The following is a 72,089-nucleotide window of genomic DNA, read 5'->3' on the forward strand; positions in this document are numbered from 1 at the left end:
TGGAATGGAAGAAAGGATTCAGAGACTGAGATAAGAAGGAGAAAAGGGAGAGCCGATGATAAAACTATTCAAATAATCCTTTGTTTATGTATGAATTTATTTGAATCAATGTAAAGACTGTCTATGGAAAGGGGGTAGGAACAGGATGAGAACCAGAGGGAAACACACAAATAAATGTTACATGCATATACATATTAGTCACTTTGGACGTTGCTATGATGTTTAATGATAAGGCATCAATAAAAAATAAATTTGCTTTTAATTGATACATTAAAACCTAAAAACAATGCACAATAATGAGGTAGCATGTGAAGTTCTGATGCATGTATACAATATATAATGTTAAGAGTAGGTTAAGCACAGGTATCTTCTCAAATATTTTTATTTAAAAATCTTTTTATTGTGGAGATAGCTACATTTTATTATTTATATATCAAATTTAAATGTCTCAAAGTTTTATTTTTTGAACGAATATTCATAGAAAGCATTCTTTGTTTAGGTTCAAAAAATTTAATCATGCCATCATCATCATGTCCATATTCTTTGATTCTTTTCATTTGAGTCCAGGTAAAAACCAAAGTCCCTGACCTAGTCTCATGCCCCCCCCCTCAGAATCTCTTGCCATGGTGACTTTCCTTGCCCCATCTCTCTTCTCACTATTCTCCCTTTATAAGCCATGTCGACCTATGCATTTTTGTTTCTCCAATGATAAAACTCTAACAATCTAGGTCCTTCCATGATGAAGACCTTGTGAATGAAAATTGTCCACAAGCATCACCTTGCTATAACTGAGCACTCTGGAGTCCCACACCAGAACTAATTAAACAGGATACATATTTTAACAAGATCTTCAGAAAACTTATTGACAGTGAAGTCTAGGTAGCACAGATCTAAGACAATTCTCAAAAAAGACAATTTTTCCCCTTTGCTCTTCCTCTTGACCTTTGCTGAATAGAAATTATTTTCAGATTTCAACTTCAAGTGAGAGAGTTAGGCATATGTCTGAAATTTATGTGTCAGTTAATACCACATTTTAATTTACTCAGAAAAAATACAAATCAAAACATTTGAAGCATCAAATTTTATGTGTAAACTGATGTTTACATACACTTTTCAGAAGTGTCACCTGCAGTGGGCAATAGCAGTATAAAGTGAAATTTTAATTGTTAATGCCAGAGATATCTACAGTGACTTCATGCTTATCTCTCTAACATTTGTAATATCCTGTGGGATGGCCTAGATTTCTCATACACTTCCAAGTCAACAGTGCCCACTTGAAGAGTTCACATTGTCCTACAGGGAATCTTCAGGCACTCTTAGGGGAATTGCAGTTCTCCAAGCCTCTTTCTCCTGTCAGGAGCACAGTGGTTTACAATTGGTTGAATCTTATTCAAAGCAAAATTATATAAATAACATTTTCCTCAGGTTGGGGAATGAAGCATCCAAAATGAATCAATGTGCAAGGAATCGCTGTACTACTATGTATGATTTCTGCTTTTGAAAGCCTAATACTTTTAAAGGAGATTTGTAATCTTTTTAGAAGAGATTGGTAACAGATAAATTGCCCTATATTAATTATTCTTTATAGAAAAGATTTTAAATGTACAAGATTTAAGATTTGTTAACTTATAATAAGTAATTCAAATTCAGCTTACATAATTTCAAAATAGTCAAGTTGAATGAAAAATAAATATTTATTTTCATGACATATCTGGATAATAAAAATAGCTGTAAGATGAAGCAACTATTCACTGTAACAATGATTTATTATTTTGTTAATATATTTATAATGACTGTAAAGTTTGGTGAACTAGAATGTTAAAAGTTTCAAATTCTAGCTTGAAGATTCAAAAGAACATAATGATAAGAAATATTATCATTGATAGCAATATTAATGATTATTATAAAGAACAATTCTATGTACACACTTTTTGATTAAGTCTTAAAATCTATCAATTAAATATTGTCTTCTAAATTTTCCCCACTTCTCACAATAATTTTGTCATATATATATAGATAGATATAGTCATATATGATACATAGAATTGAATATTTATAGATATATTTAATATATAGTTATAGATACTAAAATGTATAAATAATTTAACATTTATAGAAGTATATATATATCATTAGATACTTTTATTTATAGTAATATTAATCATATATACATATGTACATGTATGTATTTGCATTTATGTTTTCAGAAAATATGCAGTACATGTCACTTTTCTACCCTGTCCAAGCATTCGTGATTTGAAAGTTATCTACACATAAACTGAATTTGAAAATCTTCAGTTATTTTGAGACTTTGGATTGCATGGAAGGAAATCCATAAAAAAATTTTACTTTTAAAGTAAAATAATTTTTAAAAAGTGAAAGTAAGTAGAATTACTGACATTTGCTCTTTATACTGTCTGTATCTGGACTCCGTCTTTGGTTCATTTTCTAAATAAAAATAATGACTGGTGAAGAAGAAAGTGCTCTAGAACAAAAAGCTACAAGATTCCTAGAGAAAGTTAGTCCTAATTTCTGAAGTCCATTCTTCACTAATTTCACAAGTCCCCTCTCTCACTAATTTCTGTAATTATGAGTTAAAGCATCATTTGGTCACTGTCAATATATTTATGGGCCAAAATTTAAAGTCAAAATTTCTTAATCATAGGCAAATTTCATAAGTAATCAAACTTTGAAATTTTAAGAAAGTAAAAAGATTATTAGAATGACAACTATTAATGAACACCAGGGTTAATTCAAACTTTAAACTCAAACCTCTGATTTTTTTTTCTGTTATTTTTTCAGGCATTTCTTATATTCCTCCTCTTTCTCTTTGACTTATATTTCCTACATTTATCTACCTATGCCTTCATTATTTTTAGTCTGTTTCTCTTACTCTTTCTTTTTACCCAACCACTTTTTTTTACCACTTCTGTTTCTTTTTCTTTTTATCCAACCACATTTTTTTTACCACTTCTGTTTCTTTTTCCTTCTGAGTCAAGTCTTCTCTTCTCTTCTCTTCTCTTCTCTTCTCTTCTCTTCTCTTCTCTTCTCTCCTCTCCTCTCCTCTCCTCTCTTGCCATCCCCTCCTCTCCCCTCCCCCCTCCCCTCCTCTCCTCTCCCCTCCTCTCCTCTCCTCTCCCTCCTCCCCTCCTCTCCTCTCCCCTCCTCTCCTCTCCTCTTCTGCCCTCCCTGCCACTCTTCTATTTTCCTTTTCATTTGAATAGTTTTTTATTTGAAAATGCCACATAAAATGTATTATAGGATAAAAAATTGAATTAGTGTATGAGCAGTAGACAAATGACAATTGCTTTCTTCATTTCCTGTATCAGGAAACCTCACTCCTATTCCACTTTCTTCCCATTTACTTTCTGTCATTTGCTATGATACCTTAATTCCATCACATTAAGGCAAGTGCCCCACTGAAGCCACTGAAATTTTTTTAATTTCAGAATTTTTAATTATTTACTCTTTCTACTCTTAGAGCTTTTATTTTGTCATTTGACACTCTTCTTTCACTGGTTATTAACTGTGGGCTTTGGTTTGAAACGGAAAATGAGTTTACTGAAAGGAAATTGGTTCTAACATAAAAATTGGAGAAATCAGCTAGATAAAATGGCACAGACAGAAGGAAGCAAGGCAGAGAGTCTACAGCTGAAATCATGTCTCAACACTAGCTGAAGAAGGGCGGCTGCTACTGCAATTAAACTTCTCATGCCACAGCCCACACTACCCATGTAATTACTGTGGATGCAGGGTACATATTATGGAGTCTTGGTATTTTTGTCTGGGCTTCTTTTGTCATTAAAATTGTTATTTTGTCATATATGTCTCCATCTTTTCATATCTAAATCTGGATTTGGTGGGTACAATTGGACAAATCTAGGTCAAATGTATTTTTTACCACCAGGAATCATGCAGTGGAAAACAGAATCACATGTTGGTCATATAAGTGATATCCATCTTTTTTATGACCTATTTCTTCAAGTTTTCACTTGCTATTTGTATATTTGCATATATTTGTGCACTCTCCCAGGGATAGGTACCCTATAACTATTCCTTGAATTATGCCAATGACTTTCAACTCATTATTTATATTACCCAAGTAGATACTTATTACATAAAGCATCTTACCTGGATGTTCAGAGGATATCACACTATAAACTGTTGATGAATTTGAGCTCTCTGCATCAATCTTGAGATACCATTTACCTAGTCCTCAAATTAATTCTCTCATATTGACTATTATTTTTATATTGAGTATATGACTCAGTCATAGCGACTTCACATTCTAAAAGATGTAAAATCTACTTATTTAACCTCCTCATCACTCCTAATGTCATATCCTACATATACTGGGCATCCTACATGCATTTTTATCACACAGAAAGCATTTTTAAACAGCAGATTATTGGCTCACATTTTTGTAACTGAAATAATTGCAGTCATGTAATTTTTTCAATTCCTACAAGAAGTTTCCACCTGTTAGAGTAACATGAAAGATAATAAAATTTTCTGAAAGAAATATGGTTTTATAATAGCTCTCCCCACCACTTTTTATTTTTATTTTATGTCACAAAAATTTGATTTTCATTGGTGCATTATAATCATACATCCTGCTGAAGTTCAGAGTGATAGAGGCATACATGCACATTGCACTCAGTGAGCCTTCCCCCAGTTCCCACTCGACTCCCTCACCCTCCTGGTGTACGACATTGTGATTGGCTTTGATGCATTTGTTTATGTACATTATGTCCATTGAAGTGTTTTCTGCATCAAGTCTCCATCCCCCTCCTGCTTACCTTTTCACAAGTCCCCTCTATCACTCCATTAGGGTTTCTACTCATTTGTCTAGAGTGTCTCCTCTATACAGTTTCTCCCATGCTGAAAAACATCCACCTTTTTACCTTTTGTGACTGACTTATCTAACTTAACATAATATTTTCCAGTTTCATTTCCCTGCAAATGATGTAATTTTGCTTTTCTTTGTGGCTGAGTAGAATTATATTCTTTGTATATCTCATAATGTTGTAATCTATTCTGAAAGGAGTATGGTTTTATAACAGCTCCCCTCCCCGCTTTGACTTTATAAATTATATTGAAAGCTCTTTTCATTTTTTTTCATTCCAAGGGGTATCCAATGAAAATATGGAAAAGAATAATGTAACTTTGCTGACAGAGTTTGTTCTCACAGGACTTTCAGATCGTCAAGAACTTCAAGTTCCTTTGTTTCTGCTATTTTTGATGATATATCTTATCACAATTGTGGGAAATCTTGGTCTGATTGCTCTCATCTGGAAGGACCCACACCTTCACATCCCCATGTACTTTTTTCTTGGGAGTTTAGCCTTTGTGGATGCTTGGATATCATCCACGGTGACCCCCAATATGTTGGTCAACATTTTTTCCAAGAGCAAGTTGATATCTCTTTCTGAATGCATGATACAATTTCTTGCCTTTGCATTTGGAGGGACTACAGAATGCTTTCTCTTAGGAACAATGGCTTATGATCGCTATGTGGCTATATGCAAACCATTACTTTATCCAGTGATTATGACCCATAGACTATGCTTCCGGCTATTAGTCTTGTCATTTGTCGGTGGCTTTCTTCATTCCTTACTTCATGATCTTCTTTTGCTCAGATTAGCCTTCTGCAAATCCAACATAATACACCACTTTTATTGTGACATTATACCATTGTTTAAGATGTCATGTACTGACCCTTCTATTAATTTTGTAATGGTATTTATTTTGTCTGGTTCAATTCAAGTGTTCACCATTGGGACAGTTCTGGTTTCTTACACACTAATTCTTTTTACAATTTTAAAAAAGAAGTCAGTCAAAGGACTAAGAAAAGCCTTATCTACCTGTGGAGCCCATCTGCTGTCGGTGTCTTTATACTACGGACCTCTTCTCTTCATGTATGTGCTTCCTGCCTCTCAACAAACAGGTGGTGAAAGTATGATGGACTCCCTGTTTTACACGGTCATAATCCCTGTGTTAAATCCAATGATCTACAGCCTGAGAAACAAGCAAGTCATAGATGCACTGATGAAAATATTAAAGAGAAACATTTAGCTGTTATATCAACATCTCTTCTTTTATAAAACCACCACAGAATTAATCCATTTACATGGACCTTTGCTTTGGGAAATGCTCCAACTTTGCAATTAGAACTGTTCCACAATTTTTTTTTAACTCTGATTAAGTAAATCATTCAAGCTTTGTAATGGTTTATGGTGATATGCCTAATGAAATCCTTAAACTATTGTTATCTTTAATTTAGAAACATTAGAGATTTTTTTTATTTGGTGGTACTGGGGTTCCTGCAAACCTTTCTATCTCTGGGTTATACTCCCAGACCTATTTTATATTTTTATTTGGAAACAAGGTCTCTTAAGCCAGCGAGGCTGGCTTCAAACTGGCGTGATCCTCTTGTCTCCACCTCCCAAGCACGGAGATTACAAGTGTGCGCCACCACTCCCGGAAAAACATTAGAGAATTTTAACCAAGTATTCATGAGATACTAAATAAAGCAATAAACCAAGGAAAATATTTTACTGGTTTATGTGTTCTTCAATGTCAATTTATTAATGAACAAAGTCTAAGTTAGTGTTATTTTAAAAATGACTTATGTAGGAGGAAGCATACAGCTGACAAAGCTGTATAGGTTGAAGACTTCACAGGCAATTTTGTGTTTGTTTGAGCAGATACAATTCCCAGGAAACTTACTAGCCCTTTAAACTTCCTTTGCTCAAGTTCATTGGGAAATGGTAAATTTTACTTCTTTTGGAAAATCTACTAACATATTACATAAATAAATAACTAGAAATGTGATCATAAGCATTAAACTGTGACACAGTGGAAGCGGGAATGAACTCAGCTGGCCACAGCTTTGTCTGTTTCTGAGTACCAAGAAGAGAGTATTTGCCTCTTTTGGGTTATGATGTCTTCAATGGATTTTTACAGTTTACTGTGGGCAATAATAGGTCATGTGAAAAGCTTCACTAATTCAGAAGGCTAAGAGATGAGACTGAATATTTAAGTGCATGTGGATGTAGAGAGAAAAAGTGGCAGAATGAGAGGAAATTGTTTCAATCTTCTGAACATTAAAAAAATAAAACAAGCAATAACAGGAGCTCAGTAACATCTTAATATTTATTAGAATGTTTTTTGAAAACAAGTGATTTTGAATGTAAATTACCAAAACTCAAGTAATGTTAAGGAGATATGATATCATAGTGTTTGGTATGTGCCTGGGAAAGACATGACAATCAGCAAGCTTGCGTGTTTCATGCCTGAAGAGTTTTTATATGCTAGCTTTGCTCACACTGCATACCCTTTAAACCTAATAAGTTAGCTGTCTTCATTTCTACACCTGCCTTCCTTTTAATGCTGAAATTTCATAGACATTCCTATGATAAAAACTACTCTCCCGTGTATTTTTCAAAACTACAATGCACCAATATAAAAACTCCTTTAATTGTTTCTTCTCCATCCTGCTTATACTGTCTTTTTCCCCAAATATTGCTAATAAATGATTCTCAATACAGAACTCTTATCGAATCATATTCTTTTTCAACAACTTCTAATACATTTTGTTGTTACCAGAGTATTCAGTATTATAAATATTACATATATACATACTATACATATCATATACCATGCATATGTATTCATTTTATACATATGTGGTATATGTATCTAGATCTGCCTATGTAAATATGAATATGTATGTATACGTATATTTGTTCCTATGAATTTGTAGATTGCATGAATATATATACATATATGTTTATATACACATATTTATAATACAATATATATTTACACATATATTTTCTTGTGTTTGTTCATTCTGAATATGTGAGGTCTATAAAAACCATTTTGATTTAAGTCTTCAGCTCTTTCTCTACAATTGTCCTAAAGAAATCTGTCTTATAACTAAAGTATGTTACTGAGAGATTTATGGATGTGCTTTACTTTTTCATAAAGTTCTCTCCAGAGATAGTCTCCTACTATTGTAACATCCCCTAATTCATTTACATTTGAAGTAGTATTATTTCATAAATTGTCCCACAAATGTTACCCTGTCCATGAAAACTATGTCCCATTCAAAATGACCTAAGAATTATTTATGCTATGCCTATGTGTGGAAGGTATCTTTACAGATCTCACTCTTGTATATGAGTAGGTCTAGGTAATGGGGTGAGACCAGAACGAAAACACACTAAAACCTGTGTGCAGCCAGGCGTGGTGGCGCACGCTTGTAATTCCCGCGCTTGGGAGGCGGAGACAGGAGGATCGCGCAAGTTTGAATCCAGTCGCGCTGGCTTAAGAGACCCTGTTTCCAAATAAGAAAAAGTATAGAATAGGTCTGGAAGTGTAGCCCAGAAGTAGAAGGACTTCCAGGAACCCCAGTACCACCAAAAGTAAATAAATAAATAAATAATAAAACCTGTGTGCTTGTTTTTTGTATGCCTTTGAACCTTATTATGATGTATAGTTACAAGGTACAAAATTTTTTTAATAAAATAAAATTATATATATATGAATGTCAAATAAGGATACAAAAACATTCTCAGAATCATTTATCTTTCAGTAAAATCAAATTAAACCTCAATGAAATTCCACAGCTCAGCTATTAAAATGAATACAATTGAAAATATTATCCATACTGGTAAAACATTTGTAGTGAAAAGTAGATAACAAAGTGAGTTAAGAGATAATTACTAAAAATCAAAGGGAAAAATCAGTTTAAGTCAAATGTTGGTTGGTTTATTACCTACCTTTGCACATCATATTTTTATTCCACTTTTATTTCTGCAGAGTGTACACAGTGAGTCCAATTTTATATATGCTTTTTTCTCTATAGATCTCTTTTATATCAGTAAAGTTCTAAGAAAGATAATTGGTTAGTCTTCCAAAAATATAACTTTTTTCCCCTTTCTTGCCTGAGGGGGTTAAGACAAAACAAGAACAACAAACTTTTACTGTGTAGGTTATTTGTGTACCACTATTCATATGTCCAATCTAAATGTTACAATAAGTACATTTTTTCAGAAGATATATTTATTCACTTCTGCTGCTAATACTCAAAAAGAATATCTGAGCTTGTGACTATCATGTTAAACTTTTTCAAAAAATCTTTCTCTAATATGGGAAAAACATCAGAGCCCATGACCTTGCCTCCTAAGCCCTGTGTCATCTTACTTGTACTTTTTCTTGGCCAAGGTGATCACAATTTACAATTTTTGGTTTTTTCAATGACCAAATCTAATAATCACTTGTCTGTGTCAAACGTTCACAGAATCACCACTTTAGACATAATATTGAGCCCTGAACCACACCTATTGAGACAAAATGTACATTTTAAAAAGATCTCCATAATATTTAAAGGCACTGGTATTTAGTAATCAGACTTGAATGCCAGCTCCAAGGAGGGTCCTTTGTCCTTTTTCTTCCTTTACTCCTCCCTCTGACCTTCGCCTAGTAAATGTGCCATTAAATTGCAGCTTAAACTGTCAGAACTAAGTATATCTCTTAAATTGGAATTTGGTTTGGAATCTTGGTCTTTGGCCTCAGTAAAATAATGTTTTTTTCTGCCTAAAGACATACAAATTAGGACTCTCTTAGAAAAATATATTTTATATATAAAATAAAGTTTGCTTCAACATTTCAGAAATGTCATCTATAGTGCAATATAGTACCAAACAGTATAATATCAATTGTTAGATCATTTTCGTCTAAAGCACTTAATGTTTATGATTCTGAAGTCTGTAATACCCTGTGGAACAATTTCAGCTTCTCTGTAGAGTGTCCAAATATGCAATGCCCAGTAGAACAATTTCACTTTGTCCTACAGGGAGTCCTCAAGTTCTCTTGGGGAATGAAGTTCCCTATTTGTTCCTCTTTTGGCCAAAGCACATAGATATGCAATTGGTTGACGTTTTTGAAGGAAAATTTATATAGACAACATCTCCTTAGACTGGAAAATGAGGAAGCAAACTGAGACAGTGTACCAATACTTACTGCCAAGATATGTGTGGTTCTCATGCCACACTGATATTTTTCCTTGTCCATAAAGCCTAAAGCTTTTAAGATTCTGCACAATTTCTTTCAAGAAATGGGTAAGAAAGAAATTATTTCTATACTACTCATTGTTATTTATGTGGAAAGTTAAAATTTATTTTTAAAACTTTATTGGTGCATTGTAATCATACATCTTGGTGAAGTTGAAGGTGGTAGAGACACACATGCACACAGCACTCACTTAGCCGTTCCCCAGTTCCCACCCTCTTTCCTCCCGCTTCCCTCCTTTTCAGGCCCAGCCCAGTTACTGACTTTGATAAGTCTGTGCATGTACATCATTTCCTTTGAGGTGTTTCCCTATCCCCCCTCCCATCTCTCGGAGTTAGGTGATCTTCTTCACTTTACACAGTGGAATTTTACTCAGCCATAAAGAAGGAAACATTATATCGTTTTCGGGAAAATGGATGGAACTGGAGAACATTATGCTAAGAGAGATTAGATTAGCCAGTCACAAAAAGTGAAAATTTGGATGTATTACCTAATCTGTGGAAGCTAGAAAGAAAATGGGCTATAGGAGGAACTTCAGACAAAGGAGCAGAAACCTTAACTGAGTGAAGAAGGTGACCTAATTTTTTTTGTGTGCTTGAGGTTGAACCTAGAGACATTCTAACACCAAACAATGCCACCAGACCCTTTTTATTTTTAATTTGGAAACAGATTATTACTAAATTGCAGAGGACCTCACTAAGTAGCTGAGCCTAGCCCAGCCTCCCAAGTACTAGGATTACAAGTGTGCACCACAATGCCTGGCTCTAATTTTCTTTTATTTTGTAATTATTTAAGAGTTTTTTGTTTACAGATTTACTGATTCTTAATCAGCAAGCCACAAGACAGAGGTGTTTACAGACTTGGAGAGAGTTGTTAGGAGAATGTCAGACTTTAGTGAGATTTTATTCGGTTTTGATTTTTGATTTATACAGATCTTCTTTGTTTTCATTCTGTTTCCTTCATGATAACATGTTATACTCTTAGGAGAATAAATATGATAAATAATTTTATAGAAATTATTTCTGTTTATAAAACTCTTTAGGGTTACAATACATAAATTATATATGCATTTATACAATATAGAGCTTAAAGAAGGGGAAGTTTGTAAAATAAATTTATAGATATCACATGCCTACAAATCTCAAACTTATTTTAAGTCATGATGTGACTATATTATTTTTCATTGAATATCCCTTCATATGTAATATGTTAAAAGTTTATTGCTGCTTCATTCTTAATTCTTATTAATGTCTTTTCTATCAACTGTCTTTATATTTTTTCACACATAGTTACTTGGCACGCATGTGACGCACATGGATAGCATTTATTTATTTATTTATTTATTTATTTATTTATTTATTTATTGGTGGTACTGGGGTTCCTGGAAACCCTTCTACCTCCGGGCTACACTACCAGGCCTATTTTATTTTTATTTGGAAACAGGGTCTCCTAAACCAGCGAGGCTGGCTTCGAAACTGCGCGATCCTCTGTCTCCGCCTCCCAAGCGCAGGGATTACAAACTGTGCCAACTCACCCAGCACATGGATAGCATTTAAAATAGCTATTCTTAGACCTGATTCACATAAGTAAGAGCCCTATGATATACTAAACATATATCTACAGTAATCTCTCAAATTATATCTTGATAACAGTGCTCTCCTCACAATCTGATATGTAATGTGGTTTGAAATCCCTGAACAATAGAATCAACATTCTGATTAGCATCTCATATTCAGGTTTTCTCTCTTTGAAACATATTTTCTTCCAGAAGTGCTATTTAGAAGAGAGCGTCCTTGGCACCATGAGTCTTAAAAGGTTTTAGTGCATAAATATACCCGTATATATAAAGTTTAAGGTCCTTTACATGGCTTGCAGGTCTTTTTAATATCCTGGGCTTAAGCCGAGCACGGTGGCGCAGGCTTGTAATTCCCGCGCTTGGGAGGCAGAGACAGGAAGATCACGCAGGTTCCAAGCCAGCCCTGCTGGTTTAAGAGACCATGTTTCCAAAAATAAAATAGGTCTGGGAGTGTAGCCTGGAAGTAGAAGGGCTTCCAGGAACCCCAGTACCACTAAAAATAAAATAAGTAAATAAATAAATAAATAAATAAATAAAATCCTGGGCATATGAAACATTTTTCCTTGACTCTACATTCATGTGTCAGATTCTGGACTTTTCTCATACACTCAAAAATATTTAGCTGGGTGTGGTGATGCACGCTTGTAATTCCAGCATTTGGGAGACGGAGACCTGAGGATCACAGTTCACAGACAGTCTCAGCTATTTAGTGAGGCCCTTTGAACTCAGTGAGACTCTGTTTCAAAAATAAAAAAATAAAGCCGGGAGTGGTGGTGCACACTTGTAATTCCAGCATTCAGGAGGCTGAGACCTGAGGATTGCGGTTCATGGACAGCTTCAGCTACTTAGTGAGGTCCTCTGCAACTTAAATAAATAAAAATAAAAATAAAAATCACTAAATAGGGCTGGGGGTGTAGTTCAGAGATACAATGCCCCTAGGTTCCATCTCCAGTAGTGCAAAAAAAAAGTTCATGTAAATTTAACACAGACTTAGCATGAATTTTCTTTTTCTTAAACCTCTGTATTTCTATATTTAAATAAACTGAGATAATTGTATTTGTCAATTTCTTCAGTTCTCCCCCATTTCCAATAAATATAAGATAATAAATGTAAAGGCATTCTGATAAATACATGGTTTACTTGAACTTTCTTTCAAAACATTTCACTTCAATAATATCTAAACTATTTTTTTTGCATTTACTGCATTTCACTTCAGAAGCATCCAGTGAAGACATAGGAAAGGAAAATGTAACCTTACTTACAGAATTTGTGCTCACAGGACTCCCATGTCAGCAAGAATGGAAGGTCCCCCTGTTCCTGGTGTTCTTGGTGATATATCTCGTCACCATGGTGGGGAACCTTGGTCTGATTGCTCTCATCTGGAAGGATCATCACCTTCACATCCCCATGTACTTTTTCCTTGGGAATCTAGCCTTTGTGGATGCTTGGTTATCATCTACGGTGACCCCAAAGATGCTGATCAACTTGTTAGACAAAAGCAAGATGATATCTCTTTCTGAATGCCTCATACAATTTTTTTCTTTTGGATTCAGTGCAACCACAGAATGTTTCCTCTTGGCAGCAATGGCTTATGATCGCTATGTAGCCATATGCAAACCCTTACTTTATCCAGTGATTATGAACAATAGACTATGCAGCTGGCTATTAGCATTGTCATTTGCAGGTGGTTTTCTTCATGCTTCAATTCATGATTTTTTTTTATTTAGGCTAACCTTCTGTAATTCTAACATAGTATATCACTTTTATTGTGACATCATACCATTGTTTAAGATATCTTGTACTGATCCTTCCATTAATATTTTAATGCTTTTTATTTTGTCTGGATCAATTCAAGTATTCACCATTGTGACTGTTCTTATCTCATATACATTTGTTCTTGTCACAATCTTAAAAAAGAAATCTTTCAAAAGTATAAAGAAAGCATTCTCTACATGTGGAGCTCACCTCTTATCAGTGTCTCTATACTACAGCACTCTTCTCTTCATGTATGTGCGCCCTGCATCTCCTCAAGCAAATGACCAAGATATGATGGACTCTCTGTTTTACACAGTCATAATCCCTGTGTTAAATCCAATTATCTACAGCCTGAGAAATAAGCAAGTCATAGATTCACTGACAAAAATGTTGAAAAGAAATGTTTAAAACTCATACTAATATCTCTTATCCATTTAGTATTAAACAGTCACAATATTTTTCAGTTAGATTTTTTATTTTGTTTTGAGAAACATTTCAAGGCTTTTGCAATTATAAATGTCCTGTCCTTTTTTTCACCAATCACTTTAATGACTCAAATTATACTCCTAACAAAATCCTTATATATCATTGTCTTTAGTTAGATTCCAGTTTTAAACAACTATTCATATTATCAAATATTTGAAGCAGAAAATAAATAAAAATATTTTATTGGGTTATATATTCTTTAATGTGATTTTATTGATGTACTAACCACTAAAATAGTATATAATTCTTTTTAAAACAACTGAGGTAGGATATATTATACAGCTGGCAGCATTGTAAAGGCTGGAGATTGTAATATATATACTGCATTGTGTTTGCAGTTTTGTGTTTAGCTGAGCAAATGAAAATCCTAGGAAATATACTAAGAGTAAATCTCCCTTTACACTTTCTTTACTCCAATTGATTTGAAAAAGTTAATATTGCTTCTTGTAGAAATCTTACCAACATATCACATGGAGAAATAAACTGAAATGAGAATGGAATCATAAAAAGTAAAACAGTAAAGGCAGGGCCACACCCCAAGAAGATGATCTTGATTTTGTCTTTTTATTGAGCAGCCATTTTTTAGTTTATGATTTTCAAAGGTCTTTTTTAGCTTCATTTATTTGATAACTGGAAATGATAAAAGTTGCACCAATTCAGAAAGCTAACAAATTAGACTAAAGAATTAAGGTAGCATGACCATAGAGAAGAAAAGTGGTAGAATAGGGAAGTAATGGTCTCAGTAATCTGGGAATTAAAAAATTAAGCAAGAAAGAAAAATAAATATCAATATTTATAAGAATGCTGCACTGAGAACAACCAGTTTGTTTAGATGAATTTGTCATAATTCTAAATGTATATTATCAATGATTAAATAATTCTAGAAAGATAAAATGTTAGAGTTCCCTGTGTGTTCTTGGAAAAGACATAAAAATAAGCAAGCTTGAATGTTTTGTACCTGATGGTACCTTAAATGTTAGTTTTCCTTACACTACATACCTTTAAAATATAATAAATTATCTATGTTCATTTCTACCCTTAATATTCCTCTTAATAATGAAATTCCATGCACATTTCTACTGCTACCAATCTGGATCTCATCTTAAAAATTACAAACCTTAGTATTTTTTAAGTAATTTTCCTCCACTATCCTATATATAAAGTCTTACTTCCCAAACATTCCTGCTAGATGATTGTCATATACGGACACTGGTTAAAAATATCCTTCTTCTGTAATCGCAGCGAGATTCAAATCTGGTAGACAGATTTGGGAGAGGTGGCTATAATGGTTTGGATTTAGAATGTCTCCCTACTCCTCATGGAAACAAGGTAGCGATGTTGGAAGATAGATGAAAGGAAGGGGTAAATTATGGCCATGATTAAAGTGGGACCAATGGCATCCCTGATGAAATCTGGCCCCGTTGCAGCAATCATTCAAAACACAAACCACAACAAATAGTGGAGAGGATGTGGAAAAGTGGGAACTCTAAAACATTGTAGGTGGGATTGCAAATAGTACAACCACTTTGGAAAGCAGTATGAAAGATCCTCAGAAGAATGGGAACAAATTTACTATTTGATCCAGCAATACCACTTCTGGGTATCCACACCCCCCCACCCCAAAAGCAAACCAAACAACCAAACTAATGCATGCATACCTATGATCATAGCTGCACAATTCACCATTGCCAAACTATGGAACCAGCCAAGATATCTATCAACAGATGAATGGATTACAAAATTGTGGGATGTGTACACAATGGAATTTTACTCAGTCATAAAAAAACACAATTACATCATTTTTAGGAAAATGGATGGAACTGAAGGGCATTATGCTAAGCGAGAGTAGTCAGTCACAAAAAATAAGAAATTGAATGCTTTCCCTAACATGTGAAAGCTAAGGAGAAATGGGTCATAGGAGGAACTCTAGATGAAAAAGGAGATCCTATAGAGGAGCAAATAAGGCAACCTAAATGAGGGGATGGGAGTGAGGGAAGCAGGAAACTCTCTAAAGCACATGATGTACTTAAACATATCGATGTCAACCACTAAGCCAAGCATTGGAAGGAGAGATGAGGGAATGGGATGGGGATTGGGTAGGGGCTAACTGGGCAATATGTGCATGTATGTCTACACAAGTTTTTTTTATCCCATTATGATGTATGAACACAATGCACCCATAAAATTTATCTCCTAGAGGTCAAATAAATAAATAAAAATGTTCTTACTTAAGAAAATAAAAAAGAAAGTGGGATCATGTGGCTATGATTGAAAAACACCCAGCAGCAGTGGTTGAAAATGGCCTGACTACCATTCAATTTCAGTGGATTTTGTCAGTCAAGTAATGCTGGATTTTCTGAATAAAATGAGTCATCAAGGCTTCCCCCAGATTTCAAAGGAAGGCCTGGGACATGGCAGGGTCAGAATCCCTGATAGTAGGCCCAAATGAGAAAATTTGTGAAGATGTGAGAGTGAGTTCAATGTTAAAAGGAAAACCCCTGAGACTTAGAAGTATCTAAATAAAAGTCTAATGATTACAAGGAAAGATTGCAAACTATGAGCCATGGAGGAAGATTAGAAGCACCAGTACGCCACACATTGCAATCAACCAAGCTGCAGGGGCTTGACTGCCAAGGCCCCATTGGAGATCACATCTCACCACCATGTGCCCTGGATTTCAGAAAAGGGGATGATATTCTCAATTTCTTTCAAAGGATGGGTAAGGGAGAATTTATACAATCTTCACTATTTTTATGTGAAAAAATTATTTTTAAATTTACAATAATTTGTGATTGAGTTTATAAGATGCCAAAATTGACAAGTGAAAATGAAAAAGTATTTGTGAGTTATCTGTGTACATTACTTTCATGACTAAAGTCTGGGTAAACAAAATACTTAACTTGAAGACTGGTTATTTTTTAAAAGAGTGTTGCAATAAAGAATATTATGTTAAAAGAGATCAATCAGGCTCAGCCACCACAAGTATTTTATTTTCATAACCAGTAATCTCTATTTACTCATTGTCTACCAAAAGAGTTGCTTTTGCATTTGGTATATGTCTTAGCTTTTAGCTTTTCTTTTGTTTCTATGTCCACCCTGTTCAGTGTCTTTTTTTTTCTGCTGTTTTTCTTGTCTCTTTTTTGTTTGAGCCAGGACTCTTGGTCACAACAGAAAGTGAGTTTATTGATTGGATTTTACTCTAACACAAAGATTGGAGGAATCCGATTTAAAAATCATCAGGAAAGAACTGAAAAAAGAAAGGCAGCAAGTCAGATGCCAAAATTACTTTCCTTTTTTTTTCTTTTTCTTGGTGGTACTGTGGTTTCTGGAAGCCCTTCTACCTCCAGGGTACATTCCCAGACCTATTTTATACTTTTTTATTTGGAAACAGGGTCTCTTAAGCCAGCACGGCTGGCTTCAAACCTGCGCGATCCTCCTGTCTCTGCCTCCCAAACACGGAGATTACAAATGTGCACCACCACGCCCAGTTCCAAAATTACTTTCAAACACTATCAATGAAGCCTGGTGTTTCTGCTTTGGGCCATCACAGTTGACACCATTCATTCCATGGTTGAGGACAAGATGTATTTCTGAAGTAGTTTTGATATTCGTGCCTTGGCTGTAATCCCTACATTCTCTTTGGTCTCTCCTTGTTTCCCACTGTTCACATACCAACCATGGAAGTTTGGTTTGACTGGCCAACCCTAGATTATCATTTCACACTAGATGCAATAAAGCTAGAAATGTAAGTTCCTATATGTAGAGGGAGTAGCAGTGTCTGTTCATTAACAAGAATCATATGTTTAAAAAAAATGGATCAAGTCTTGTGTACCTTAGAAGTGGCATATGTACTTTATAATGTTTAATATAATTTTCTCAAGTTTCTTTCTTCTCTATTTCTCTTTTACTTGTGGAAAACCTTCAAATGTGTAAGACGTCCATAACTACAGATTCAACTACTGCAGTCAACTCTGGATCCATTTTTTTAATGCAGGGATTGTTCTAATATAATCACATCTCACCTGAATTCTCAGATGATGTTATTTCTTTATGTCTGGCATTTTCAAGTCATTTTAAGTTACATTGCTGTTCTACCAATATAATATGTCATGGAGTCCTGTTGACTATGTTCTGAATTTTTTGAATTATTTTTCCCCTATCACTATTTTTTTATTGGTGTATTGTAGTCATATATCTTAATGGACTACAAGATGGTAGAGGAGTACATGCACACATTACTCATTTAGCCCTTCCCCATTTTCCACTTCATTCCCTCTCCCCTCTTCTCATGTTTAGCTTAATAATTGACTTTGATATGTTTGTGAACGTACATCATGCACATTTGGACATTTCCCTCTTCCCCTTTCCATTCCCCTCAGGTCACCATATTTTCTCATCTATGGTTTCTCCTTTTTCTTCTAGAATCCTTCTTCTGTCCTTTTTTGTCCTTAGCTTCTGCATATTAGGGAGAGCAACAATTTTTTTTTTTTTACTTTTTGTCAGTGACTAATCTCACTTAGCATAGTTCCAACCATTTCCCTGAAAATGATAAAATTTTGTTCTTCCTTTTGGCTGAGTAAAATTTCGTTATGTATATATCCCATAGTTTTGTAATCAATTTATTGGTTGATGAATATCTTGGCTGGTTCCATAATTTTTTTAACATTGTCATTATTAAGATTTATTGGTTTTCGATGATCAGTTCACAGACATTTCACTCTGTACACACGTTACTCACATACCAAAAATCTACAAAGCCTCATACTGTGATTCCTTTTCAGTTACTCCAGTTAATATTCAGCTTCAAATTTGGAGGCAAATTTTCCCAAAAGAGGTTTCAAGTGCCATATCTTAAAATGCTGATAAGCTGTTAAGTCTCACCAATTCACAATGTATATCATATAACTACATATGCAAATTTCCAATCTTTCACAGCACATAAAGAAAATTATTAAGAAAACTGGACTACCATGACCAAAGATGTTACAGAACACATAACTCTGACAGGGTGATGACCAGGGAGTGGTTTTCTTGAGGAAGCAATTCTACTAAAAAGTTACATGGAGACAGAACTTAAAATACTCAAGACATTAAATGCATGACTGTGACTCCAGATTTCCATTTAGTATGCTTTGTTTTGTAGGATATAAAACTAACCCCCACCTATGGAATGTTAGGCTGACACCAAAGACAGTCGAAGTCGCCCATAATCCAATAGCCCACTATTTTCTGGTTGTACAAAAAAATAGACAACCAGCAAATGGTTTCACCTCTAAAAAAATTATTTACACTTAAAAAATGGGATGAGGTGGGATTCTCTCCTTCTTAAAAATGTGTCTAGTGCTACAAAAAAACTTGCATTTACAAAATAGTTGATAAAAATATACCTCTGGATTGTACAAAAAGGGAGCCAGGGAACACTGATGAGATGTGGTGTGGGATTAATCCAACAGGGCTTCTTTCTCTTCGGCTTTGTCAGAAGATGGACATGCCTTGCTTTTCGTCTCTCCGTTTTCTGCAGGCAAGTCTTCTTTAGTTTCTTGCTGTGCATTGGGCTCAGGTCTCTGTCACTATGAGCAGGTCGTCTACAGATATTCCCTTTTTTCTTTCTTTCTTTCTTCTTTTTTTTTTTTTTGGTGGTACTGGGGTTTCTGGAAACCCTTCTACCTCTGGGCTACACTCCCAGACCTATTGTTTTTTATATTTTTATTTGGAAACAGGGTCTCTTAAGTCTGTGAGGCTGGCTTCAAACCTGTGCGATCCTTCTGTCTCTGCTTCCCAAGCTGGAGGATTACAAGCGTGCGCCACCACGCCTGGCATTCTTCCATTTTTTTTTTTTTAATATGAGAAAGCAGTACATGTCTTTTGCAAAAGCTGGGACCCCAAATACCTACTGGCAATAAATTTTGTCTTCCCTCCAAAGGCAGCAGTCCACAGTTTCATTTTGGAGAACAGGTGCTGCTGCTCCACATGTACCCTGGCCTCCCGCTCTGCACAAAGGAGTGTGGTGGTCATGAGGGCTGATGATTCCCAGAACACGTAGTATGGCGGCCCATCCCAGCTATGTGGGGCTCCCTCTGATACCCCCCAAGCCCTTTTACCACTTAGCATGTTGTCCAGAATTCCCGAGCTTGTGTGGCAGGAGAAGTCTACTTTTAGGGAGATTTCCTCAAAAGTTCATGGTGGATTGGACTGGATCTGTCTGCCTCTTTAAATACTAGTCACCACCACTGCTGCTGCTGCCGCTGCCATCTCAGTTCTCTCCTGAACACCTTTCCCCACAGTATAATTTCCAGAACTCCCGAGCATGTGCATCAGTAGCAGTCTACCTTTGAGGACATTTCTTTAAAATTTTAAGAAGGGTTGGATTGGATCTCTGCTTCTACCAAATACTGACCACCACTGCTGCTGCAACAGCCATCTTGGTTCTCTTCTGAGCACCTTATTCACACAGCATGTTGTCCCAAATTCCCGAGTATGTGCAGCGGTAGCATTCTACCTTTGGGGCGATTTCTTCAAAAGATCATGGTGGATTGAATCAAATTTCTGCCTCTCCCAAATACTGGCCACCACCATTGCTACTGCCTCCACCATCTCAATTCTCTCCCAAACATTTTTCTTACATGGCATGTTGTCCAGAATTCCTGAGCATGCACGGCAGTAGCTTTCTACCTTTGGGGAGATTTCTTCAAAAGATCAAGGTGGATTGGTTCGGATCTCTGCCTCTCCCAAATACTGGTCTCCACCGCCCCTGCTGCTGCCACCTTCCTCCTGGTTCTCCGCTGAGCTCCTTCCTTACATGGTATGATGTCCAGAATTCTTAAGCATGTGCAGCAGGAGCAATCCCCCTTCGCAGAGATTTTTTTCCCAAAAGTTCAAGGTGGATTGGTTAGGATTTGTCTGCATCTCTGCCACTGTTGTCTTAGCCCCTCTCCAATATTTTTTAACAAAAGAAGACAGTATGTGTGTTTTGAAAAGGTTGTGAGATTGAGCACTCAGCAGCAATGAATTTTATATCTCCTCCACGATTGGAGGCCCACATCCTCACCACATAGAGCAGGATCTGCTGTTCTGAGCACATCACAGCCCCCAGCACAGCACAGAGGAGCGCAGCGGCCTCCCTGGGGTGCACGGATTGGCTTCCCGCCCAGCACTGCTTGGATCCCTCCACCACGCCCAGATCATTTTTCTTAAAAGGTATGTTGTTAAGAGTTCCCCAGCATGTGTGGCTGAAGCGGTCTTTTCTCTCATCTCTTCTGGGATCTTCTTCCAAAAATTACTTTTCTTGCATGATGGGTGTCTCCTTGTCATCTTGCTTCTAATTCCACCATTATCCCCTCTCTCCTGTATTCTAGATAAGAAATCACAGCTGGAAATGTCTCCTTAAGTTGTCCCAGTCAGATATTAAACCAAAATATGATGTCCAGGGCTTCTCCGAGGAATGCATGTCCTTTGCGGTGGCTGCAGTCTCCACTGTGACTGCGGCTGCTGACATCTTCCTCTCTTCAAGTCCAAGAAGATGTATTTTAAAGCAATAAGTGACATCATGTCTCCCTCTATTTTTCAAGAGAAAGAAGTTAACTAAATATATAACATTTCTATTTGAAAAAGTTTTTCAGAAAATACAAAAAATAGAATATATATATATATATGATATATGTACATATATACCTTCATTCATTCACTCATTCATTCATATACCTATTGATTCATTTATCTATCTACCACCTACCTACTCATTTCTATACCTTCCTACCTGCTTATCTACTTCTATAAGATATTGGTTCAAAGATATGGTGATTCAGACGCTGGGCGTGGTGGTGCACGCTTGTAATCTCCGCGATTGAGAGGCGGAGACAGGAGGATAGTTCAGGTTCGAAGCCAGACGCGCTGGCTTAAGAGACCCTGTTTCCAAAAATAAAATAGGTCTGGGAGTGTAGCCCGGAGGTGGAAGGGCTTCCAGGAAACCCAGTACCACCAAAAAGATATGGTGATTCAGGTTTCATTGAATGCAGTCTACAATCTGCTGGCATTGGAAAATCTGTGTTGTGGTTCAAAATTTACAACCCATAGAATTTAAAGGACTTGTTACCAGAAGTGCCAATGAAAACAGAAGACCCAAGTCTAGCTCAACAGTCAAGCAGAGGGAAAAATTCAATCTTCTTTTATCATTTTTGCTTATCCTGGCCCTTGATAGACGGGATGCCCCCTCACATTGATTGATAGTCAATATATTTACACAGTTCTGGGAAGATTTTCAGACTCACTAGAAATATTTTCTAACAAGATATCTGGGCAACCTGTAGCTCAGTAACAATGACACATAGAATTAACCATCAAAATTGCAGACAGCCACTTGCTTTGCTAACTTGGTACCCACCACTACTTAAAGTCAAATTAAATCTCCATAAAATATAATAATAAGGTGTCTTAGTCTGTTCAGGCTGCTATTAATAAACTACTACAAAAGAAGATAAACTATACCTTTAGTCTGAGTAGCTAATGCAAAAATTGATTTTTTACAGTACTGGGAATGAAATTTAAATGTCATCAGATGCCATTTCTGGTAAGAGTATTCTTCATAGATGGCCTTACTGCTATGTCTTCACATGGTGAATGGGAAAATCATACCCTTGGTTTATTAAATAAAATCACTATCTCAATCTGGAGGGATACTCCCTCATAATATAATCATCACCCAAAAATCTTACTTTCTAATATCATCTTAGTGGGTGTTAAGATTTCAACATGAGCCGGGCGTGGTGGCACAGCTTATAATCCCTGCACTTGAGAGGCGGAGACAGGAGGATCACGCAGATTCGATGCCAGCCTCACTGGCTTAAGAGACCCTGTTTCCAAATAAAAATATAAAAAATAGGTATGGGAGTGTAGCCCGGAGGTAGAAGGGTTTCTGGGAACCCAAGTACCACCAAAAAACAAACAACAACAACAAAAAAGGAGATTTCAACATGAAGTTTGGTTACAAACATTCAGGCTATAGCATTTGGCCCATCAGTGTCTAAAGCTGATATCTTTCTTTAAAGAAAAATTCCTTAATTCTATCTCCCATATTCCCAAAGTCTTAACTCCTTCTAGTACCTATTTAAAAGCTAAATACAAAGTCTTATCTAAATATCATCCAAATCTACATAGACAGTTCTCAAAGTACTATTTGTTTAGAGACAAATTGCTTTCAGCTATGAAATTTAAAATGTTATGTGCTTTCAAAATTTGGTAGTGGAACAGGCATAAGATAGACATGCACATTCTTAAAGGCAGAAGTAGGAAAGAAGGAAGGAGCAACATGGCCCACATCCTTTGCTCATCAGATTATAGTCAGGCACCTGCAACACACAGTCTGGAATCATGTGCTGGTGGCTCTACCTGGCCTGGGTGGCAATGGTGACTCCATCAACAGGCTCTGTTGGGCAGTATTCTAGTAAGGCCTATCTGCACTGATCTTGCCTTGTGGTGGTTTCTTTTGGGGCACATACATTTTGGTGGAGTGTGAGCTTTCTGTGGTGACCCTATTTCCACCAATTATGTATTATCTACTGTTACTTGCCTTAGGACAATTTTCTGCCAGCAATGTGTATGTAGTTGCATCCTTTTAAATCAAGAAGAAATATCCATATCTCCAGGGATGTCCTGCTTTCAGTGCTCGATGGCAAGTGGGTAGAGTTATGAGTTCTGAAGCTGTTCTTTACCAAAGGCCCTTGTACTCTGCACCTGTAATAAAAAAGGGCAGCCCCAACAATCTACAAAATGTCTTTTTAAAAAAATATTCCCTCGGTTATTTGGATTATTGAATAAAATCTGAAATTTGTCATTTGTTCACACACTTGGAGTCCTTTCCTTAACACACTTCCTACTACCTTTCAAAATGGAGAGGTTGAACATATTTCAAATTCCTAAGTTTAACTTCTCTTTTGATTAAACATTAAATCTTTAAATTATTTCTTCTCACACTTACTATATCCATTTGAACATAGCTTCACCAGATACATTTCTAAAGATGGTTGATAGAAGGAGCCCACAGCAATGCAGCACCTCCCCAAGAGTGAAGTAAAACAATAGTTTTTCAATGTCAAACTGAGATAGGAAGATCTTTGGAAAAGTTGATGAGAATCTTGCTAATAGCACTTAGGAAAAAAATCAATAGTTCTGGATTCTAGAATAGTTGGAGAACTGATATAAGACAAAGTTCACATCAGTACCAGTTAGGTGGCTCAGGAGCTGCATTTTTTTGTGGTAACTCTATGCAATAGAGGAAACCCAATAGCCACTAAGCTTAAAGAAAAACAAAAACAAAACAGAAGCACAGAAGCAGTCCAATATATCTTAGCTGAGATTTTCTCAGAAAAGAAAAACAGTCTAAGCCTATCCCGGTAGGCTATTAGAGCCCTTGTAGGAATCATTGACAGCCTGACAGAAATAATAAAACTTTTCATGCAAAAGTTCCTGCCGACAGGAGGACCACGCAGATAAAAAAGGGACTTTGCTTGCACTTCCAGCCAACCACCAAGATGCCTATAGAAAAATCTTCTCTTTTTCTTCTTTTATTTTTTTCTTTTTATTATATTTTATAAAGTTTTGCAACAAATTAAGTAGCCATTTGAAACTGACATCCTGGCTTTTGGGGAGGAGGAAGGTGGACAGGAGTTGGTATGTGAATCAAAGAGAGATGACTGACAAACCCCACACACCTTCTCTGCTTCCCCCAGTAGACTGAGGAACTACGGAGGCAAGGAATAACATTCTACCTGTCTGGATGATTACAAAGTTTGGATGCAGTTTGCACAGGAATATGTGAAATTCCAGGCTCATCCCCTTGCTCAGCAGAGGAGAACAATGAAGAAAGAGGCTGATGGCAGTGTATTGAGTGTGAGCGACCAAAATGCCATTTGCATCCATCATACAAGTTTTCTCAAAATAGAGTGTCTCAGTATCTTCAGAATGCAGAATATTGACCACTGCTATAATAAAAATTACATGAACTCTTTGGTATTAAAGAAAATGGTATTTTGTCATTTAACTAGATTATCCCAACTTCTGCTTTTTCACTATTATCTCATTTCCTACTCCACTTTTATAATATTACCTAAATTTTAATTTTAACCCTATACCTCCACTATTTATTTTTCTCTCCTTCTATTTAGACTTAACAGAGCATTACTTATCCATGAAGAACAAGATCATGCTGATTTCAGGAAAAATGAACATAATTTTAGATTATCATGTTAAGAAAAATAATTCAGACACATAAAGACAAATATCTGATGCTGTTCATTATATATGGAATCTAGGGGGTGGATATCACTGGAAAGTAGCATGGAAGTATCTAAGAAGTGGAGGGATATTAGGGGTAAGGAAGAAAGAAGGGTTAGGGAAAGTAATAGGCAATAGTGGGAATAGATAGGATCAAAGTATCTTTTATGCATATATTAATATGTCACAATGAAACCTATTCTATATACTTAAACTGCACTAATAAATTTTGTGGTGGTACTGGGGATTGGTCTCAGGAACATTTTATTTCTGAGATACATCCCACCCAGCTTTTTTAAATTTTTAAATTTTTTTTTTTGTTTTTTTGAAACAAGGTCACACTAGTTTGCTGAGAGTCTTGCTACATTTCTGAGGCTGTCCTTGAACTTATGACCCTCCTATCTCAGCTGCTCAAGTACTAAGATTATAGGCATGTGCCACCACACCTAGCTCATACACACACACACACACATACACAGTGTGAACTCACACACATATATGTACATGTATGATGCTGATGATTGATCCAAGGGGCATTCTATCTCCCAGCTATACCCTAGCCTGCTTTATTTTTTCATTTGGAGACAAGTTTTCACCAAGTTCCTGAGAGCCTCACAGAGCTGCCGCGTCTGGCTTTTATAAACAAAAGTTGCCTAAACATGTCACAACTGTCACCTATAGGGCAAAATAGTTGCATACAGTACAATGGCGATATTTATAATACAACTGCCTATAGTAACTTAATGTTTTTGACTCCATGGTCTGTATCCTGTGGGACAATTTGAACTTTCTCTAGAGTGTCCAAATATGCAATGCCCAGTAGAACCCTTTCCATTTTTCCTAAAGGAAATCTTTTGGCTCTCTTGAGGTATTTGGTTTCTCAGTTCTTAATCTTTTGGCAGGAACACATGGTTAGACTAATGCTTGGCTCTTACTGAAGACAGATTTATGTAAACAGCATTTCATCAGCTCCTGAAATAGTCTCCAAAACGGATCTGTCATGAGTTGTCATTCCTGTCCTATAATTGTGTTTTTTATACTTTGTAAGGACTAAACTTTAAAATATCTTCACAATTTTTTCAAGGGATGGGTAAGAGAAATGGTTTCTATAATCTTTACTATTCTTTATATTGAAAAGTTAAGAATTTCCTTTAATTGTAATAAATTAAGATTGGGTTTTCAAGATGCCAAAATCGACAACTGGAATTGGTAAACTATTAGTGAATTATGTGTGCACTTTACTTTCATGACTAAAGTCTGAATAAGTGAAATAGCTAGCTGGAAGACTGACTATTCCCTTTAAGAATGCTTTATACTTTGTTAATCTAACCATAATGACTTCATAAGATACATTTAATTGAACCAGAATATTCATTTAAAATTCCATTAAAGATTCAATTGTAATATTAACTTATTTAATCTTTCACTTTCTTCCAAAAATAATGATATTGAATGTGTACATTTACACACACACATGTCTCAGGGATATATATTATATACATATATGCTACATACATGTATAAAATTAGAAAATGTACATAGAATTTTCCTCCACCACTCTTTCCAGAATTCATGATGTAAAAAGTATTTGGGTTTAAAATGCAAAAACAAAGCCGGCGTGGTGGCGCACACTTGTAATCTTAGCATTCGGGAGGCTGAGACTGGAGGATCGCAGTTTGTGGCCAGCCTCAGCTACTTAGTGAGGCCCTCTGCAGCTCAGTGAGAACCGGTTTTAAAATAAAGAATAAAAAATAGGGCAGGGGGTGTAGTTCAGAGGTCGAATGCCTCTGGGTTCCATCCCAAGACCCGCAAAAAAATAAAAAATAAAAAAAATTGAGGATTTTAAATTATTTTCTGATTCGAGACTGCATGGGATAAAGTCCATCTACAATTAAAAGACACAGAGCTACTAAAATTTTTGGTGTTGGTTACTTACATAGCCTATTTCTGCTTGATGTTTTGATTCAACACTATTAAAACAAAATTGTTAAGAGACAAAGTGTTTTCAAGTAAAGCCATTATAATATTAGTAAAGTATTTATTTAGGTATAACATATTTTTAAATTGGGGAATAGAGGATCAATTACTACAACAACAACAAAAACAAGAACAACAACAACATAAACATAAACATAATAAAGCAAACCAGTGTGCCACTGGAAACAGAGGGACATAGTGAATTTTAACATTAATATAGGAAAAGGCTGTGCACCTGCAATGCTATTTAAAGATAAGCACAAATAAGAGAGCTCAGCTGTTTGGGAATTGCCAGAGAATAATGTAGCCATAAATTTTGCAAATGTTTTGGGCTCACTATATGTGGGTCAGAAGCAAACTGGCTACTCTGATATCACTCAAGCCTTTCTGGGTATTGGCAAACTGTTCTACATAGAAATTTTAGTTCCCAGCCCAAAGTCAGTGAGACACCCTACCCCCTGTCAGAAAATATCTATGGAATGCAAAGAAATTTTGCCCCTGTGACCACCTGGCAGCCATTTTGACTGTTGTGTTGAGAAAACCACAGACGTTCTAGTCTAAGTCAGTTTTGATCAAAACAAAGCCAAGTTTATTATGGAAAGAACATTTAGACAGTGTTAGTATGTTATGAACAACATAAAAATTGCATGGAAAGTTTAAAACCAAATCTTTCATACATACACAAATTTCAGATACCAAACTTTGAATTTTGAACACAAGAAATAATTCACACTTTTGCATGAACTACAGCATCCAAAAATATAGTTCCTCTCACCCAGTTTCTGAGCCCCTTCTTTTAATTCTTTTCCAGCCTTTCTCTAACACAACATTTCTCCCTTTACTTTAGCTCGTCTTTCCTATGCTTACCCATACATGTTGTATTGATTTGCTTTTTATTGCTTTCTTTTTATTATTATTTTCAAAACTCAATTTTTAAAAATTCTTTGTCCCCTTTCTCCTCACTCTTTCTCTTCCTTGTTACTCTGAGATTCTTTAAAAAAAATTCTGACTATGAAATCGTCTTGCTTTCTTCAAGGACAGCACACAAATGCTAACTTTCTCATGTTAGTTGGAGGGCTCACTATGGTGCCACCTGCATCCAATTCAGTTCTTATGATTCAGAGTTTAACTTTAAACACAAACGGAAAGTGTACTCAAAGAGCCACCAAATCTCTTATTTTCATAACCAGTGATCTCTGTTTACTCATTGTCTGCCAGGAAAGTTGTTTGGCATTTGGCGTGGCGCTACATTGTGCCCCGAGTGTCTTTCCTCTCTTTACACCCACCTCTCCCAGCTTTCCAGCATCCCTTCTGCTTCTATGAATACTTGGCTGCGTTGCATTTTGCTATTCTCTTCCTTGTCTCTTTTGTTCGATCCAGGACTCTTATTTCAGCAGGAAAACAGTTTAATAAATAAATCTTGGCTCTAATCTAGAAAGTCTGTGGAGAATGGAGGAATCAACTCTAAAAATAGTCAGAAACTGAATGAAAGTAAAGCAGTGAATCAGCATCCAAATCATTTCCCAACACTAGTTCAATGAAGCCTGCAGCTACTGCTATTGAGCTTTTGGTTGTGACAACTGCATGATGCTACCAATTCCATGACTAAGGATAGGACATATTAGCTGGAGTTTTAACATGCCTTCCTTGGCTGCAATTCTAAAATTTTCTTTTGTTTCTCACTATCCAAATTCCAAATCTATGGCAGATTGCTTTGACTGGCCAAACCTACATTAAGTCTCTTCACTCTGGGTACAGTAAGGTTTGGAATGTGACTTCCTAGCTGTAGACAGATAGTAGTCTCTACTCATTCCCAAGATGTATGTGGTGGTAAAGGGGAAAGGCTCTTGCCTCTCTTAGATATGGCACATATATTTTATAATCTATTTGGTAGAAATTTCTCAAATTTTTTCCTGTCCATTTCTCTTTCACATTTACATGCCCTTTAGTGCATAAAACATCCATAACTACACCATCAACTACTGTCATCACTCCTGCATCATTACTTCTTAATGAGGAATTATTCTAATAGTAACAAAATATTCACATGAATTTTCAGACTGTTCCTTCTGCATATCTGCCATAGAATCTGCGATCTCAGTATTATTTTAAGTCAACATGTGACTCTACCATATTTCAGTTACCACGCTCTTCACATCAAATATGGCATGAGTCCTGCAGACTTTGCCTTCTGAATTCTTTTTAATGTTAAAGGGGCTTCCCCTTTAATACTCTTAAAGTCCTAGGACATATGGATTAAGCACTTTGCATGCATATGAAGTACCTGGATAGCATTTTAAAAATATGCATTACTGATTTCATTCTTGATATACTATGTCTATGTCAATAGCAATCTCTATAGTCCATATTTTTGTGGCAAATCTCCCCAGAAAATTCTGATATGTAATCTGATCTATGATATCTGAATCGTAGAAACAAATTACTGATTATTAGTTTATATTACAGGTCCATTTACTTACTGCCTATTTTCTATCAGAAAAAAATATTTATAAGATAGCTTACATGTCTGTATCTTTTTAAAAAAAGTTTCAGTACATAATTATTAATAACTAAAGTTTATGGTCTTTCATATGGCTTTTAACCCATTTTATAGTCCTAAACTTACAAATAACCTCTTGCACAGAACTACACTTGCATACCAAATGGTATTCACATAATTTTAGCGCATGCTTAGAATGGCCTTCCATTTTCCCAAATCTGCTTATTTGTAAATATCTTATGAACTAAGCTAATTGAATTTTAATTCATTCAATTCTCCCCAAATATTTTCTATCAATTATAGAATTATAATAAACAGATTAAAAGCCCTCTCATAAGTGAATCTTATTTCAACTACCTTGTAACATTTTCATTTTATGAACACATAAACTAATGTATATATATTTGCATTCATTGCATTTCATTTCAGGAGACATCCAGTGAGGGAATGGAAAAGAGAAATACAACATTGCTTACAGAGTTCATGCTCACAGGACTCCCATGTCATCAAGAGTGGAAGATCCCCCTGTTTCTGCTGTTCTTGGTGATGTATCTCGTCACCATGGTGGGGAACCTTGGTCTGATTGCTCTCATCTGGAAGGATCATCACCTTCACATCCCCATGTATTATTTCCTTGGGAATCTAGCCTTTGTGGATGCTTGGATATCATCCACAGTGACCCCAAAGATGCTGGTGAACTTGTTAGTCAAGAGCAAGATGATAACACTCACTGAATGTGCATATCAATTTTTTTCATTTGCAGTCAGTGTAACCACAGAATGTTTTCTTTTGGCAGCAATGGCTTATGATCGGTACGTAGCCATATGCAAACCTTTATTTTATCCAGTGATTATGACCAATAGACTATGTATCCAGCTCCTAGTATTATCATTTGTAGGTGGCTTTCTTCATGCCTTACTTCATGAAATTTTTTTCTTCAGATTGACTTTCTGTAATTCAGACATAATACATCACTTTTATTGTGACATTGTTGCATTGTTAAAGATTTCCTGTGTGGATCCTTCCATTAATTATCTTTTAATTTTTATTTTCTCAGGTTCAATTCAGGTATTTAGCATTGTCACTATTCTTATCTCTTACATGTTTGTTCTCTTTACAATCTTAAAAAAGAAATCTGAAAAAGGTATCAGAAAAGCCTTCTCTACCTGTGGGGCCCATCTCTTTTCTGTGTGTTTATATTATGTCCCCCTTCTTTTCATGTATGTGCATCCTGCATCTTCACAAGCAAATGATCAAGATATGATCTTTTCTGTATTTTATATGGTTGTAATTCCTGTATTAAATCCCATTATCTATAGCCTTAGAAACAAGCAAGTCATAGATGCACTGACAAAAACATTAAAAAGAAATATTTAGATCTCATACTAGAATGCATTATTTGTACAAACCAGCGACAAATTCATGAAGGTTTTGGGTATTTTTTGGTACATATTGTAGTTCTTTTTGCACTTAATAGGACCCTAGTTTTCTAGTGATAGTATAGCCTAATCTCCTTTAAATATTTGTGAAAGTCATTCAATAACATAAAAGTTAAGTATATGCTTAGGGGATAGTAATTAATTAAACAAAAAAGCAAAACATTTAATAGGCTTGTATGCTATTCAGTGTGGCCTTATAAATGTGAAAAGTGCTAAAATCATGTATATCCTCTGATTGGAACTTGAGTGTGATGTCTTTGATACTGATATAGGTCATTTGACTGAGAACCCAAATTACATTTACTTTATAGCAGTTTGAAGGTGGGTGTATAGTTAAACATGTGAAAATCTCATCAATTTCTACACTCTTTGAATTTGATATTTGAGTATTTTGTTGCTATATAATTTTTTATATTATACTGAAGATTTCCTGTCAGTTAGACACATTTGTAACTAGCTTTTTATTGTTGTTGCCCATAGATTATATTGTTAATATAAGAAACTGGTGTCCATTTTGTCTACCATTTTATTTATTTATTTATTTATTTATTTATTTTGATGGTACTGGGGGTGAAACCCAGAGGCTTTCTACCTCTGGGATATACTCCCAGACCTATTTTTATTATTTTATTTGGAAACAGGGTCTCACTAAGTTGATGAGAGCCTCACTAAGTAGCTGAGGCTGGCTTTGAATCTGTGCAATCCTGTCTCAGCCTCCCAAGAGCTGGGATTATAAGCATGCACCACCACGCCTGGCTCTTGCAATTCAATTTTATAAACACTTTATGCAAAGCTTGTGGGATCCTCCTGTCTCAGCTTCCCAAGTGGGGATTACAAGCATTCGCCACCACTCCTGGCTTCTTCTGCCATTTTAAAGATCTTTTCTCTAATTGGACTTTTCCTTGCATGGGAAGGTAGACATCAAGCTATGAGTACACAGGCAGTAGACATAACCTGTCATTTTACTTTCATTCAGGTGAGTATGGAATAGGTATACGAGAGCCTTTCAGTGCTTCTGACTCCCTCTGCAACCTTCTCTTATGTATTTGTGGCCTACAGAGTCCTCTGCTCTGTTTCATTCTTCCAAACAATCTCATACTTTCCACCTGTCTTGAATTTACCCAAATGTCTAGTCCATTGGTATGCCCCCATTCTCACTTCTGTTGTAGATTTACTTGTATATACTCTTATCTTTGTATAAGATGTTGGGAAATAAAAATATGCTCTTATTAACACATTCTTTTAATGTGATATTATTGATCTCACTAAAAGTCATCTATAAAATACATATATTTAGTGAAGTGAATATTTAGTTGTAAAGGATGATATTAACTAGTTAGTTATTCCCATTGTCAAGAACAGTGCTTATGTTGTACTGAAACCACTCCACTAACATACTAGTATATAGAAATTTTATTATGAAGGTAAATTCCTTTTTTATTATAAAATTCATAATTATTTTCTCTTTTATACATGCAAATGCATGCATAAAACACATTTTATTTATTTATTTATTTATTTATTTATTTATTTATTTATTTATTTTGGTGGTACTGGGGATGGAACCCAGGGGCCTTCTACCTCCGGGCTATGCTCTCAGACCTATTTTTTATATTTTATTTGGAAACAGAGTCTCTCTCTCTCTCTTAAGCCAGCTGAGGCTGGCTTTGAACCTGCATGATCCTCCTGTCTCAGCCTCCCAAGTGCGGAGATTACAAGCATGCGCCACCACACCCGGCATAATAAAACACATTTTAATGCCTTTACTTGTTCCAGAGTTTGCAGACAAAATTATTTTGTGCAAACAAAACATAGTTAGATTATAGTAAAAGGAGACCCAGAAGAGCCAAAGCAATTCTTAGCATTAAGAACCACATTAGAGGTTCCTATCTCAATACCTAATTTCAAATTATACTACCAAACTATGATAATAAAAAGAGCATGGTATTAACACAAAGACAAATAGACCAATAAGAAGTAATCACACTTATTACCAGTTAATTTTTGACAAAGTTCCAAAATTATATGCTTGAAAAAGATATTCTTTTCAATGAATAGTGTTAGAAAAAATGTTTATCCATTTGTAGACAAATGGGATTAAACCCCAACATCTCACCCTGAACAAGACTCAACTCAAGATGGACATCATGGTTCTGACTGGACTCCCTGTTCACAGAAGCATGCTGAACAGGTTCTAAACAACAGCCAGCACCCTATCCCCTGCCCATAGCCAGACAGTATCTAGAGGAACTTTGCTCAGTCTAGCTGAAGTCCTGCGTCTGCGTCTGAGTCATGCTGCCCCTGAAACAGCTGGGAGGAACACAACAGATCCTGGTTACACTACACCTACAGGATGCCTGCACAACCCTGCAATAGGGAGGGTGACAGGAATTACTTGATTTTGTTTTTTTTTCACAGCTTAATAAAATTTCATTGTGTGCATACACCACAGTTTCATAACCCATTCATCTGTCCATAGATAATTGCACCACCCCACCCCTGGACCTTGTCTGATTGCATACTGCTGTCAGGACTGGGTGTGAACACATGGGAATGTGGTTCTGTGGGTTCTTCAGCTGCTTCTCTCCATGCAGAGCCTGTGCCTGCACCATGGACCCTTTGGAGGTGATGTTTCAGGCTCCTCACCGAAGCTGGGGGTGCTAGTGTCAGAGGTCTTTGCTGATATTGTTGCTAGCAGTACCAGTGCCTAAGGAAACATCTGTCAACTGATAGAGTCCACCATTCTTATCATAGGAGTAGTCACGAAGAGATTGGCACATATTCACTACTGTCTACATGACATTTACTGATCTGCTACAGTGTTCTCACTTCTGCATGTCCTTTAGACTCAGTGGGTCTTTTCACCTAAACCATAGCCTATTCTGTACAGCCAAAAAAGCTATAGGGAGACTTCACTATGATACCCAGGGTTTAATTAAATCAACATTGCATAGAAAACCAACACTTTGTCTCTTCAGAAAAAGTCACTTACTCAAAATGAATATATATATATATATATATATATATATATATATATATATGCAGTATACACACACACTCAAACAAGTTAATGTGGCATCTTCAAAGAAACATAATAACTTTATACACAGATCCCAATCAAATTAATCTAGGAAAAATGTCTGACAAAATAATTGAAAGAATAACTACAAAAACTTCTCAGTGAGAGACAAAAGAATATATAGAAATGGTTCAACAAAATTAGTAAGACATCACAGGATAAGAATAAGAAATTTATCCCATAGAAATTTGGAAGATGAACCAAAAATAAATATTGGATATAAAGAACCTAGTAAGTCAAATAGAAAATATAATCAAAGAGAAGAGGTAGGAAAATATAAAGGGGTAGGAGGTAATATAAAACCTAAATGATCAAAATATGTAATATGCATGTATGCATAAGACACAATGAAATCCATTATTTGGAATAATTAATATTCACTAGTAAAAAAAAGTTGTAATAAAACCCTGAAATTTTTTTCAATAACAGACCAGATCATGCAGAAGAAAGGAATAAGCTTAACTTTAGAAAAAGCCTTTGAAATATCCTAGTCAGACAAAACAAACAAACAAACAAAAAAGTGGAGGGGGCAATGAATGGAGACAGCATTCAAGTCATTTTGGACACAACCAATTGAATCAATATATACATTATCAGAACACCTGAAGGAGGAGAGAAATAATTAATAGCATAGAAAATCTGTTCAATCAAACAATAGCAGAAAACTCTCCTAAACTTGGAAAAGATATGAACAAGTATGTATAGAGGCCTATAGAATCTGAATAAAAACGATCAGAAAAAAAATTTAACCATTGCCTTGGTCAGATTAATCAGTATTATAATACAAAAATCACTGAGCATGTGATTTAAAGAAAAGAAGATTTATTGGGGGTTTGGGGGTTTGGGGTTTCAATGTGTGTGAGAGTGGGGTACCTGGTCCTCAGGGCATGGTGGTTGCAGTGAGAGAGAGAGAGAGAGAGAGAGAGAGAGAGAGAGAGAGAGAGAGAGAGAGAGAGAGAGAGAATGAGAATGGAGGCCAGAATCAGGCAGGGCAAGAGGAAGAAGAGCCATTTATAATTCTCAAGTCCACACCCACAGAGACATACCTTTTCTAGCCATAACCAGAATGTGTGGTTATCACTGAGTAAATCCATTACAACCTTCATGACTAAACTTCCTGACTATATCAACCCTGATCATTAATAACTGACCTCTTTAGGTGGCATTCTATATCTAACCATGAAATTTCACCCCTGATTCCTGAAGAGCTCATGACCAATTCAGAAACCAAAAATGCATTTAGTCCATCTCCCAAAGTTTCCAAAGTCTTAACAGTTCCATCATTGCTCAAAAGTACCAAGGTCCAAAGTCTCCTGTGAGATTCCAATAAACTTTCAGCTGTGAGATCCTGTAAAAGAAAATAGAAATAAAAAATCAAAACAAGTTACATGCATCTCATGTACAATGGTAAAGAGCAAACATCTGCACTGCAGAGAGGAGGTATAGAACTGTAAGAAGAAGAAATGAAACCAAAACAATATAAAAATCCTGCAGGGCAAGCATTTAATCCCGCGGCTCCATTTCCACCATCCAGAACACAAGACAGTGAGAAGAAATCCCTAAGGGGCTTTGGTATCCCCACCCATATAACTTGGTTGGTTGCAATGGGTGGCATCCAGCCTGGCTTCATGAATCACAGATAGTGACCTTTCCTCATCATCATTACACATTTCTGGCACTTCTAAATCTTGGGTTTTTTTTTTTATTGCTACTTTGGTTTCACCCTCAGAGATTCACAGATTTCCCTATTTAGAACTGCTTGCAGGATTCTGACCCTGTCACACATTACCTGGATTTCCAAGGCTTTTTTTTTAATATCTAGGGGTCAGCTTCCATGATTGCTTTACCCCCTTTTTCCCAGCAAACTGGTATGATATGAGAGCGAAAAAGGATCATCAACAGAAAAAGGTAGTTGTGTCTTTCTTTCTTTCTTCTTTCTTTCTTTCTTCTTTCTTCTTTCTTTCTTTCTTTCTTTCTTTCTTTCTTTCTTTCTTTCTTTCTTTCTTTCTTTCTTTCTTTCTTTCTTTCTTTCTTTCTTTCTTCTTTCGCAGTACTGAGAATGAAACCCAGGGGCATTTTACCTCTGTGCTACACCCCCACCCCTAGTTTTTATTCTTATTCTTTATTTTTAAACAGGTCTCACCAAATTGCAGAGGGTCTCACTAAGTAGCTGAAGCTGGCCACAAACCTGCAATCCTCCTGTCTCAGCCTCCCAAGTACTGAGATTACAAGTGTGCATCACCGTGCCCATTAGAGTCATTACCTTTTAAATAGCTGCTTCTGGGTCTGCTTTAATCCTGGTCTCTAAGCCTGTTTTAATCATGCTCTGGACTGATGGGTTCCACAGGTGGGCTTAAACTGCTGCAACCACCATATTTTTTTCTTGAATCTTAGACAAAATATGTGACTTTTTTCATCTTACTTTCATTTACAGCATCATCTCTCTGGGCCTTTGCTTTACACATGTATTTCTGCCAAACTGCAAACATTATAAAGTCTCTGCTTTGTTTTCCATTCCTGAAATTGAATATACAATTCATTGAACACAGACATCAATATCTATAATGCAGTTTGGATATTTTGCTGTTTTGAGATATTCTCAACCACTTTATTAATCAGTTCATCACATTTAAATTTCATAGTTTCAGGACATGGAAAAAAATGCAGTTATGTTTTGTGCCAAAACGTAACACATATGGCCTCTATTCCATTTTTTATGGAGTCATCTTTATCCTCCATAATCTCCTAAGCACAGTCTCTACTATCTGCTTTTCTAGGCACAGTCTGGCCTTCTTAATTTCCTATTACAAAACAGTTTCAAAGACTCACAATTCACGGCAAGATGGCAGCAGCCACAGTCGCAGTGGCGAATGAAGCTGCCGAAAGGACATGCAATCCTGAGAGAAGTCCTGGACACCAGATTTTGGGTTCATATCTGATTGGGACAATTTAAGGAGACATTTCCAGCAGTGACTTCCTATATAGAATACAGGAGAGAGAGTGAATAATGGTGGAATTAGAAGCAAGATGACAAGAAGGTGCCCACCATGCAAGAAAAGTGATTTTTGGAAGAACATCCCAGAAGAGATTAGAGAAAAGACCACTTCAGCCACACATGCTGGGGAACTCTTAACAACACAGCTTGTAAGAAAAATGATCCGGTGGTGGAGGGAGCCCAGCATTGCTGGGCGGGAAGCGCAGCCGCACATCCCAGGAAACCCAGTGTGCCTGGCCGCTGCACTCCTCTATGCTGCGCTGGGGGCCGTGATGCACTCGGAACAGCAGATCCTGCTCTACACGGTGAAGCTGTGGCCTCCGCTCTTGGAGGGGAGATAAAATCCATTGCCACTGAGTGCTCGATCCCACAACCTCTTTAAAACACACATACTGTCTTATCTTATTAAAAAATATTGGAGAGGGGCCAAGATGGCGGTAGCAGCAGCCAGGATTCAGGAGATGCAGACAAATCATATCCAATCCACCTTGAACTTTTGGAAAAAAATCTCCGTAAAGGGGGTCTGCTTCTGCCACACATGCTTATGAATTCTGGACATCATACCATGTAAGAAAGGTGCTCAGCGGAGAACCAGGAGGACAGCGGAGGTGGCCAGTATTTGGGAGAGGCAGAGATCAGATCAAATCCACCTTGAACTTTCTAAGAAATTGCCCCAAAGACAGACTGTTACCACCACACATGCTCAAGAATTCTGGACAATATGCTGTGTGGGAAAGTTGTTTGGGAGAGAACTGAGATGGCAGCGGCGGCCAGTAGTTGGGAGAGAAAGAGATCCAATCCAATCCACCTTGAACTTTGGAAGAAATCTCCCCACAGGCAGGCTGCTATGGCCGCGTATGCTCAGGAATTCTGGACAACTTGCTGTGTGGGAAAAGTGTTTGGGAGAGAACTGAGATGTTGGTAGTGGTGGCAGCGGCAGTGGCAGCTGTGGAGGCATGGCTGCAGAGGCCAGTATTAGGGAGAGGCAGAGATCTGATCCAATCCACCTGGATCTTTTGAAGAAATCTCCCCAAAGGTAGAATGCTACCACAACATATGCTCAGGAATTTGAGACAACATGCTGCGTGAAAAAGGTGCTCAGAAGAGAACAGAGATAGCCATGGCAGCGGCAGTGGTGGCCAGTATTTGGGAGAGTCAGAGATCCAATACAGTCCACCTTAAAATTTTACAGAAATCTCTCCAAAGGTAGACTGCTACTGCCGCATATGCTTGGGAATTCTGGAAAACATTCTGTGTGAGAAAGGTGTTCAGGAGAGAACTGAGGTGGCAGTGGCAGCAGTGGTGGTGGTCGTGACCAGTATTGGTAGGGGCAGACAGATCCAGTCCAATCCACCTTGAACTTTTGAGGAAATCTCTCCAAAAGTAGACTGCTCCTGCCACACATGTTCGGGAATTCGGGAGAACATACTAAGTGATAAAAGGGTTTGGGGTGTATCAGATGAAGCTCTGCATAGCCAGGTTGGGCCACCACACTGTGTGTTCTGGGAGACATCAGCTCTCATGGCCACTGTGCTCCTCTGGGAAGCAAGGGAGGCCAGGGTGTACGTGGAGCAAGAGAGCCTTCTTTCTGAAGTGAAGCTGTGGACTTCTGCCTTCACAGGGGAGATAAAATTCATTGCCACTAGGTATTCGGAGTCCTAGCTTTTGCAAAAGACATGTATTGCTTTCTCATATTAAAAAAATAAAATGATGCTGGGAGTGGTGGCGCACGCCTGTAATCCCCACACTTGGGAAGTGGAGACAGGAGGATCATGCAGGTTTGAAGCCAGCCTCGCTGGTTTAAGAGACCCTGTTTCCAAATAAAAAAAAGTATAAAATAGGTCTGGGAGTGTAGCCCAGAGGTAGAAGGGCTTCCAGGAACCCCAGTACCACCAAAAAAAAAAAAAAAAAAAAAAGGAAGAACGCCAGGCATGGTAGCGCACCAAGTCACATTTAAGGATATTCCCATTTTACTAACAACAGATTTCTTAGCAGAAGCTCATACCAGACAAGGACACAATAACAATACCATTGACAAAAACTATAGGCCAACATCCCTAATGAAAATAGACCCCAAATCATCAATAAATACTACCAAATCAAATTCAGTAGCACGTCAAAAAGATCACTCACCAAAGTCAGGTTGAATTCATCGGAGGGAGGCAAGGATGGTTCAACACATGTAAACTTCTAAGCATGACTTATTATCAACATAATACAGAATAACTGTCAAATGATCACCTCAGTATATTCAGAATAATCATCAATTTAGATTCATCATCCCTTCATGATCCAAACCCTAAACAAATTTGATATAGAAGGATCATACTTAAACATAATCAAGACTATATCAGGCAAATCCACAGTTAGATTATATTGATTGGGCAAAAAACAAAAACATTTTTTCAAAGATCTAAAACAAGACATGGGTTTCACTCTAACCAGTTTTTATTGTATATTGTATTAGGAGAATTAGCCAGGTCAATTATGCAAGAGAAGGAAATAAAAAGCATAAAAATTGGAGAAGAAAATGACAAACTATGTTTTCTGATGATATAATTTTCTAGTTACTTAATTCCTATCAAAATAACAAACAACAATCCTAACATTTATAGGAGCACAAAAGATACCCCAAAGTAGAAAAAACAAATCCTGAGCATAAGTAACAAAGCTGGAGGAATCACACTATTTTATTTCAAGATAAACTATAGAGCAACAGTAACCAAAAATACATGATATTGACATAATAACAGACACATAGGAATGGAATACAGATACCAGATACAAACTCACACAATGGAATGGAATACAGATACCAGATACGAACTCACAAATCTATAGCCAACTGGTTCTCAGCAAAGGCTCCAAAACTATACATTGGAGACAAGATTGTCTCTTCAAAAAGTGAGCTGAAAAAACTGGATATGCATGCATGGAACATAAATACTTGACCCCTGTCTCTCATCCTGTACAGAAACCAACTCAAAATGGATAAAAGACATAAAACTAGGACATTATTAGAATAAATAGGGGATACAATTGAAGACATAGGTTCATGCTCAGCAGGTTTTGTGCCTCTGCTTTTGGCTGTATGAAGAGCCAGATATAGTAACTTATGCTTCACCTTAGACAAATGTCTTGTAATGTGAGACAAATGTCTCACATTACAGAATCATTGCAAACTTAACTGAGGTAGAAGGCATTTGTCTGATATATTATTCATCTTTTAACAAAATAACATCTTGGTGTAAGTCTAGAATGCCTACTGGTTCTTGCTCTCTATGTCCAGTAGGCACAATATCAGCTATCAGCAGTGAAACAGACCAGTGTGATAGTTTATCACATTGAAAGGAAAAGGTGATCAATAATACTGAGAAAATGCCTGCAAATCATGTATCTGATAAAAGTCTTACCTAGAGAATATATGAATAAATGTGAAAACTAATCATTATAAAACTAATAACCCAATTAGAAAATAAGTAAAAGGGGTTGAGGGTATAGCTCAGTAGTAAAGGACTTATGTGGCATGAATGCAGCCTGGATTCAATTGCCTGCACCACTTAAAAAATGAAAAATATTTGATAAACACAGCTAAGACATTATATGTATATATATATATATATATATATATATATATATATATATTATACAAAAACATACTGGACTACTGGACTACATTCATTTTCAGTTAACTACAAATAAAGTCATCATAGTATATCAAAACTCACTTATTAAATGATTAAAATTAGAATGACTACACATCACAGTGGCATCAATGCAGACAGGCAACAAATTGAGTTAAGAGAAAATAACTTCAAAATAAGGGAAGAGACAATATAAGTCAATTTTAGGCATGTATCCAGCTAGTTCATACTTTTATAGTTTTTATAGTAATTACTTTCTTATCTGATAATACTAATTATCAGTATAATAATTATTGTTTTATCTTTTATAGTTTTTATAGTAATTACTCTTTTTACTATTTTATCTGTATATTTTCTCTATATATTTCTTCTTCACTAGCAAAATATTAAGTGAGCAAGTTAATTAACAATTGAGTGGTGTGCATGTATGCCTCTACTATCTTCTTCTATAATGCACCAATAAAAACAATTATTCAAATAAATAAAATATACCCTTGGTTATCTTCTTATATTTTAATTCATAAGCCAAATGGAGGCTAGTATTTTTATTTTAAAAATAATTTTATAGTCTGGGAGTATATGGTGTGCACTTAACTAGTTTGCAAAAGATCCTGGATTCATTCCCCATTACTACAAAAACAAAATCAGAATCTGATCACTCTGGGTATACCAACTATAAATGTCATGAATAGGTGTAGTAAGCTTTATTATAATGAATATTCAGTAACACACCACTTTGCTTATGCACAAAAGGAAATATAGAATGATTACTACTATGTTTATAACCTATCAATTGTCTTCCTGTAAGCCATGGTCAAGAAAGTCACTGAATGCTATAGCATATCAGGCCATTTGAAATCCTATAGATGTGGGTCTACCTGGACCCATTTGCCTCTTTTCCGTGTTTCCCTCAGCATACCAGTCACATTTCCACTATTTGGTTTATCTAAAGACAAGATCTCTCTCATCATCTATTTTCTTCAATAATGACGGCCCTATGGATAGTGAGTACCCACTGATATCACCTTATTGGGAATGAAGACCCTAGAGCCCCAAGCCAGAACTATAGAAACAAGTATGTACTTTACAAGGGCTTTAAAAAATTTACCTCCTATTGAGGAACTTCTATGTTTTTTTGTTTTTTTGTTTGTTTTTATTATTTATTTTTGGTAGTACTTCTAAAATTTGCCTCTTAAAGTTTCTCATCAATGTTCAGCTTAATGTGAGGCAACTAGGTATAAGTCTGTAACTTAGGCTCCTGATTGCATGAAAAAGACTTCTTTACTTGGCATCAGCTGCTATAGGGAACCTAATCTTGTTCTCATTAAAATCATGTTTTGATCAGCTCAGATAGACCATGTTAATGAAAACACTCAGCATAGTTCATTTTATATAGAAACTGAATTTTCCATAAACATACCAAAAGTGTTGTCTCTGAGAGAAAATATTGAATTTAAGTTAAATTTTTGTTGTTAAAACTAGGCCTAGCCACAATGACTTGATGATTATGACTACAGAGTTAGGATTGCCTGTGGGACAACCTGGACTTCTCATTTGATTTCAAATGAGCAGTGCCCAGTAGAACAGATTCATTTTGTCCTACAGGGAATATTCTGGTACTCAGGGAAATTTCAGATCTCCACTCCTTCCACTTCTGGATTAAATGCACAATGATGAAAACTGTTTCATTCTGTGTTCAAAGTAAAGCTTATATAAACAACATTTTCCTGACACTAGAAATTAAATGTCAAAAATGAACCAGTGAGCAAAGAATTTCTACAGTTGTAATTTTCAATTTGTCAACTATTTTTTCTGTTTTATAATAACTAATATTTTAAAGGAGCGCCACAATTTCTTAGAATTTATGGGTAAGGCAACAATTTCTATATTTTTAATTTTTTATGTGCAAGGTAAATACAAGTTAATTTATAATAATTTAGATTGGGTTTAGAAAATATTAAGAGTCAGCTGAAAAATGGAAAGTGTACTATCTTCATATCCTAGATTGTGCTAAAATGAGAGTAAGCAAAACACTTATGACTGATTTTCTCCTTTTATTGATATGTTCACTATATATTAATTCAGACATTGTGACTTTATTTGATGATCTAGAACTCTGAACAACACGAAACTAGGTTGGAAGATTCAAATCATAATGATGTTTACATAAGTACTCTATCTGACAATTCTGATAAAATGACCCATTGTGATTAATTATGAATTCTGACTAAAAATATCAAGATGTCACATAAAATGTCTTTTCACCGACTTGAGAATATTTTGTTGAATATTTTATAAATACAGCATAAAATATTACTAAAATATTCTCCTCCACTTTACAGCATTTATGGCTAAATATGTAACAACACACAAAATGATTTTTATCTAGTAAGTTGAAGTTGCATGGGAGGAGTCTTACTACAAATAAAGAAAAATTCAAAATGGAATTGCTGGCACTGGTTATTTATGTTGCCTTTATCAGTTTTCTTTCTCTGGCTACATCTTACTCTGCTAAAAACATTTGTAGAGGAGGAAAGTGCTCTTACATTTAAACAAGCCAGTATTAATCCAGAGTTTATTTCTATCAGTATAATAACAAGATAAAGAAATGCAAAAAGAAAACCACCTTTATTATATATATTTGAGTTTTACCACATGATTTTGATAGGCAATTTGTAGTGAAGTGATTAATATAGTCAACAAATGAGTGTTCCACCATCTCATAGATTTTATTTTCATCATTGTTAGTGGTGACAGTACCTAAAATCTACTATCTGGGCATATTACTAGTATATAATACAATATTATTATTATTCAATTTATAGTTCATATCACATCTTCATATTTAAAGATAAAGCAGCTTGATGTGTGCATGTATTTCACTATCAATATTTACTATATTACAATGTGTGATTATAAGACTATAATTCATCAAAAATATAAAAATAAATAAAGTTGGAAATAATGCTATATTTATGAATGACACACAGTCTGTAAAGAATTTTTTTTTGTACCAAAGGTTGAACCCACAGTCATTCTTCCTCTGAGATACAACCCTTGCCTTATTTTGTTTTTCATTTTGAAACAGGGTCTTGCTAAATTGCTGGGGGCCTCACTAAGTTGTGGAAGCTGACCTTGAAATCTGTGATCCTTCTGTTTCAGCCTTCCAAGTATTGGGGTTACAGGCATGCACCACCATACCAGTCTTGCAAGTAAAAATTTAAATATTGCTCTTATGTACTTGAATTCTCTGGGGGGCGAAGAACCTGCATTTTGAAATTTCAATGAATTTAAACATTATGACAAACACATCTAAATCTCAGAACCTGTCCCTTGATCTCACATTCAGCCTTTCTTCTGACATTCCCTCACCTTTGATATTTCTACAGTATCCACATTTATCTGTTATTCTTTGTCCATTTTTTTCCATGCTCTTCTTTTCTTTTCACCACCCCAAATTCTCTTTCTACTTCTCATGTGCCAGTTCTTCTCTTCTTTTTTCTTCTCTTATTACTTCTTTTGAAACTTTTAATAAAACAGTTCCCAGTAAATATATAATACATTTTACTGAATGTATTATGAAATGTCAACTGTTGTCTGCCTCCGTCCATTCACTTTACTGTTGTGCTATTTGTCTCCCAAGCACTTTCCATATTCTTTGCATTTTATTTAAACATCTATCACTAAGTCACCAAAAATTTACTAATATTTATCTCTGAATTCTTTCACCTATTAGAGAATTTACTTTGGAATTTAGCACCATTCTTTACTTTGTGCTTCTTGAATATCATTTTCTATGTCTGCAGAATTCAGTTTTCTAATTTTCCTGTGAATTACACAGTAATTCTATTTAGTATTTTCCCCCTGCTGCTTTCACTTTTGTTTAACTTGGAGCTCTGATTTGCAATAAGAAGTGAATGTATTAACTGGAAGTTGGCTCAAAGCAAAAACCTGTTTGAAAGTTTCGAAGAATCAACTTGAGAACTACTTAGGAGCAAAAGGATGCAAAACACTTAATCAAAGCAAATATGATGGCCCAATACTATCTGCATAGACCTATGTTGTTTTTGATGTGATCTCAAATATTTTATCATATTTCATATCTCAAAATATCTTAAGCCAATTGCCGAAAACATAGAGTTCACAATTCTTCAAATGGAACTCATTCAGTATAGAATCCAAGCCATTCAAATAGATTTTTCTTGCATCCTAAACCATTTCAGGATGCAGAGTTTCCAACCGGATGCAGAGTTACCAGTAAAATAATTATTAATGTAGAAGGTTTCTGTTTTTAATCTAAATATGTACCTTCCAGCACATTTATTTAACTGAACTAATGCAAAAATTTGCCATTTTTAATTTCCTAAAAATATTTTCTTCTATTATAGAATCAGTAAAGTTTACTTTAAAGTGTATAATTTTAATCTTCTCAAATTTTTTTCTTTAAAATTCTTATGGACTATATATTTTTGTATTCTTTTTATTTCATTTCAGGGGACTTCAATGAAAACATAGAAGAGAAAAACACAACTTGGCTGACGCTGACAGAGTTTGTTCTTAGGGGACTTACACAACAACCACAATGGAAAATCCCCCTGTTTCTGATGTTCTCGGTGATATATCTCATCACAATTGTGGGGAATCTTGGTCTCATTGCTCTCATCTGGAATGACACTCACCTTCACATCCCCATGTACATTTTTCTAGGGAATTTAGCCTGTGTGGACACTTGGTTATCATCCACAGTAACCCCAAAGATGCTCCTCAACCTCTTAGACAAGAACAAGATGATCTCTTTCTCTGAATGCATGATACAGTTTTTTTCCTTTGCAATCAGTGTAAGCACAGAGTGTTTTCTCTTGGCAGCAATGGCTTATGATCGCTATGTAGCCATATGCCAACCTTTACTTTATCCAGTGGTCATGACCAATAGACTGTGCATCCGGCTTGTAGTTTCATCATTTGTAGCTGGCTTTATTCATGCTTTAATTCACGAAGGCTTTTTATTTAGATTAACCTTCTGTAATTCAAACATAATACATCACTTTTACTGTGATGTTATACCACTGTTAAAAATTTCCTGTACTGATCCTTCTATTAATTATTTAATTATTTTTATTTTCTCTGGTTCAGTACAGGTCTTTAGCATTGTGACTATTCTTGTCTCCTACACACTGGTTCTCTTTACAATTTTAAAAAAGAAGTCTGAGAAGGGTATAAGGAAAGCCTTCTCCACCTGTGGAGCCCACCTTTTATCCGTGTGTATATACTACGTCCCCCTTCTTTTCATGTATGTGCATCCAGCATCTTCACAAGCAGACGATCAAGATATGATCTTCTCTGTATTTTACACGGTCATAATTCCGATGTTAAATCCCCTTATCTATAGCTTGAGAAACAAGCAAGTCATAGACTCAGTGAAAAAGATGTTAAAATACATGTTTAAATGTCATATTAATATCGTTTTTCTCTTTGTATAAACAGCCACAAAATAGTGCAGGTAAATTAATATTTTCAGTGGTTGTCAAAGCTTTTTGCCATTATAATTGTTCTAGATTATTCATGAATTAAGTTTTTGGTACCTAATTAAGTTCTTAAAACATTTTATATATCATTCATAAAATATGCAAATTTTAATTAAGTATTCCTGTCATACTAAAATACCTAAAACAAAAAAATTGGAAAGATTTATAGTTTGTGGTAAATAATTTTTTAAAACATTCATATATATCATTCATAGCATGTAAAATATTTCAATCAAATATTCATGTCATACTAAAATAAAGCAGAAAACAATTGAAAACCTTTTAAAGGCTACCATGTTCTTGCATATAAATAAATAGAGGGATTTGGGTTTGATATTTTATATTGATAAAGTGCCATATAGCCCAGGTCTCATATTCCATTTACTCCGTAATCATAGCTGGCTTATGTGTGAATGAGGAGAAGAAATTTCTAGGAATATTTGTATCCATAAAAAGGTCTTTTAAAAATACTTTTTATGGCTGGGCGTGGTGGCGCATGCTTGTAATCCCAGCGCTTGGGAGGCTGAGACAGGAGGATCGCGCAGGTTCAAAGCCAGCCTCAGATACTTAGTGAGGCTCTCAGCAACTTAGTGAGACCCTGTTTCCAAATAAAATATAAAATAGCGCTGGGAGTATAGCCCGGAGGTAGAAAGCTCCTGGGTTCTACCCCCAGTACCACCAAAACAAAAAACAAACAAACAAACAAAAAATACTTTTTATGAAAAATGGGGACTTTTACTTTTTTGAGAAATTCAACTCATACAGCTCAGAAAGAAACAAGTAAAGTTTTGAATAAAATCAAGGGAAATTGGAAAAGGAATTTAAACAGTAAGGGCAGAGATAAACAGTAAGGTGTTCTTAGCTCAGTGTGCTTCTTTGTGTAAAAAGTAAAGGTAAGTTGTCTCCGACTCTGATGCCTTCTAAGGCCCTTCCCAGTTGTGGCTGTGTAGTAGACAACTTAAAGTGCCATACTACTTCAGAAAAGTAATAGATTGAAAATTCAAATATGTGTGACCATAGATAATAGGAGAAGAATGGCATAATAAAAGGAAATGCTTCCAATTATTCTAAAAATATGAGCCAAACCATTCAATAATGGGAAAACATTGAAAGTTTTATAAAGTTGTTCATAGGAGGAGTAGCTTTAGCTATATTTTACCAAACTTCAAGCTATGGTAACATGATATGATGCTATAGAGCACAGTGAGTAGCTTATGCATTATTGAATATTGAATTTCCTCACACCAAATTTCTTATGCATAAACAATGATTCATATACAGATCTATCCTTGACAATTTCCTCTTTACACTGAGACTTTATACATTTTCCTATGGATATCATTGTGACCATGGTCCTAGAAACTACTTACCTGTGTATTTTCAAAATTCTAGCTACCCATCTCTTCCCTTTTTCCTTCCCCAATACTGCTGACAAATGATATTTCATACACAGGTCTCAGATTAATGATGTTTCTCTTCAAAATCTTTTTAGTGGATTTTCATTGCCACCAGATTATATGCACATATTTTATATGTATATACATAGAATAAATATATTTGTTCATGAGTAGGTCCAGGATTTATGATAATATATAAATATACAATCCTCACGTTACATTATTTCATTGCGGACTTACTTAGGATTCTTGTGAATAAAACCTTGATTTAACTATGAAATCTCTTCTGCTACAATTCTAATGAAACCTGTTTTATAGCCAAAATGAGTTACTGAAAGCTTTCTGGACACACTCATTCTGTCCACACAGAATTCCACCTCCTCCACCTGCCCTTTCCTGTCATTTGCTTCCAGGCTATATTTACAGATTTCCTTAAAAAAAAAAAAAAAGGGTAGGAGTGTTCACTCATCTGAAACATCTGGCAATTTGTTTATTCTTTTTATGCTAACCTATTCCTTCATAATACACATTAGGGCTCTAAAGGATCATTGTATATTATAGTTTGGAAGTCTTGCCATTCTTTGTATATCTTGTAATCACAGTAGGGTAGCTTAGACACATGGAGCCTTTAAAAAGAGTTTGCAAAATATTTTAAAAATCACAATGAGCCTGATAGCAGAGATACATTGATATTAAAAAGAATACAACATCCTAGCTGGGCGTGGTGGCGCCGCTTGTAATCCCCGGGCTTGGGAGGCAGAGACAGGAGGATCGCGCAGGTTTGAAGCCAGCCGCGCTGGCTTAGGAGAACCTGTTTCCAAATAAAAGTATAAAATAGGTCTGGGAGTGTAGCCCGGAGGGAGAAGGGCTTCCAGGAACCCCAATACCACACACACACAAAAAGAATACAACATTCTTTTTCAACATCAAAATGATACCAGGCAAATTTTCAGTGAGACAACTCACCTTGTTTCTTCATTATAGATAGAATGATGCACTTAAAATGATGTATATATGTTCTTATCACTAGCATTGAGTATTGGGATGAGGATTTAAAAAAAAAACTCCAAGGGTAAAGTATTGATATATTTGGATTAAAATTTAAATCTCATAAATATTTATCTTAATATTCTGTGTGTTTGTAGATCCACTTCACAAGATTAGAACATATCACTTATTGTTTTTCTCCTTCTGTATACCTACAGAGAGATCACTTTTTACTATTTTTTCCAGATAATCCATGTGATTGTATCTATGCAATTTATTGATTTTATTTCTGTCTAATGTTCCAATAGTACTGAGTGTTTCCTGACAGATATCTATTTGTCCACTTTATTTACTGTTATAACACAAAAACAGTATTGACAAAGCAATGAACTCTCTATTTCATCTGCCATCATGAATATTTAGTACTATAATGATCTCCTATTGGATAAGAAGATAGACATTATCTATGAGTGCCTGGGTAGGCTATGTAGCCTGTCAAGTCTTCCTTTAGTTTTGATGAGTATGGAACAACCATTTATAGCCTCTGGAAACTCAGACTGCCTCTGTACACCACACTTGTATGCAGCAGATCTACAGATCACTTTTTCCGATTTCCCCTTCAGTAAAAGCCCACCTCTTTCAGCAGTCCAGAAATTCACCAAAATCATTCATTCTTTCATGTTTTCCCATTCTCACTTCTCTTATAGTCTTATTCCATTATGTACATTTTTGTCACTTCTGTAAGAAGTTGGGACTGTGGTAAAATATACACTATTGTTAAGCCTTTATTTTCAGCAAGATATTTTACCTTTATTAAATTACAAAAATACATAATTTCCCACCCTTCCACTATGATGTTTCTTCCTTTCTTCATAGATATTTAGATATGAAGGATGATAAAAATCTAGCTAAGTTTACTAAATTGTCTTGAATATTGATATTAGATTAAAGATTTCATGGAAATTTAGATAATTTAAGAGAAAAAGTGTATTTTGAGTCACTACTAATTTTTAAAATGGCTATTTAAAAGAATTATAAGCTTCTTTCCTTGTATACATGTATAGATACACCATTTTTATCATCTTACAAAACTTTTTATTGTTCAGAAGACTCAACAAAATTATGCTAGATAATGATAAACACATATTTAGGAACTAGTTAAATGCAAGCAAATGTCAATCAAAAGTGAAACTATTTTTTACTTAAAATCTAGATTGCAGACTAAAAATGGTAGGATTTTGTTGATCATGTGTATTAGACATGTGTCTAAAACGTTTTTGGAGTGTGAAGCTATTTAAAATGGTGAGTCTAAAACTTTACTGTGCACAGGAATCATGTTGGAAGCTTGTACAAAGAAGGACTGACTCCATCAACAGACAATCTGATTCAGCAACATTAACTGTGCTGCTGTGGAACCACACTTATACAATCATTGTGAAAATTAGTGAAAAAATTTATAATATCAGCATACATTAAGGACCTATCCAAATGTACTTTCCAATATTCTCTATTCAGTACTTAAGTAGCTCTATGCAAATATTCTTAGTTCCTGCTTTTGGCTTAATACCTTTTTCCCTGTTTGGGGCAAGTACATAAAAAATTTTAGGGCATTAATTTCAAGTATTATAAATCATTTTAAACTTCTTTAGCTGGGCATGTGGTACATGCTTGTAATCCTATTACTTGGGAAGCTGAAACCATGCCTCAGTAACCTAGTGAGACCCTCCACAACTTAGTAAGACCCTGTTTCAAAATAAAAGAATAAAATATGACTGAGTGTAGCTCAGAATTAGAATGCCCCTGGATTTAATTCTCAGAACAACAACAGCAGTAACAACAACAACAACAACAACATATATACACACACACACACATACACACACACACACACACACACACACACACACACACACACTTCTTTTGAATGTAGACTGATGGCAATAATAGCTAATCATACTCTATGGATATAGTTCAATAAAGTAATGATAAGTGCTATGGTTTGGATGTAAAACATTAACCCTAAAGCTCATATGTTAAAAACATTATCCTCCAAGGGTCATTGGTGTGGCTTTTAGGCAATGCATAGATTCTTAAAGCTCTGACCTCATCATGAGATTAACATGCTTAATATATTAATCCATTGACTGATGGATTAATCCATTGATAGCTAAATGGACTATAGGGGGTGAGAACCTAGGGAGAAGTAGGTAACTATAGTAAGTCCTGGAATAGCTTATAGTCTCCAAAGCCCACTTTGTTTTCCTGTATTCTCATTCATTCTCTCTCTCTCCCTCTCTCTCTCCTCAGCTTCCATGTGCCATGGAAAACCTCTGAAACCATGAGACATCTAAACACTTCCTCTTCTAAGTTATTCTTGTAAAGTAATTTGGTCATAGAAAAGAAAAGCTAACTACTATCAATCACAAAAATATTAATTCTCAAGATGGATCAATATTTGGATAATATTCTAAAACTTTATATACAATATGTTTCATTTGCTATAACATGAAATATATCAATTCTGAGAAGGTGCTTTCTATGTGAGCCCATTTTGTGGTACTGGGGATTGAACCAAGAGCCATCTATCTCTAAGATACACTCCCATCTCTATTTTTATATTTTACTGGGAAACAGGGTCTCACTAAGTTGCTGAGAGCCTCACTAAGTAGCTGAGGCTGGCTTGGAACCTGTGCGATCCTCCTGTCTCATCCTCCCAAGCACTGGGATTACAAGTCTGTGCCACCACACCTGACTCAGATAGATGAATTTGAGTAATACACTCAAATAAGATATAAACGGCCTTCAAATCCAAAGAGCTCATTAGGTTTCATGCCTCTTTTGTGGTTTTTTGAGAGTCTGATGAGAGTCTGATGAAGTGATATTTTGTGGAAGGAGAAGGCCATCAATTTACTAAAGAAAATATCTGCAAATCATATATCTGAAATAAGTCTTATACACAGAATATTTAAAGAAATTTCAAAATCAATAATTATAAAAGTAATGATCCAATGAGAAAATGTAAAAAGGATTTTAGGGTTTAGCTAAGTGGTTGAAGACTTTTTAAATATTGATGAGGCCCTGGATTTAGTCCCCAGAAACACACACACACACAAAAGGATAGGCAAAAGATTCAAATATTTACTTCAGAATTGAAGATATACCGATGTCAAATGAGCATACAAAAGCATACTGAATTATTTTTATCTCAGTAAATTTCAAATACAATCACAATAATATGTGCAATAGTTATCACTTATTAAAATGAACAAAAGTTAAAAAAAAATACCATTACTAGATGCATCAGTTCAGATCTTTCAAAGTAAAAGCTAAGCAATAAAATGACAAAAAATTTAAGAAAAAATTACAAAAAAATTTAAGGAATCAATCAGTATGAGCTAAAATTTGTTCATGTGGACAGATATGTCTGCACATCAGGTTGCTTATTCCACACTTGTCATTTTTACAGTAATATCTTTTTTATCTGCATTGTTTTTCTCTGCCTATACTAGAAAAATTCTGAGAAAATAAGGCAATTGATTAAAAATTATTTTGAAAAGTATGCCTTTGTTTTCCTTCCATCTTTTCATCCATGACCCTAATGGAGGGTAACCCCTTCATTTGAAAAAATTTTAACAGGCTGAATGTAGCTCAGTAGTAAAGCCTTTGCTAGCATGCAGAATGCTCTGTGTTCAAACAAAACCAAAACCAAAATTCTTTTAAAACAGAATTAGCTACATATCATTCAGATATAGAATATGAATGTCACAAGTAGGTATATTAAGTTTTATTTTTATGAATGAATGTTTAAAAGTTTAAAAGTTTATGATTATAAGGAATTCTGGACAGGTTACTACGATATTCATACTATATCGATTGCTTTTATTTAAGCTGAGGTAAAGAATAATGTCTCTGACCTAACATCCCAGACCCTTTGCAACCCAAGAGGTACAGGCCTCCCCTGTCTCTCTTGCTCTTTCATTCCTCTTCCTTTTCAGGATAGTCATAATTACCATTTTTGTTTTGTCTAATGATCAAGGCTCTTTCATAGTCTACATTCTCCAGTGGTAAAGGCTGTATCTATAGGTGGCAAGTATAGGTATAGGTGGCAAGTATCTATAAGATTACTATGTTAGAAAAAAATGATAGTGGAGCCAGGCAGAGTGGCTCACACTTGTAATCCCAACATTTGAGAGGCTAAAACAAGAGGATTGTGGTTCGTGGACAGTCTCAGCTACTTGGTGAGGCCCTTTACAACTCACGGAGACCCTGTTTCAAAGAAAAAGAATAAAAAAACTAAGGCCGGGGATGTAGCTTGGCGGTAGAATGCCCCTGCGTTCCATCCCCAGTAACACACACACACACACACACACACACACACACACACACATACACACACACACAATATACATAGGAAAGAAAATGGCTGCAGAGTAAGGCTAACTTGCCTCCTATGCACTGTGAGAACCCCAAACCAAGCTTCAATCTACATTCCAGAATATCGTTTTGGAAGGTGGGAACTAAAAGTGGAGAAACATAAAAATATTTACAAGGCTTTTAAGCACCAAAGCTGAAAAAAAAAAGAAAAAAGCAGCCAGTCTCTGATCAAGCTGAGATACAAAACAAGAATAGTGTGTACTTTCAGAGACAGGATCTTTAAAAAAAACAAAACCCTGGAACATATCAAATCCATCTAGTTGGGATTTACTTCACAGACAGTGAAGATACTGGTTGCAGAATCACATACCACTATGGGGATACCTGGCCATATAGCACCTATAAACACCACCCTATTCCTCACTAGACCAATTGCACCAAGGTAGCCTAGTGATGAGTATTAAGCCTAGAGCCTTAAGAATGCTGGACAGGCACACTGTCACCAAGCTACAGTCCTAGTCCAGAAGAGTTTTTCTCAAGTAGCAGGCAATAGCAGAGGGATCTTGAGGTGAGCTCTTTCTAACTATTCCACTCCACTTGACTAAGTTAATAAAGTACTAAGGAATTCTCCAGACTCTCATCTCACCACAGTCCAGCCATTTCTACAGTGTGCTATGATATTCTCCCTTTCTCAATCTGCTCCATCATTCATTTCAGCAATGAAGCACTGAGGGAGCTTCCAAGATTCAGAAACCTATCTTGTCTCCCTCCTTCTCTCAATTTGAGGATGCTTTGCTAACCTCCTTCAACCCTCCCTGACACTGAAGATAAACCCAGGAAGCCAAACACCTACCAGGAAAAGGAGCAAAGACTTGAATCTGATCTCAGAAGCAGCGTTTGCATCTCTTATAAGAAATTATCAATCCAAAAATAATTTTAAAAATCGGGCAAGGGAAAATCTAAAATCAGCATATTCAGCTCCTCTCTAATAGGGGAATTTTGCTCAATTTTTATTAAATAATTCTTAAGGTTCCTTGTGTGTAAGTGTATATTTTATTTTGGTTGTTTGATTTCCAGTGTACTGTTTTGCTGGTACCTTGTATTTTTTCATTTTGTATCACTATTTCTATATGTTCTGTGTTGTTTACTAGAATTTTCTTTACTTTTAGTATCTTAATTTTAATTATACTTTTTCTTTCTTTTTAAAACCTTTTTATTCTTACTGTATTTTTATTTTATTTTATTTTTATGTATCTTATTTTATTTTTATTTTATCAAGTAGAACTTGATTCTATTTTCTACTTTTTCCTTTTTTACGTTATTTATTCTATCTTCTACTTCTCAATTCACTCTTCGCCTTTGTTTACATAAGAGTGTGGACCTGTATATACTGATTGATCCCTCTAAACCCTTAATATTGAGACTGGTCTAAATAGGCAAGCCAGAGGGGTGTATTGCCTATTGGCATGGTGACATTTTTTTTTTTTTTTATTGGTGCATTGTAATCATACATTGATGGGGTGTGTCTATACAGCGCCTAAGGAGATTCGGCCTGAGCGGCCTACGGCCTAAGGCAAAACTTTAAGTAAAGTGATTCAGCAAAAAAGGGGCAAAGATGGCACCTTGAGGAAGCTAGGAAGGCGTGGTTTCCCCATTCATTATGGGGGGGGAGACTGAGCGGTTTTTCCCTTTCTACCTTTAAAGGAGCTTTCCGCACACATGAATGGCTCATGTACTGGCCTGGGATTGGCTGTAAACTACGTGCTAGTGATCTTTATCCCGGATAGGCTAGGCTATTTCTCATGGAAATTCCCCTCGTGGCTTGGTGCTATATATAGGACTGCTTGGAGAGAAATAAATGAGATCTTGCTTGACTTGACTCCCGGCTCGTGGGTTTGTGTTCGAGTCGTCGGTACTCATCATCTTGTTAAGCCCCGCCAGCTGTCGGGCTGGATTCCCGACAATACATCACATTGGAATACAAGACTTGCAAGGATATACAAGCACACATCATCCAATTAGCCCTCATCCAGCCCCCATCCCATTCCCTCCCCCTCCCTTGATCCCATGCTTGTTTGGTGATTAATTTTGATATATTTGTTTATGTACCGCCTGAGTTTTAAAGAGGTTCTATCCTCCCCTATCCCATACCCTCTGATTGGTCACCTTAATTGCTTCGCTATAGGGCTCTTTCTATAACTTGACCTCTTCCTGTTGCCCCTTTCCTCCTAGTTATTGCTGATTAGGGGAAGCATCTGGCTTTTATTTTCTGCGCTATTTCTCTGTGCATGCTGCTTTACAAGTACCGATCCCATTTTTGATGGCCCCAGTAGTGGCCTGGCTACCCGGTAGACTGATCCAGACCTCGCTTGCTCCAACAGTGGCCTTGCCTCATGGCAGACTCCGATCCAAGTTTTGCTGGCTCTGGCACTGGCCTAACCCTTGGCTGGCTCTGATGCCAGCCAAGGAGGCCCCAGCACCGGCCTTGCCTCATGGCAGGCTCTGATCCCAACCTTACTGACCCCGGTACAGGCCTAACCCTTCGGCAGGCTGCAATCACGGCCTCGGAGGCCAAAGCACCGGCCTTGCCTCATGGCAGGCTCCAATCCCAGCCTCGCTGGCCCCGGCACCAGCCTAACCCCTCGGCAGGCTCTGATCCCGGCCTTGAAGGCCTCAGTAACGGCCTTGCCTCATGGCAGGCTCTGATGCCAGCCGCTGGCCCCAGAACCAGCATAACCCCTCAGCAGGCTCCGCTCTCAGCCTCAGAGGCCCTGGCAGCAGCCTTGCCTCATGGCAGGCTCTGATTCCAGCCTTGCTGGCCCTGGCACCAGCCTAACCCCTTGGCAGGCTCAGATCCTGGCCTCGGAGGCCCCAGCACCAGCCTTGCCTCATGACAGGCTGCAATCCCAGCTTTGCTGTCTCTGTCGCCAGCCTCACCTCACAGCAAGCTTCAATGCGAGCACCCTCTTCACCCAGCAGGTTGTCCCACGTTTCCAAGGGTGCGTGGTGATAGCATTCTGCCTCTGGGGTTATTACTTCAAAATTTCCATGTGTAATGCATCAGATCTCTGACTCCCCTGAGTACTTGCCACTGCCATTGCCACTGCCTCCACCATTTCAAATCTTTCCCAAGCTCTTTTTCCACTCTGAACATTGTCCAGTGTTCCTAAGCATGCACAATGGTAGCATTTGACGTTTGGTGTAATTTCTCCAAAAAATAAGGTTGGTTGGATCAGATTTCTGCCTCTCCTGAATACAAGTCTCCACCACCATCACGGCGCCCGCTTCCATCACCACCTTCCTCCTAGGTCTCCTCTAAACTCTCTTCTTACAGGTGATGTCTAGGATTCTTAAGAATGTAGAGAAGAAGAAGTCCTCCTTCACGGGGAATTTTTCCAAAAGTTCCAGTTCATTTTAATAAGACAGTATGTGTGGTTTGAGGAGGTTGTGGGATCAGGCACTCAGTAGCACTGCGGCCCGGGCCCAGTTCTTCCGGGGGTCTGGCATGCTCTGCGCGACCCCGCCCAGGGCCCAGAGTCCTGTGACTCGGGCCCCGATTTCTCCGGGGGTCCGGCATGCCCTGCACGACTCTGCCCAGGGCCCAGAGTCCTGCAACCCAGGCCCCGGCTCTTCCAGGGGTCCAGCGTGCCCCGTCTGACCCCCGCCTGGGGCCCAGGGTTTTGCAACCTGGCCCCAGTTTCTCTGGGGATCCAATGTGCTCTGCATAACTCCGCCCAGTCCCTAGTCTTTAACACCTGTGATACATCAATGTTACCACTTTGGTGACTGGACAGAGTACTGAACTAGGTGCAACTCAGTGCTGGAAGCCTACTGGCAAAACAGTGAGGCATGAGGGTGAGAAGAGATGATACTGGACACAGAGATTGTTGGCAATATTGAAGAGTAATAAATACTTAACAGAAAGTTGCAACGACCCTTATGATTGAGACTGTTCTATTTTAAGACATATCTTAAATGAAGAATAATATTGACTTCCCAAACAAGGTACATCATAAAAAGAAATAAATTAAAAATAGAAACTCCAGAGAGAGGGAGAGAGAGAGGGAGAGAGAGAGAGAGAGAGAGAGAGAGAGAGAGAGAGAGAGAGAGAAGAGAGAGAGAGAGAGAGAGAGGAAGAAGAAGAAGAAGAAGAAGAAGAAGAAGAAGAAGAAGAAGAAAAATAAAGCCAGCAAATGAAATAACAATACAAATTTAAGAAATCTGAAAACAAGAGAAGCAAGAATATCAAGGAAACATGAGTTTCCACAACCCCACAACAATGAAACACCACTTCAGAGTTGCTGGGAGGATAATTCAGAACTTTAATTATCAATATGATTCAGGACTGCTAAAATGGGATCAGGGAATCTAAAACATGAAATGTCATGTAAATAAAGAAACATATCCTGAAAAATATTAAAAAGAAGTTTTGAAAAAACAAGAAGGATGCAGTAAATAAAATAAAAATTTCAAAGCATACCATCAATGGCAGACAAGAACACATAGAAAAAAAGTCTCACTGCTAGAAGATGGCTCATTCAAAAAACTGTGTAGTCTATAATATAGATAAAACAACAATACAATCTACCCAAGAGATTTGTAATAAATTTAAAAGAGAAAAATCTAAGAATAATGGGCATAGAAGTGGTCTAGAACCCAAAATAGAAGTAATAAAATATCTCTTCAGAGAAATAGTACCAGAGATGAGCAAATAAGGTGACCTAATTGAGAGTGATGGGAGGGGAAGGAAGAGAAAAATTTCATAGTATACATGATATACATTTATAAACATATCAAAGTCAATCACTAAGCCAAACATGAGAAAAAAATAGGGGGAAGAAATGGGGTGGGAAATAAAGAGGGGCTAAATGAGTGATGAACGTGTGTATGCCTCTACCATCTTGTACCTCATTAAGATGTATGACTACAATGCATCAAGAAAAAAAAGAAAGAAAAGAAAGATAAATAATATCAGAAAACTTATTAAAACATAAAGCCAAGGTGAACACACAGGTAGAGGAAACATATAGGACCACAAATAGACAAGGTCAGGAAAGGAGCTTATCACACAAATAATAATCAAACTAATATAGAGGCTAAGGAGAGAATCTTAATAGCAACGAGAGTAAAAGACCAAGTAACATGGAAAAGCAAGACAATAAGTATCACTCTAGACTTTTCAAACCAAGTCATAAGAACCAGGAGGGCCTGGAGTAATACATTCTAAACCCAAAAAGAAAACAACTTCCAGCCAACACTATTCAACCCAGCAAAGATATCTTTCAAAATGATCAGATAAGTAAAAACCCCCCATGATAAACAGAAGCCATTATCTACCAATGAAGCATTCAAGAAAATACTCAAAGAAATAAATTTCAGAGAAGAAATAAATAAAGCCAGAACCAGACAAAGGATACATTTCATCAAATGAGCAACTCAGCAAAGAAGAATAATCACTATTTTAAATAAAAAATATAACTCAAAAAACAGCCAGAATTAAGTCATCTTCAAATAATTACACTGAATATTAATGAGCTTACCTTCCCAATTAAAAGACATAAACTCACAAAATGGATTAAATAACATCCTCCATCTATATAATGGATTAAATAACATCCTCCATCTTGCAAACATCTGTTTGCAAGAAAAGTACTATACATATAAAGATATCCACATACTAAATGTGAAGGGCTGGAATAAGATAATCCATGCAAGTGGAACTCAAATACAAGCAGGGGTAGCAACTCTCGTAACAGACAAAATAGACTTTAAGTCTGAAGTTATCCAAAGAGACAAATAAATCATTTATTACTGGTAAGAATAATCCAACAAGAGAATATGGTGATGGTCAAAATTTATACTCTGAATATAGATGCAAACAATTTTATGTAATAAACTGTGACTTTAAAAATCTCAGATAAACCCCAATGCAATAATATTGGGACACTTTAGCACATCTCTCACAAAACTGGGTCAATTTTCCAAACAAAATATTAGTAAAGATGCTTCAGACCTAAAGAAGAACATAAGCCAAATGAAATTTCTAGACATATACAGAATATTCTACACAACTACAGATAAATACACATTTTTTCAGCAGCGCATAGAAGCTTCTCCAAAATTGACCATATCCTTGGTCAAAAAGCAAATACTTGAAATTAAAAAAAAATAAGATATAATTCTTTGCATCTTTTCAGATCATAACAAAACAAAACAAAGAGACACAACATACCAAAATCTCAGAAGCACATTGCAGGCAATATTAAGAATAAAATCCATAGCATTGAGTAATCACAGGAGAAGAATATAAAATTATCAAATATAAACCTAATAAAACACCTCAAAGCCCTTGAAAAAGTAGAAATAGTCTAATCCTAAAGCCAGTAGAAGACGGAAAATCATTAAAATCAGAGCAGAAATCAACAATCTAGACAGCAAAAAAATATAAAGGATCAGGAAAGAAAAATCTGTTTATTAAGAAGATAAATAAGATACTTAATCCCTTACTAACCTTACCCATAGAAAGAATCAATCAAAATTACTAAAGTAAGAGATGAAAAAGATGATGTCACCACAGACAGCATGGAAATCAAGAAAATTATCAGAAGCAATTTTTTTATTTCTTGAAAATAAATGGTATATATTTAAACTGTGTTTGATGGCCTCTACCCCACCCCCATTTTCCCTTCCCCCCTCCCAACAATGAGTGTCCAGGTTAACCATGATATATTCATACTTTTACACATATTCAGATATATCTCCTCCATTAATCAAGTTCAGCCTTCTTCCTCTCCTATCGTTCCATTCAAACTTTGCTGAGACATCCCTTCAATTATCTGGAGTTCCTCTGGTATCCCCAATGCTCCCTAGTTTGGGCATATTAGAGAAAACATATGTTCCTTCTCTTTCTGTGCTTGGCTGATCTCACTCAACATAATGCTCTCCAGGACTTTCCATCTTCTTGAAAATGCTGTGATTTTATTCTTTATATCTGAATAGAATTACATTTTGTATATTTTCCATAATTTTGAAATTCATTCATCTGTTGATAGAGACCTGGGTTACTTCAATATTTTGGCTATTATGAATTGTGCTGCTATGAAAATAGATATGCATATGTTACTGTAGTTCTCTGATTTCAATCCCTTTGGAAAAATATCCAGGAGCTGGATCATATGGTGGATCTATTCCCAATTTACTAAGGAATCTCCATACCAATCTCTATAGTGGCTGAACTAGTTTGCACTCCTACCAACAGTGTGAAAGAGTTCCTCTTTCCCCACATCCTTGCCAGCATTTGTTGTTATTTGATTTCTTTATGCTTGCCAATCTGACTGGGGTTAGATGGAATCTCAGCATAGTTTTGATTTGCATCTCCCTGATGGCCAATGATGTACAACAGATTTTCATGTATCTAATGACCATTTGTATCTCTTCTTTTGTAAAGTGTCTATTCAGTTCCATTGCCCATTTCTCGACTGGATTGTTTGTTTTGCTAGTGTAGAGTCTTTTGAGCTCTTTGTATATTCTGGATATTAGCCATCAGAGTAGTGGCTAGTAAAGACCCTTTCCCATTCTATAGGCTTCTGCTTTAGGTTCTTAATGGTTTCCTTTGATGAGAAGAAAATTTTTAGTTTGATGCCATCCCACTTGTTAATTCTTGCTGTAATTTCCTGAGCTTTGGAGGTCATGTTGAGAAAGTTACTGCCTGTGTCTATATGTTGTAGTATTGAGCCTTTGCCCTCCTCTAATAGCTTCACAGTCTTTGGTCTAATTTCTAAGTCTTTGATCCATCTCAAGTTGATGCCTGTGCATGGTGACAGGTAAGGAATTAGTTCCATTTTTCTACAAATGAAGGGCCAGTTCTCCCAGCACCATTTGTTGAAAAGGCTGTCTTTTCTCCACTGTATGAGTTTGGCCCATTTGTCAAAGATTAATTGATTATATGTGTGTGGATTTGTTTCTATATCTTCTATTCTAATCCATTGGTCAGTGTGCCTGTCATTGTGCCAATACCATACTGTTTTTAATACTATTGCCCTATAGTATAATTTGAAGTCTGGGATTGTGATGCCTCCTATATGGTTCTTATTGCTGAGAATTGCTTTGGCTATTCTGGGTCTTTTTTTCTCCATATAAAATTCATGATTGATTTTTCTAGGTCTACAAGGAATTTTGTTGGTATTTTAATGAGAATTGCATTGAATCTATAGATCACTTTTGGCAGAATGGCCATTTTGATGATATTTATTCTGCCTATCCATGAGCACAGGAGATCTTTCCATCTTCCAAGGTCTTCTTCAATTTCTTTCTTTAATGTTTTGTAATTTTCTCTGTAGAGGTCTTTTACATCTCTGGTTAGGTTTATTTCTAGGTATTTTATTGGTTTTGAGGTTATAGTGAATGGAATTGTCTTCTTTATTTCTTTCATTGTGGATTCATTGTTGGCATAAAGAAAAGCCACTGATTTCTTTAATTTGATTTTGTATCCTGCAACTTTACTGAATTGGTTAATGAGCTCCAGAAATCTTTTGGTTGTGTTCTTTGCGTCTTCTAGATAAAGAATCATGTGATCTCCAAATAAGGATAATTTTAATTCCTCTCTTCCTATTTGATTTCCTTTTATTTCTTTCTCTTGTCTTATTGCTATTGCAAGAGTCTCAAGGACTATATTGAAAAGGAGTGGTGATAGTGGGCATCCTTGTCTTGTTCCTGATTTTAGAGGAAATTCTTGCAGTTTTCCTCCATTCATTATGATGTTGGCTTTGGGTTTATTGTATATTGCCTTAATGATGTTGAAATACATTCCTTTTATTCCAATTTTCTCCAGTGTTTTTAACATACATGGGTATTGGATTTTGTCAAATGCTTTTTCAACATCTATTGCTATGATGATGTGGATTTTGTTCTCGGTTCTATTTATGTGGTGAATAACATGTATTGATTTGCGTACGTTGAACCAGCCTTGTTTTTCTGGGATTAAACCAATTGGTCATAGTCTATTATTCTCTTGATATGGTTTCGAATGTGTATGGCTAGGATTTTGTTTAGAATTTTTGCATCTATATTCATTAAGGATATTGGTCTATAGTTTTCCTTTCTTGAGGTATCTTTGGTTTGGGGATTAATGTGATACTGGCCTCAAAGAAGGTTATAAAAACTATTCCTAAAATTTATATGGAACAACAAAGGACTCAATTACTCAAAAGCTGGTTTCAAAAAACTCAGTTTACACAATACCTAACTTCGAACTATACTACAGCGTCATTGTAATAAAAAAAGCAGGTACTGGCACAAAAATGGATACATAGACCAATGGAACAGAATATAAATTTCAGAAATAAATCCAAACACTCACAGAAATTTTATTTTTGACAAATTGGCCAAAAACATACACTGGGAAAAAAACAGCCTTTTAAATAAATGGTGTTGGTAAAACTGGTTATAAGCAAGTACAGAATAGCAATAAATTCTACCTTCTCACTCTATGCAAATGTCAATTCAAATGGATCAAACACTTGAAAATTAGACCAGAGACATTGACGTTTTATGAAGAGGGCATTGGACCAATGCTCCAAAATATCAGCACTGGCAAACTTCTTCAATAATATCCCAGAGGCATACAAAATTAAAACAAGGATTAATAAGTGGGATTGCATTAAACTGAGGAGTTTTGGGTGGCAAAGGAAACTATCAAGGACCTTGAGAGCTGACAGAATAGAAGATCTTTGCCACCTACTACTCAATAGAGGAATAAAATCTAGAATATACAAAGAACTCAAGAAACTTAATGCCAAAAAAATCAAATAACCCAATCAAAAAGGGGCACTTGAAATAAATAAGCACTTCAAAAAAAGAAAAAATACAGATGACCAATAAATATGAAAAAATTCAACATTATTAGCCATCATAGAAATGCATATCAAAACTGCACTGAAACTACCTAATCCCAATTAGAATCACAATCATTCAAAACTCAAATAATAACAAATACTGGTGAGGACATAGGGAAGTAGAAACTCTGATATATTGTTGATTGGATTGTAAATTAGTGCAGTTTGGAGATCATTGTGGAGGGTCCTGAGAAAAATGGGAATAAACCTACCATCTGGCCCACCTATTCCACTCCTGGGTATCTACTCATAATACCTAAAACCAGACTACTATAGTAATGCATACATATCTAGATTTCAGCTGCTTAATTCATAATTGCCAAACTGCAAAAAGCCTAGGTGCCCATCAACAGAAGAATAAATTACAAAATTATAGGATATACATACAATTTAATTCTATTCAGTCATAAAGAAGAAAAAAATAGGTCGTTTTCAGGAAAACGGATGAAACTTGACAATATTATGTTACATAAAATTAGTCAGTCACAAAAAGTAAAAGGTCAAATGTTTTCCTTCATACATGGGAAAACTATAGATAAATTGGGACACAGCAAGTATTCTGGACAGAAGACAAACCCAAGAGGAGTGATGGAAGGAGGTAGGGGAAAGAGATTTTATGGGTCTAATAGAAGGAGGCAGGTAGGGGGAAGGAGACTTTATGAAGAAAACACTCAATGGACATGATGTTCGTACACAAATGTATCAACATTATTTCAATGTCTTACATAGTGAGAGTGAGGAAGTGGGGTGGGAGCCCAGGGTAGGCTCACCAAGTGCTGTGTGCATGTATGTCTTTAACACTCTGAACTCCATCATGATGTATAATTAGAATACATCAATAAAAATAAATAAAATGAAAGCGTTACTATTGTCTATTTTAGAATTAAGGAATGTATCAAGAAACAAAAGAAAAAACATAAAAATTCATAAGAGAAATATTTTTTAAATCTAGATGTATGTCAAAATATAAGTGGAAAAATAAAATGTGGTATATTTGCATAGTATAGTTTTACTCAGCCATAAAGAAGAAGAAAATTATGTTGTTTTCAGGAAAATAGATAAAACTTGAAAACAATTATGCTATTTGGCATCAGCGAGTTTCATAAAGACAAGGCTGTATATTTTGTCTCACATATGAAAGATAGAAAAAAGAGAAAACAAAAGGAATTCAGATAAGTAAGCAGACAGACTAGTAAAATAATGCGAGGGTATGGAGAAAGGAAGGTGGGGAGGAGAAAAAAGGAGGAGGGATGGATGTAACAAATCAAATATATGAAGGTTTCACTACTAACCTCACTAGCATGTATGGAATGGGAGGAGGTAACCCCCAGAAGGAAACACACCAAGTGCTGTGTGCATGTACGTATCATTTTGAACCTCACTGTGATGTATAATTACAATTCACCAATAAGAGCATTAGATAAACAAGAAGTCTAGAAGCACACCCAGAACCATGGAGGCAAATATACATTTTTAAAAAGATGTTTTAGAAATCTATAGACATTAATGTTTGGGTCATCTCTGATTGAGAAATTTCTCTCTTTTTCAGCTAATAATTCTGCATTTGCATAATAAAATCTCTCACCAGCTTGTAGCCCAAAATAGGAGAGCTAGTCCTATGTCTGCAATTTAAGCTACAGTTTGCATGAAGGAGGAAATATTAAGGTTGGCTCTTGAAAGGAATCTAAATCTTGTCCTAATTAGAATAATGTTTTGATGAGCTCAGATTGAACCATGCTAATAAAGTACTCCAAAAAATAAATATTTTATGTTCAAACTAATGTTTCCATAAACATGTCTACGATGGAAAATATTGAATTTAAGTGAATTTTTTTTTTGTTTAAAGTAGAACTGTCTATACTTACTCCATGTTTACAATTCTGGAGTTGACAGAGCCTGTGGGACAACCTGGACTTCTCATGTGTCCAAATCCACAGTGCCCAGTAGATCAGCTCCACTCTCCTTCAGGGAACTGCCTGGTGCTCTTGGGGGAATTTCAGATCTCCATGCTTCCATTTGTCGGGGTGGGGGAAAGCACACAGTTATATAGCTACTTGACTCGTTTGTAAAGTCAACCTTACATAACAAATATTTTCTGAGATTGTTAAATATTTAAGAAGAACCTGTGTTCAAAGAATTGCTACTTTTGTTATTGTAGTTTGTGTGTTATCTTATTTTTCTCTTTTGCAAGGTCTAATATTTTTAAAGAATCTCTGCATTTCTTTCTATATATGGGTAAGAAAAATTAATTCTATATTTTATATTTTATGTAGAAGTTAGAAATACTGTTTAACATAACTATTTAGTTTGTGCCTAGAAGTTACCAAAATACCTAGTTGAAAACAGTGCATTATTTCTATATTTAATTTTGTGTTCAAATCTGGGTTAACAATAATGCAATAAGACATTTTGTTTCTTTTAGTAACATGTCTGTTGTCTTGTTAATATGACTATAATTAACTGGTGGTGGAGAAATGTAAACTATTTAAAACTAGCTTAGAAGGTTTGATTTTAATGATATTACAAATGTAATGAATCTGATCATTCTAATAATACATATTTCCTTGACTGACAATTTATAAAGAATCCCAAGGTAATGACAAACTTCTACATCTAAATATCAGAGCCTTTCCTTTTATCCCATTCTCAGAATTCCTTGGATAGTTAGTTCCTCTCTCCTTTGATTTTTCTGAATTAATTCATAAATTTTCTCTGTATTTTTTCATTGTTCATATTTTCTTTTCACCCAGTCAAATATCCTTTACATTTCTTCTGCCCCAGTTCTTCCCTACTTTCATTGCATTATTCTTCTCTCCTTTTGAAAGTATATTATACTAACATAATGTATAGAAAAAGATATATGACAGTAGGGTGTGGAGGTGCAGTTCTGTAATCCTACTTGGGAGGCTAAGACAGGACAATCCCAGGTTCCAAGCCATTCTCGGCAACTTAGTGAGGCAAATGGCAACTTAGCAAGACCCTGTTTATAAGTTAAAAAAAATGTATGACTGTAATTGTAAATTGCTTTGTAGCTCAGAGATAGAATAACCCTGGGTTAAATCTCTTTTCTCTCTAAAGAGAGATACTAGGTAGAGAGAGAAAGAGAGAGAGAGAGAGAGAGAGAGAGAGAGAGAGAGAGAGAGAAGATAGATATATGTGTGATAGATATATGATAGATAAATATAGATTATATGACTAAACATATAAATTATATATAGTGCATCATACTATATATTTGCATACATATGCACAGTATGAAAAATGTCAGTCATTCTTCACATTAATCAGAAAGCACTTCTTTTCTTCTTACTATTGTGCTTTTTATTTCTAGACACTTTCAATAATTCTCTGACCTTAATTCTATCATATAACAGCAACTTCTCAAAGCCCTAAAAAAATTCTTAATTGTCATATTCAAATATTTTTGTCAACTCTTTATCATTTACTCCAGTATTTAGTATCATTGTTCACTTTGTTCTTATGTCTACGAAACTCCACATTTCAGTGTCCTCTTTGATGAGATCGCTCTGCTCAGTATTCTTTTTTGCTCTCTCTTTTGCATCTCTTTCTTTTAGTCAGTGCTCTTGAGTAGCAATATGAAATGAGTTTATTAAATAAAAATTGGCTCAGAGCAAGAAATGCTAGAAGGCTTGGAAAAATCTGCTTGATACATTCTTAAAAACAGAAGAAAGCAAGGCAGTGAACTGATAGCAAAAATCATGTCCTGATACAATCTGAACAGGACTCTACTCTTACTACTCTTACTAATTTGAGGGTGACCTCAAATTACAACTCACAGAGCAATATCATAGTTGTGAATCCAAGTTGCATTCCCTGAAAGCTTGACATTACTGTCCTTGCAAGCCAAATTATTTTTTCCACTAAACATATGTTTTTCTTTCTCTATATTTCTAGTCCATTATGCATGAATTTTCCTGGGCAAACCTAGATCAAGTTCCCTCAATCTAGGTGCTAGGGTCATTTATGACACCTTACGCTTCTTGGACGTATAGTAGAATCTGCCAATCCAAAAAAAAAATGTGTCATGGAAGAAGGTTCAGATGTGGTCATCTAATAAATGACATATCCTCATGTTATAAATTTTTAATATAAACTCTTCAATAGTCTTTCTTCTCCCTATTTTGGTTTATGTCCACTATCTGACACGTAGGTAACTCATTACTCCCCAATGACACCAAGTCACTACTCTTCTTAGTGTCTGGTAGACTCACACTCTTACCTACATCTCCACTGGATGTAGAGAAAAAACTCCTTCCACAGATTTGGCAATTAGCTGCAGCTCTCAGGTTTATTTTGATGATTAACTATCCACTCAGCAAGTGACTGCTCTCCCCTTCACTGACCAACCTTCAATACCTAATATAAGATTGATTTCAGGTGACACTATCTTCAGAGTGATTTTTAATTTATCTCTTCATTGTATAATCACCACAAATGACATGTCATTTTAAATTACAGAATCCTTATTTTAACTACTAACTGTATTTTTTCAGTAATACTTCATAATTCACATTTTGTGCACAAACATCCCTTACACCTGTAAGTTGTAAATCTTGCTCGGGAAATCCTGGACAAGAGTAAGAGCTTCCTGATCAGTCTTCCTAACTCCACTATTCCCTTTTTTAATACCAAATATTTAACTTTAAAGTACTCTACATTTTAAAACATCTAATTACAAGGCCGTTTCCTGAGGCATAAAATTCAAATTCCTTCATATGACACTGAGTTCAGTCTATAATCCAGTCATTCATATTTATTCTCTCTAGATCCTGAACCTTGTCAAGGACACAGAATTTCAAACCACACTCAATAGTATCTAATAAACTTAACAGAAGCTTTGAAGGACTCACACTTTCTCATACTTTATTACTTCTTATATTTCTAATAAACTGAATTATTTTTTAGTATCCTAAAACGAATTTTGCCTATGTAGTAAAGGTAATTATTATCTCAACTTTTCCCTACAAAATTTCTCTTTTGAAACCTCAGTGAGCCGGGCATGGTGGCACACGCTTATAATCCTTGTGTTTGGGAAGCAGAGACAGGAGGATTGCGCAGGTTCGAAGCCAGCCGTGCTGACTTAAGAGGCCCTGTTTCCAAATAAAAATACAAAAATAGGTCTGGGAGTGTAGCCCAGAGGTAGAAGGGTTTCCCAGAAACCCCAGTACCACCAAAAACAAAAACAAACAAACAAACAAACCCCTCGTGACTCTGAATTTATTTCTCACTTTTAGCACTCCATTTCAGGGCACAGCAGTGAAGACATGGAAAAGGCAAATGCAACCTTGCTGACAGAGTTTGTTCTCTCAGGACTTACACGAGAACAGCAGTGGAAGATCCCCCTGTTCCTGCTGTTCTTGGTGATATATCTCCTCACCATGGTGGGGAACCTTGGTCTTATTGCTCTCATCTGGAATGACCCTCATCTTCACATTCCCATGTACCTTTTCCTTGGGAATTTAGCCTTTGTGGATGCTTGGATGTCATCCACGGTGACTCCAAAGATGCTGGCCAACCTCTTAGACAAAAACAAGATGATATCTCTCTCTGAATGCATGATACAATTTTTTTCCTTTGTAATCACTGTAACCACAGAATGTTTCCTCTTGGCAGCAATGGCTTATGATCGTTATGTAGCTATTTGCAAACCTTTACTTTATCCAGTGATTATGACCAATAGACTATGCATACAATTAGTAGTTTTATCATTTATAGGTGGTATTATTCATGCCTTAATCCATGAAGGTTTTTTATTTCGGTTAATGTTTTGTAACTCCAACATAATACACCACTTTTATTGTGATGTTATACCATTGTTAAAAATTTCCTGTACTGATCCTTCTATTAATTACCTAATGATTTTTATTTTTGCTGGGTTTATTCAGGCATTTACCATTGTGATTATTCTTATTTCTTATACACTAGTCCTTTTTACAGTTTTAAAAAAGAAATCTGAAAAGGGTATAAGGAAAACCTTTTCCACCTGTGGAGCCCATCTTTTATCTGTGTCTTTATATTATGGTCCCCTTGTCATTATTTATGTGTATCCTGCATTTTCTCAAGGAGATGATCAAGATACAATGGATGCTTTATTTTATACTGTCATAATTCCCGTGTTAAATCCAATGATATACAGCCTTAGAAACAAACAAGTAATAGATTCACTGAGAAAAATGTTGAAAAGAAATGTTCATACCTCACATTAATATTAGCTATCTTTTTACTTAAATAGTCACAAAATTGTGGATTTGAATGTGGATATTTTCAGCAGTTCGCAAAGGTATTTGCAGTTATGGTTATTCTAGAATGTTAATAGATTGAAGTTTTTGGTTAAAAAAAACTCCTTAAAATATTTGTATATATCTTTGACAAAAATATAACACTTTTTAAAATCAACTCTCCATTCCATACTAAACTAAGTTAAGCAGAAAACCAGTGGAAACAATTTACATATTTATATTTTCTTCCATGTAAATATCCTGAGAACTAAAGTAATAAACTTCATGTCAAAGGAATTTACATATGAAACTTGATACAGATAAAGTGCTGTATAGCCCGGAATTCATATATCATTTACTCCATAGCAGTAACAGGTTTAAGCTCGAGTGAATAGAGGAATCGCAGGAATTCTATACACCCAAGGCTTCTATCCCATGTTTTAAGAGAAATGGTAATTTTCACTTCTTGTGGCAATTTATATCACACATCAGAGAAAGAAACAAACACAAGTTGGAATATGACAAGGAGAATAGTGAGATGACAGGTGAAGAGTGAAGGCAGGTATAAATAGCAAGAAGATGTTCCCAGCCCCTTGCGCGTCTTTGAGTAAAGAGGCAGGTTGCCTCTGTTTCTGATGCTAACGTTCTTTCCAGGTGTACTAGTTTTCTCCTTGAACAATTTGAAGAGCCATACCAAATCATACATAAGAAAAGAGTGTCTGAATAGGAAGAAAATATTTCAGTCCTCCTAAAAACAGGACAAAATGCAAAGGAAAAAACAATTATTAGTATTGGAACGTTTTTCTCAGATGAGGGGTTTTAAATACATATTAGCAAAGTTCAGAAAATGCTAAGTTGATAAGATGCTTAGTGTTCATTGAGTAGTGGGAAAGAAAAGATTTAAAATGTCTTATTACCTCATTCACCATGCTCTTTAAATTAATGAGTGATTCATCTGCAAGTCTATCCTTGCCATTTACCACTCAATACTGAAATTCCATACTTATTCCTATATTATTTCCACAAATATTTTTGTTATTATGTTACTGATACAACTGACTCCCTCACACATGAAATAATTTCTATTTTTTTTGGTCTGGGGATGGAACCCAGGGATGTTTGACCTCCGAACTACACCCCCTGCTCTATTTTTTATTCTTTATTTTGAGACAGGATCTCACTAAGTTGCAGAGGGCCTCACTAAGTAGCTGAGGCTGTCCATGATCCACGATCCTCTGGTCTCAGCCTTCCAAATGCTGGAATTACGAGCATGCGTCACCACACCTGGCTGAAATAATTCATTTTTATATTTGAAAAAGGTTGCTCATATTTTCTACCTGTCGACACTAACTTTATAAACATTGTTGAGCAATGATTCTTTATGCAAAATCACACATCTCTCTTCAAAAACTTTTAGTGGATTAGCATTGACAGAAGATTGTATGATTATATGCCATGCATATCTAGATTCTTAAAAGTATGCTTGTTCATGAATATATCCATATTCAGGGATATACATGTATATCTGCAGATATACATATACATATACATACACACACACACACACACATATATATATATATATATATATATATATATATATATATATATAGAGAGAGAGAGAGAGAGAGAGAGAGAGAAATACATATGCTTTTATAATGCATTTTGTCCTGATTACATTATTTAGGGTTCTTGCCAATAAAATATTATTTAACTATGAAATATCTTCTATATCTCCTCCTAATGAAACATGTTTTAGAGCTAGAATGAGTTACTGAAAGCTTTCAGAACACACTTCACTCTGTCAGGTAAAACTCTTGCTCCTAAAAGGTCTATCTCCAGTGTTACAGCTTTCAGGATTTATTTCCAGACTTCCTAAAAGAGGATAAGATTGTTTACTCATCTGAAACATCTAACAGTTTGTTTCTTCTTTTCTAGTCTAATCTCATTCTTGAATAAAACATATTTTGGGTCCAAAGGCTCATTTTGAATTACAATTTAGAAGACTTACTATTTTTATCTATGGCAGTCACAGTACAACAGCCTAGAAACATTTAGTCCTAAATAACAGTTTTTAAAATATTTTCAAAATTAAAATGAACATGACATCAGAAAGAATAAGATGAAGGAAGAATGAATCACCCTTTTGAAATATTAAGATAATTCCAGGGAAACATCTGAACCTGGAATTCTGCTGCATGTTAACTCATCTTTTAGTTTAATAAGAAAACATTCTATACATAAAATGAGGCATACAAGTTCTTATCACTAGGAGCGAGTACTGGGGTAGAGTATGAGAAAATTTCAGGGAAAAGGTATCCAGTTATATGTTTAGTTTAAAGGATATAAATCAAATATTTTACTTAACTAATGTTACTCTATATTTCTGGAGATCTGCTTCATAATATTAGAACACATCACTTGCCTTATGGTTGTTCTCCTGAAGAACATCCCCAAATGCTAGGAAATGAAGATAATATAACATATTCTAAGTTTTGTTACTCTTTCTTCCCAGAGAATCCACATTACTTGGTATGTGTAGTTTGTTGATTTTTATTGCTACATAATGTTCACATTGTACTGATTTTTTTCTGTCATATTTTAGAGTTTTGTGTGTTCATTCACTGATATAATACAAAAATAAAATTAATATAATTGACTCTATTTCTTCTGATATCAAGAAGTGATATAACTATAATTTTCCTTCCTTTGATGGGAAGATAGACATGAAGATATGAGTGTGTGGACAGGACAAGTAATCTGTCATGTCTCATATTAGTTTTGGTGAGTATAGAATGAATAATTGGGGCCTCTAGAAAACTCAGTCTTCCTTTGTAGACCTTTATGGCACATAATAGTTTACCATTCACTTTTCTCT

General features: G+C 35.8%; 4 protein-coding genes across 4 annotated transcripts; all 4 read left to right on the forward strand.

Moving 5' to 3' along the window:
- Nucleotides 1-5,145: 5,145 nt before the first annotated feature.
- On the forward strand, nucleotides 5,146-6,075 carry LOC308263085 (olfactory receptor 5H18-like; the record flags this gene model as incomplete). Its single annotated transcript, XM_080695952.1, has 1 exon — nucleotides 5,146-6,075. One exon carries the CDS (start codon nucleotides 5,146-5,148, stop codon nucleotides 6,073-6,075), a length of 930 nt encoding a protein of 309 aa, XP_080552078.1.
- Nucleotides 6,076-10,123: 4,048 nt separating this feature from the next.
- On the forward strand, nucleotides 10,124-46,276 carry LOC308263477 (olfactory receptor 5H17-like; the record flags this gene model as incomplete). The annotated part of the gene is given in 4 exon segments (XM_080696493.1): nucleotides 10,124-10,127; nucleotides 12,870-13,196; nucleotides 13,199-13,205; nucleotides 45,634-46,276. Coding segments are annotated over 4 exon segments (981 nt in total).
- Nucleotides 30,087-31,016, forward strand: LOC308263084 (olfactory receptor 5H8-like; the record flags this gene model as incomplete). Its single annotated transcript, XM_080695951.1, has 1 exon — nucleotides 30,087-31,016. The coding sequence occupies one exon, from the start codon at nucleotides 30,087-30,089 to the stop codon at nucleotides 31,014-31,016; it is 930 nt and encodes a 309-aa protein (XP_080552077.1).
- A 21,981-nt stretch (nucleotides 46,277-68,257) lies between the features above and the next one.
- LOC308263478 (olfactory receptor 5H17-like) lies at nucleotides 68,258-69,199 on the forward strand (the record flags this gene model as incomplete). Its single annotated transcript, XM_080696494.1, has 1 exon — nucleotides 68,258-69,199. One exon carries the CDS (start codon nucleotides 68,258-68,260, stop codon nucleotides 69,197-69,199), a length of 942 nt encoding a protein of 313 aa, XP_080552620.1.
- Nucleotides 69,200-72,089: the final 2,890 nt, after the last annotated feature.

The sequence above is a fragment of the Muscardinus avellanarius genome (assembly GCF_963383645.1).
Source record: "Muscardinus avellanarius genome assembly, chromosome: 5".
NCBI classification, from domain to species: domain Eukaryota; kingdom Metazoa; phylum Chordata; class Mammalia; order Rodentia; family Gliridae; genus Muscardinus; species Muscardinus avellanarius.